The sequence below is a fragment of the Pleurodeles waltl genome, chromosome 6 (assembly GCF_031143425.1).
Source record: "Pleurodeles waltl isolate 20211129_DDA chromosome 6, aPleWal1.hap1.20221129, whole genome shotgun sequence".
Lineage (NCBI taxonomy): Eukaryota > Metazoa > Chordata > Amphibia > Caudata > Salamandridae > Pleurodeles > Pleurodeles waltl.
The window spans coordinates 1,498,694,237-1,498,766,325 of record NC_090445.1 but is presented as its reverse complement, the minus strand read 5'-3'; positions in this window follow the sequence as shown (position 1 = coordinate 1,498,766,325).

Sequence of the window (72,089 nt, the reverse complement as noted above, 5' to 3'; positions counted from 1 at the left end):
AAGAGTTTCCGGCTAGGTCGGTGGGTGGAACCCTCTGTTTCTGCCCACTGCCTAGCAGGAAACAGGCTACAGCATTGCCTCTGGCTCGTAATTGATCCGGCGGCAGTGCTGTAGCCAGCGGGGTGCACTAGGACCCTCGCAATATTCACTGTCTGAAAAGCAGACAGTGAACTTTACAATGGTGCTGGGCATGGGGGTCACTGCTCTTTCCATGCCAAGTGCAGGGGCCTCCCTGTAGCCTCCTGCACCTGTTCTCCACCAGGCTTTTCATGGCGTTGAAACCACCATGAAAAATCTGGAGGAGAACAAGGTCGTAATCAGCGCTGCCATGGCGGATTACAATTTCCGCCACCGCCAGGCCAGCAGGATCATGGATCTTGGCAGTGCTGGCAGTTCCCTGGCCGTCTGACCACCAGATTGTAATGTTGTGGTCGGACAGCAGCAACACCTGTGGTCCTGACCGCCACTGTGAGTTTTATGTTCTGCAGACTGCCACACTATCTTAATGAGGCTTATATTCTTTTTGTGCATAATAACACACCATAGGAATGAATAGGAAAAACTGTAAAATGCTTATAAAATCGGGCAATGCTCTCAAATGTGTCACCATCTATTTTTATGTCGAGGTTATTGAGATATCTTCTGTGCCAGCCGGTGACATTCGGGCGGTTCCCTGTTCAAGTGGGAGCTGTGGCTGAAAGTCTTGGAGTTGGTGCACAACTGAGAAAGGGACCGCTTGAAAACACACTGCATAGGAGGACTTAAAGGTAGGTCTGGTGGTTCCCCTTTAAGTGTAGAGGTTGCAAGGGGTTAGGGACCCCAAGAGCACAGGTGGTTTTCCGATGCAGGTGCCAGGAAGGCTGGGTGCAGTGTAGATAGGTCGGCCAAGGGTTGTGCGCCAGGGAGTCCTTGGAGCCAGGTGGAGGGAAATTTGAGGGTAGTCTGCAGGTCATCAGAGGCATGCTGGCGGTGGTTCTGTGTGCCTTAAAGTCCCTCAACTGGTGCTTGCCTCTGGTCCTCAGAGAGTCTTGAGTGGACTTTCCTTCTGGGTGCCCGACATTGGGGGTCCAGTACCACAGGTATTGGGGCATCACAGGTCCTGAAATCTGCAGTGTCACCAAACTTGTCACACTTGTAGGCTTTGTCCATCTGGTCTGTTGGGTGGATTTTGGTCAGGCTGCTATGTCTTGTTCATTGGTCAGTGGCTGGTCAGTGAACTGGACTTCAATGTTTTTTTGCCTGCAGGGTTCAGGGAGTGATGCCTTCACTCAGCGGGAGGTACTTGGAGATTTTAAAAAGGCTGAAGGACATCTGGGGTTTCTTAGAGTCTGTCTGTTGTCCAGTCGACCCCTCATCAGTGATTGTTGAGTCCTGGGTGCAGCAGGCAGGTTTTGCGTCTTTTTCTTCTTGCAGCAGGTCTTCTGTTTTTGTGCCTTGGATCTTCTTTGCTACTGATCTTCTTGTGTCCATCAAATCTGATTTGTAGGTCTAGGGATACTCACTAAATACTGCATTTATTTGGTGTTAGGTGAAGTACCTGGTAGTGGCCACAGGGCCACCTACCTTTGCTTAGTTACACCCACTATGTGACCACTTCCTGTGGGAAGGGAGTCACATTCCTACTTCAATTGGCTAATTTCCTATTGATCTTCCTACCATCCAAGAAGGAGGAAAAAGAAATGGAATGGTCACCTTGCCTGCCAAACCTGAGGGGTACCTCATAGTGGGGGAAAAACCATTGGGGAGCCATCTGCTGCTAGCAGCAGAGTCTGTGGTCAGATTTCAAAGGTGGTAAAGACTTTCAAGGTGACTGCTAGTTCAGGGTGCCTGGCTGGGTGAGGAGGTGTAACACTTCCTCTCAAGAAAGGCTTGGTTTTCTGGCTCCTAAGGAGCAGAGACTCCCAACCCAGGAGTCCAGAATTCTGTATGGTTGTGGTAGGCTGGTAGAAATCAGGTAGCAACCATGCATGGGACATACTTAAAGTGTCCTCTGTGTACATTTTATAATATATTCAACACTGGCATCAGTGAGGGTTTATTATTCTGAATTTTTGATACCATACAACCGAGTAGTCGGAGAGGCCATTATGTAGCTGGGAACTTATCATGTCTTAAGGTTTTGCAAAGCACAGAAGGGGCATATTTCCTCCTGCACACATAGGCCCTCATGGATTATAGTGCACACTACCTTAGGTCTGTATAGCCTTACAGATGGGTGAGTTACCTATAGTGCATGTAGTGTTGGTAGATATGACACTCTCTGTGAGTGCCATGTCAAGTTTACAACTTTCAAACACACCTTGTCATGCACTTGCAATGGAAGTCTACATGAGGCTGACGTGAGGCCTCTCAGAGTGGAACAATTGGTGCTGCAGTTCTGGGGATCTGATAGACCTGACAGCCTTAGGGTGGTCACCCCTAACTTTTTGCCTGCCTGCCTCCACTTTTTGGACACTGTTTTTGCTGGTTTTTAGACCCTGCGCGCTTTACCACTGCTAACCAGTGCTAAAGTGCATATGCTCTCTCCCTTTAAACATGGTTACATTGGATCATACCCAATTGGACTATTTAATTTACATATAAGTCCCTAGTAATGTGCACTGTATGTGCCCAGGGCCTGTAGATTGAATGCTACTAGTGGGCCTGCAGCACTTGTTGTGCCACACACTTAAGTAGCCCCTTAACCTTGTCTCAGGCCTGCCATTGCAAGGCCTGTGTGTACAGTTTCACTGCCATTTCGACTTGGCATTTAAAAGTATTTGCCAAGCCTAAAACTCTCCTTTTCCTACATATAAGTCACCCCTAAGGTGTGCCCTAGGTAATCCCTAGAGCAGGGTGCTGTGTGGGTAAAAGGCAGGACATGTACCTGTGTAGTTTACATGCCCTGGTAGAGTAAAACTCCTAAATTCGTTTTTACACTACTGTGAGGCCTGCTCCCTTCATAGGCTAACATTGGGTCTACCCTCATACATTATTGAAGTGGTAGCTACTGATCTGAAAGGAGTAGGAAGGACATATTTAGTATGGGCAGAATGGTAATACAAAATCCTGCTGACTGGTGAAGTTGGATTTAACATTACTATTGTAGATATGCCACTTTTAGAAAGTGAGCATTTCTCTGCACTTAAATCTTTCTGTGCCTTACAATCCACGTCTCGCTGGGTTTAGTTGACAGCTCCTTGGGCTTTCACTCAGACACACCCCAAACACAGGGTACTCAGCCTCACTTGCATACATCGGCATTTTGAATGGGTGTTCCTGGGCTGGGAGGGTGGAGGGCCTGCTCTCACACAAAGGACTGCCACACACCCTACTGGGACCCTGGCAGACAGGATTGAACTGAAAGGGGACCTGGTGCACTTCTAAGCCACTCTTTGAAGTCTCCTCCACTTCAAAGGCACATTTGGGTATAAAACAGGGCCTCTGCCCTACCACCTCAGACACTTCCTGGAGAAGAAACCGGAACCAGAACCTGCACCCTGCCAAGAAGAACTGCCTGGCTGCCTAAAGGACTCACCTGACTGCTTTCTACAGAGGACTGCTGCCTTGCTGTTGCCCTGCGGTCTTGCTGCTCTCTTGCTTTGCTGCAGGAGTGCTCTCCAAGGGCTTGGATAGAGCTTGCCTCCTGTTCCCTGAAGTCTCAGGACCAAAAAGACTTCTCTCTTGCAACTGGACTCCTTGTGTGGCGAACAATTCGACGCACAGTTTGTTCCGCGGTGAAAAATTGACCGCACGCCGAACCGGGCCGCCACCGTTCGACTTCGCAAGGAAAAGATTGATCGCGGCGCCTGCGGTGCGACTGGAACTTTGACGCACGGCCCTCCGGATCGACGCACAGCCGACCTGGGACGACGACGCCTGACTTCCAGAAGGGAAATCGACGCAGCACCTGCCGTGAGGGAGAAATTTCCCCGCATCGCCACCAGAATGACGTAGAGCTGGTCAACAAGCCCAGGATTCCACGCACAGACCCCGGGGTGTCTGAAAACCCCACAAGCCGAAGAGGACACCCGTCCGCGCGCCAGAAATCGACACGTCTTCCCGCGTGGAAAATAACAAGGCAAGTCCGTGTGTGAAGGGGCGAAACCGGTGCACACACCATTTTTCATGCATCTCCTCCTCTGCGGCCCTTTGCGCAGATTTGTCACTCCAACCTGGTACTTTGTGCTAGAAAGAGACTTTGTTTGCTTTTTAAAAGACTTAAGACACTTTATATCACTTTTCAGTGATATCTTTACATTTTCTTATTGCATATTTGATCGTTTTTGACCTGCAAATATCCAGATAAATATTATATATTTTTCTAAACACTTTGTGGTGTATGTTTGTGGTGCTATATGGTGTTATTGTATGATTTATTGCACAAATACTTTACACATTGCCTTCTAAGTTAAGCCTGACTGCTCAGTGCCAAGCTACCAGAGGGTGGGCACAAGATCATTTGGATTGTGTATGACTTACCCTGACTAGAATTAGGGTCCTTGCTTGGACAGGGAGTAACCTGACTGCCAACCAAAGACCCCATTTCTAACATTGGTGATCAGCGGTGAGGATAGGACTTGTATTTGTGCAGTGACATACAGTAGCTAAGTTTTCCACTACCTACCCACAGTTGAAGGTCAACTTGATTTTTTATCTCTTTTTGCAACTCTGATTTTCCTGTCAATTTTTGACTGAAATCCTCACTCATCATGTCTCAGGCTGGGTCTCAAGCAGGAGATTTTGACCTAACCCTGTTGGAGACATATAGGGGGTCATTATAACATTGGCGGTAAAAGCCGCTTACCGCCGTGCAGAAGACCGCCAATGCACCGCCGCGGCCGCGGAAGTCCGCCACGGCTATTATGCCCCACATCTCGGAATCCGCCGAAATTTAGACACCCACACAAGTCCGCCACACCAAAGGTCAGTGTTAAACTGGCGAAAACAAAACCTCCACCGTCATGCCAACAGAAACACGCCCATGCTATTACGACCCACGATTCACGCGGCGGTCTTTCAACCGCGGTATTCCATTGGCGGTACACACCGCCGCGCTGAAAATACACACACATCTCCAAAACACCGCCGCATTGGACAATTCCAAATACACACACCTGAGACACATACAAACACCACTCCCACACACCCAATTCAATATAAAACACATACCCACATCACCCACAAACCCTACGAAATTTTGAGGAAGCCGAGAGACAGAGAGCACAGCAATTGAGAACCCCACCACACAGAGGCATACAACACCATCACCCATACAACATTCCACACACAAAACACCACACACCACTATACATCACCACACACATCAACACTTACACCACCCCACACATCACCCACACCACCCCATGTCACGCCAACAACACCCCAGGTTTTCTGAGGAGGAGCTCAGGATCATGGTGGAGGAAATCCAACGGGTAGAGCCACAGCTATTTAGCTCACAGGTGCAGCACACCTCCATAGCCAGGAAGATGGAGCTGTGGCGCAGAATCGTGGACAGGGTCAACGCTGTGGGACAGCATCCAAGAAATTGGGAGGACATCAGGAAGAGGTGGAACGACCTACGGGGGAAGGTGCGTTCAGTGGTCTCCAGGCACAACATCGCAGTTCAGCGGACTGGCCATCATGCATCCAGAGGGCCTCGGAGGAGTCGGTGGAGGATGGGACACTGGTAAGTCAAATCTTAACTATCATATCCCCCACCATACCTGCATGCTATCACACACCCCCACCCTCACCCTCTCTCCTATCAGTACAACTCCTCACTAATGTACTAATAACACAAACCACCCATCCCAACACCAAGCCCTGCATGACACAACTAAGCATGGACACCCATCACTAAAGCATGCTCACTTCACATACCCATAACAACCCCCTAACCATCATCATACAAACCCTCACACAGGAATGCTTGCACTGGGTACACGCACACCCACCCATTGCACACCATTAAACACACACATGCAATAATCATGCTCTTATACCCCTGCAGGACCACTACGGAACGTCACCACACAGGAGGGTCCAGACATCTCCACCCCACCCACAGAAGAGGCCCACAGTGGCGACAGAAGCTCTGCCCTACTGGATCCTGATGACCAGCCCGGACCATCGTGGGCCTCGGGACAGTCGGTTCCTCTTGCAAAGGCATAGCCCAACACTGACCTTCCACCCTCTGGTAACACCAGCACAGCACCCACCCAGCGGGCCCATACCTGCGTACCCAGGACACGTCAATCAGCGGTGTGTCCATCACTACAGGAAACCCAGGATAACCCACCACCCCAACAGCAACAGGGACCTGGGGGTAGTGGTAGCGGGCACACGGTCCAGGGGATGGAGGCACCTGAACACAGGGGAACTGGGATGGCTGCCGTACGACAGGGGGCAGACAGGCCAGGGGAACCCACTCTCCTTGAGGCCCTCTCATCCATCATGGTAGCATACCACCACTGCCAGGAGACGATGGCTACGGTCCTGGCCAAGTTTCAGGAGACCCAGCGCCTGCAGGAGGACCAGTATTTGGGGTTCAGGGAGGAGCTCAGAACCATCAGCTCCGCCCTGGGCACCATCGTAGGGGTGCTGAAGGACATACAAAAGACCATGAGGGACACCGTGGCACTCCAAGGAGCCCCAGACACTAGCATGGACGATGAAATGCCCCCCACCTCCGCCGGCGCTAGTGGACAGGACGCCCCGCCACAGGACCACCACACCAGCACCCCACCCCCAGCAGATGTAGAACCACCCCGGAAGCGGTCCCTGAGATCCAGGAACAGGACAGAGCACGATGGCAAGACCCCCGCCAAGAAATGAGACCACCCTGATTGTCATCCCACTGTCCCACTTTGTAACCCTGTCCATATTGGAACTGTCCCAGCTCCACTTCCTATGCCCATATGGGCAGTGCACCTGTGAGACTATTAGACTGGACTCTGCCATGGAAATTCCTCCACCATCACCCCTCCAATATTTAGCACTTCAATAAACACCCTTGAACCACAAAACAATCTGGAGTCAGTCTGTGACTGAGAAAATGTGTATTAGCTATGACAGTGACAAAATCCGTTCTCAATAGTAATGTCAACATACCTATGTCACACATCACAAGTCCATGAAGGATGCAAGCAGATGACACACGTTGGTAACCACACCTGTGAAACCGTAATGGTAACGTTTGGAGTTACCAAATACTGGTTGAAATTGACAGACAGGATAGAGGTAGAAGTGTGAAAGTACTTGTAGAAGTCAAGAAAGTGTTCTCACCTGTGTGTCACTGGAAATATTGCTGTATGACTGAGTCCCTGTTGTCAATGTCTTCTTCCTCTGCTTCCTCCTCATCACTGTCCACAGGCTCCTCAGCTGCCACAACACTGTCATCTGGACCATCCTCCTGCAGAAAAGGCACCTGGCGTCGCATAGCAAGATTGTGAAGCATACAGCAGGCGATGATGATCTGGCACACCTTCTTTGGTGAGTAGAATCGGGAACCACCTGTCATATGGAGGCACCTGAACCTGGCCTTCAGGAGGCCGAAGGTGAGTTCGGTCACCCTCCTAGTCCGCCCATGGGCCTCATTGTAGCGTTCCTCTGCCCTGGTCCTGGGATTCCTCACTGGGGTCAATAGCCATGACAGGTTGGGGTAACCAGAGTCCCCTAATAGCCACACCCGGTGCCTCTGGAGTTGACCCATCACATAAGGGATGCTGCTATTCCGCAGGATGTAGGCGTCATGCACAGAGCCAGGGAACATAGCATTTACCTGGGAGATGTATTTGTCTGCCAAACATACCATCTGTACATTCATCGAATAATAACTCTTCTGTTTCCTGTACACCTGTTTACTCCTGTGGGGGGGGGGTGACCAGAGCTACATGGGTCCCATCAATGGCACCTATGATGTTATGGATATGTCCAAGGGCATAGAAGTCACCTTTAACAGTAGCCAAATCCTCCACCTGAGGGAAAACGATGTAGCTCCTCATGTGTTTCAGCAGGGCAGACAACACTCTGGGCAACACGTTGGAAAACATAGGCTGGGACATCCCTGATGCCATGGCCACTGTTGTCTGAAATGACCCACTTGCAACATAATCGAGCACTTATAGCACTTGCACTTGAGGGGGATTCCTGTGGGATGGCGGATTGCTGACCTCAGGTCTGGCTCCAACTGGGTACACAGGTCCTGGATTGTGGCAAACCTGTAGGTGATGATTAAATGTCGCTCCTCCATTGTCAACAGGTCCACCAGTGGTCGGTACACCAGAGGATTCCGCCATCTCCTCACATGTCCCAGCTGACGGTGCCTAGGAAGGACAAAAGCGACCACAGAGTCAAACAACTCAGAGGTATGTACCCACAGTTACACAGAACACAAAACATAATCCAAAAAGTTGTCTGTAAGAGTGTTGAGTCCAGGCCTAGGTATGTGTGACGCAGCTGTAAATGAAGCCATGTGGGCCCCTGAAATGGCGGCTACCTGATCTCTAAACTGGGACAATGGGATGTGAGGTAACTGCGCTGGCGTTGTACACCGTCGCGGTAGGCGGTCGAAGACCGCACGCAATGCTTCATTGGTTAACATTGGACCCTATGGGTCCCAGGAGCCAATGCCGAAGTGCGCCGGCAGTGATGATACGCACCGCCGCGGACGTCACCACCACGGACGTCACCACCACGGACGTCACCACCGCGGATGTGACCGCCATTTTCTATCTGTTGAATCACTCGATACCTGATCTTCAACAGGAGAGGACCTATACTGCAAGTGCTGCTGTGATCTCGGTTTGGAAGAGACAATGGCACGTGCGTCTGGTGAAAGGGCCCCTGCCTTCACTGCACAGGAGTTGGAGAAGCTTGTGGACGGGGTCCTCCCCCAGTACACGCTACTCTACGGACCTCCAGACCAACAGGTGAGTACATAGGGTGCAAGTTGTATGGGCTATGCCTGGGTGGAGAGGGCTGGTCGTAAGAAGGAAGGGGGCAGAGTTCTGTGAGCATGAAGGACTGCAAATGCATGTTTCACATGACAAGGGCAGCGATGTGGGCCACTCATTTCGACGGTGCAGTTGGTAATGACTTCTCTACTTCCCCTGTCCATGTCATGTAGGTCAGCGCCCACCAGAAGAAGGATATTTGGCGTGCCATCGCCAAGGACGTCCGGACCCTGGGGGTCCACCAGAGACAGAGCACCCACTGCTGTAAAAGATGGGAGGACATTCGCTGCCGGAGCAAGAAGACGGCAGAGGCTCAGCTGGGGATGGCCTCCCAACGTGGGAGGGGTGCCCGTCGCACCATCACCCCTCTGATGTTCCTGATCCTGGCGGTGGCCTACCCTGAGTTGGATGGGCGCTTAAGGGCATCACAGCAGACACAAGGGGGTGAGTACACTCTCATTCAGCTGACTTTGCACGCAGTGGAGGGGTTTGGGTGGGGGAGGAGGGCTGTGGGTTTCCCTAGGCCAGGGCGAGTTACGTAGGCTAGGCCCCTCCGTAATGCAGGCCATGTGCCACTCAACCCTACCTCTGTAGAGTGCCAAGTACAGGTATACATGCCCCTGTGTCATCTATGTGTGCAGCTGTCCACCATAGCCATGTAGGCCATATTCCAGTAACTGCATCTGTAGAGCCCAGCAGTGCAGCGTAGTGCAGGGGGCTGCTGTGTCTGTATTGTCCGCCAATGGTAGCAGTAAGCCAAGCACTCAACCTGTCTTTCTTCTGTCGCCCCCCCCCCCCATTTTTGTGCTCTCCCTATTCTTTTGTGCATCAGCATCATCAGACAGAGGTACAGTGGCACTGGAGCACGAGGGGGCTGCATCCAACATGGCCATGGAGGGCCACACCACAGACTCCGAACACACCAGTGGGACGGAGGGCGAGGGGAGCTTCACGGCGGTCACCGGATCAGCAACCAGCGACACGGACTCGTCCTCCGATGGGAGCCACAACCCCCTACCAGCACCGCTCTCCCAGCAGCCTCTCAGCCTTCGCCCCGTGCGCGCTCACCCAGGAGGGTGGGCATCACCTTCGCCCCAGGCACCTCAGCCCTTGCCCCTGTCACCTCTGCTGCCCTCAGTGAGGAGGCCATTGACCTCCTTAGGTCCCTTCTGTTGGGCAGTCTACCATTGTGAATGCCATCCAGGGTGTAGAAAGGGAGTTGCAACACACTAATGCATTCCTGGAGGGCAATCATTCTGGTCAGGCTGCCCATCATCGAACCCTGCAATCTCTGGCCTCAGCACTGATGGCAGCCATTGTCCCTGTGTCTAGCCTCCCCCCTCCAACTTCCTCCACCCAGACCCAATCCCCTGTACCTCTGACTATACCAAGCACACCATCAGACCAGCCTGCACACAAGTCAACACACAAGGGAAGCTTAGGCAAACATATGCACCACACATCCCACAGGCACTCACCCAAGCATCACCCACATACAGACACAGCAACATCCACTGCCTCCACTGTGTCCCCCTCCTCGTCGTCTCCCTCCTCCCTCCCAGTGTCGTCTACACTCTCACCTGCATGCACTACCACTACAGCCACTAGGACTCGCACCAGCACACACACCACCACACCCCGCTCACCTGCACTCACCACCCCACTACCATTTACACTTCCCCTGTGTCCTCTCCCAGTGTGTCTGGGACACCCCCTACCAAAGTACACAAACGCAGGCACACACACACCCAACATCCATCCACCTCACGACAGCCTCCAGAACATGCACCTGCACCCAAATCATCCAAAGTTACACCTCCTACAACCACCTCCTCTTCCTCCACTCCCAGACCTCCTCCAGCTACCCGTCCCAGTGTTCGTCAGAAACTTTTCCTGAGCAACGTTGAACTCTTTCCCACCACCCCCCCTCCAATTCATAGGTCCCGTACTAGCACCTCAGCCAAAAAATCTCCGGTACCAGTAGTGCCTGTTAGAGGTATGTGGAGTGCACCGGGCACCAGGGCAGCCAGTGTGACATGGAGCCAAAGCACAGCCAGTCCCCCCCTGTGAAGCACCAGAAGTTAGACAGTGCCCGACGGGATAGGGGGAAGACTCCAGCCGGCAAAGCCACTCACAAGGGTCCCGGGGAAGTGTCGACTCAGCTGTGACTCCTCCCAAGGTGGGGAAGGGGCAGAAGAAAGCGCCAAAGTCTGGGAAGAGCAGCACGGCGGAGAAGGCCGCCATCATCCCCGCTGCCCAGGAGGCCTCCGCCAGCCAATCGTCACTGGCCAGGACGCCACCGCCAGAGTCAGTGCCCAGGAGGGCAGTCCCATCGTCACTGGTCAGGAGATCACCGCCAGAGTCAGTGCCCAGGAGGGCAGTCCCATCAGTCACTGGTCAGGAGACCACCGCCAGAGTCAGTGCCCAGGAGGGCAGTCCCATCGTCACTGGTCAGGAGACCACCGCCAGAGTCAGCGCCCAGGAGGGCAGTCCCATCGTCAGTGGTCCGGAGACCACCGCCAGAGTCAGTGCCAAGGAGGGCCCCGGCAGCCACAGCCCCGCTGGGCAATGAGGGACCGCCATGGCAAACACCGCTGCACAGGTCAGAGACAGCAAAGTCAAACACCGCTGAACGGGGCAAGCACTGCTGAACCAGGCAAGGACCGCCGTGGCAAGCACCGCTGAACATGGCAAGCACCGCTGAACAGGGCATAGACTGCCATGGCAAGCACCGCTGAACAGGTCAGAAACTGCAAAGTCAAGCACTGCTGAACAGGGCAAGCACCGCTGAACAGGGCAAAGTCCGCCATGGCAAGCACTGCTGAACAGGTCAGAAACTGCAAAGTCAAGCACCGCTGAACAGGGCAAGCACCGCTGAACAGGACATAGACCGCCATGGCAAGCACCGCTGAACAGGTCAGAAACTGCAAAGTCAAGCACTGCTGAACAGGGCATGCACCGCTGAACAGGGCAAAGACCGCCATGGCAAGCAACGCTGAAAAGGGCAAGCACCGCCAACTTTAGCACCGCTAGCCCATGTGCGGCAGGGGCAGTGACGGAACTGGGACCGTCAAGGGGACAGTGATGCACTCTGGGCACCAGTCCCCCTCAAGAACCAGTGGAGACATGCATCCACTCAATCTGTCCTTAACAGGATGAAGCACTCTGGGCACCAGTCCCCCTCCAGAACCAGTGGAGACATGCATCCACTCCGTCTGTCCTTAACAGGATGAAGCACTCTGGGCACCAGTCCCCCTCCAGAACCAGTGGAGACATGCATCCACTCTGTCTGTCTTTAACAGGATGAAGCACTATGGGCACCAGTCCCCCTCCAGAACCAGTGGAGCCTGTTATCGACTTGAGAGACTGTGGCTTTACACTCCCCAGGATAAAGCAGTGGGCAAACCACCTACTGGAGAGACTTGAGAGACTGTGGCTTTGCACTCCCCAGGATGGTACAGTGGGCAAACCACCCACTGGAGAGACTTGTGAGACTGTGGCTTTGCACTCCCCAGGATAAAGCTGTGGGCAAACCACCAACTATAGAGAATTGTGAGACTGTGGCTTTGCACTCCCCAGGATGGTACAGTGGGCAAACCACCCGCTGAAAAGACTTGTGAGACTGTGGCTTTGCACTCCCCAAGATGGTACAGTGGGCAAACCACCCACTGAAAAGACTTGTGAGACTGTGGCTTTGCACTCCCCAGGATAAAGCAGTGGGTAAACCACCCACTGAAAAGACTTGTGAGACTGTGGCTTTGCACTTCCCAGGATAAAGCAGTGGGCAAACCACCCACTATAGAGACTTGTGAGACTGTGGCTTTGCACTCCCCAGGATGGTACAGTGGGAAAACCACCCAATATAGAGACTTTTAAGACTGTGGCTTTGCACTCCCCAGGATACATCAATGGGCATGGAGCCCCCTTGTGGATCTGGTGTGGTGCTGTCATCCGGCTGAGGTGCCCCCCCTTACCCTTCCCCATGAGGTGCCTGTTGTATTTCGATCTGATGCCCCAGCAGTGTTCTCTCCGTTTTGCTCAGGTATCTAGTGTGGGCCTCACCCATGCATTTTGGGGCCAGTGGTCCACGGACATTGAATGGTGCATACCTGCACTACTAATCAAGATGTATATTATGTTGAATGTGTATATATATCTGTATATATTAGCTTACTGTATTTTTATACATTACAAAGGTTGCACTAATTTCCTTTTGTCTTTGCATTATTCCGTGGGGGGGTAGGGGGTTGTTACTATAATGTTTGGATATGCATTGGTGTGTGTGTTGTAGTGGGTGAGGGTCGGGGTGGGGGTGGGGGTGTTGCGTGTGTGTGTCCCTGACTTTTGCCTCCCCCCTCCCCTATGTCATAGGTGCAGTACTCACCGTTGTCTTCGGCGTTGATGGTCATCGTACAGGAGCAGGAAGACTATTGCAGGGAGTATTTGGAGTTCTGGCTCCATGGTGCCCTCCTTCCTCATGGAGTGTTTGAGGTGAGCGTTTTCCCTTTGAAATGGCTGTTTCCGCCGTGTTTTTATCCACAGTGAATCCGCCCCGGAAAAGGTGGCGGATTGGTTGGTTGTGATACTGTAGGCTGTACTTTGTCTCCCGTCTGTCTGTTGGCGGTGACCGCCGCGCTGCTTGTCTGTACCGCCGTGGCGGTCGGAGTGTTAAAGTGGCTGTCTTAGTTGTCGGTTTCCGCCACAGTCATAATTCCCTTTTTTTTTCGCCGGCCTTACCGACACTTTAACACCGTCCACCAGGGTTGTAATGACCCCCTTTATATCACTTTTCAGTGACATCTTTACATTTTCTTATTGTATCTTTGATTGTTTTTGACCTGCAAATATCCAGATAAATATTATATATTTTTCTAAACACTGTGTGGTGTATTTTTGTGGTGCTATATGGTGTTATTGTATGATTTATTGCACAAATACTTTACACATTGCCTTCTAAGTTAAGCCTGACTGCTCAGTGCCAAGCTACCAGAGGGTGGGCACAGGATAATTTGGATTGTGTTTGACTTACCCTGACTAAGTGAGGGTCCTTGCTTGGACAGGGGGTAACCTGACTGCCAACCAAAGACCCCATTTCTAACAGAATCCCTCTTCAGTACCTATGCCTTAGGTACTAGAGGTACCATTTACTAGGAACTTACAAGGGTGGCTGAAGTGCTAGTACATGGTACAGTTTTGGGGAAAGAGATCTGCCCTGGGAACCTGTTTAGCAGGGGCCCAGGGCACTGACAGTTTGAAACCACATCATTTTTCAGGCAAAAGGTGGGGGGCTACCATGTGAAAAGAGGTGGTTTCTCAGATTGTTCACCGCATTTACAGCCAAACTTGTTACATGAATGCAGCCGCGTATGCACAGTCAGGATGTTAGTGTGGATAGCATTTTATTATTGTATACAACAAGGAAATAGATTAACAAGAGTCCGATCCACTTACCGTGCATCATTTAAGCTCAATATAGACTGGTAGACAAGGAGAGATTGTGTTTTTTATTCTGTGCCACAATCTGCCTTAGTTCCGAGAAGCATCTTACACATGAAGGGCATGATGACTGTGCTTTTAACACATGATATACATTATTATTGTATTATAATAGTAACTTTGTGGCATATCTGAACTAGATCATGTTAGACCGCACAGGTATGTGCATTAGACTTCTAAATTTCAATAGTGATATTTGCTGACATTGAGTTTGTTAAAGGTTTACTTGTTTACATTCTTTAGAAGAGCCAGGTAAACATGCTCCTGGCAGGACCAGTGGTTTGTCTGTAAAGTAATGTCTAAAACTTCCTGCTGGCTCCTATTGCCAAACTCAGCAGTGATCCCAGTGGCTAGTTTGTAAAAGTAAAAGAAGTGCCAGGGCCCTTCTCAGGGCGCCACTATAGCTTGCAGCACCCATTGCCCTCACTAGCACTCCCAATGCCAGTACTATTACTTTTAGTCATCACACTCTTAAAAGTGTGAAAATTCAGACTTTAACTATATATCTTAAAATGACTAATACTTGCCTCCTACGCTATTCTTATAGCTTTGAGTGGCAGGTATTTGTGATTCAGCTGTTGTGTGACTCAAAAAATAAGACAAACAATGCTACCATGTGGCAGGCTGTCACAAGAGCTGGGGTTGACAATAAAGTGCTGGCACTGGCTCAAATTAATCACTGAGTGAACCCACCCATCTACTACCGTTTACACAATGATTCATCCTAAATTAATTACAATGGACCATTTCTTTTATCAATTTAAAATGATTGTAAACTTTTTGAAGACTAAGGGGGTTATTCTAACTTTGGAGGAGGTGTTAATCCGTCCCAAAAGTGACGGAAAAGTGACGGATTTACCACCAGCCGTATTACGAGTCCATTATATCCTATGGAACTCGTAATACGGCTGGTGGTATATCCGTCACTTTACCGTCACTTTTGGGACGGATTAACACTCCTCCAAAGTTAGAATAACCCCCTAAATGGCTACAATCTAGCTCAACCTTGTCTATGGGCCTGATTACAACTTTGGAGGAGGTGTTAATCTGTCCCAAATGTAACGGATATACCACCAGCCGTATTACGAGTTCCATTGGATATAATGGATTCGTAATACGGCTGGTGGTATATCCGTCACTTTACCGTCACTTTTGGGACGGATTAACACCTCCTCCAAAGTTGTAATCAGGCCCTATATCCTTGCAGTCCATTCAGCATTTAAAAGCACACAGGCACCTCATTTTACATTGAGGATACATATTTACCTAAAGAGCCTCTCTTGGACTAGTGACAACACTTTTGTCTAAGGGATATCTGCCAGGGTGGTGAGGATCTCTCAAAATAGCAGGTAATCATGTGTCTGGGGGAAGGAGGTGTTGGAGTGCCATCTTTATTAATAAAAATGGTGACATTGAACATAGTGTGAAATAACACATAATAATAATATGTTTGAAATTGTGTATTAATAAATAAAAACGCGTAGCTGACATGGTGGACACCATAAACAATGTGCATTATTATGAAAAATAGCTGTCTAATGAAAATGTTTTTTGATTATTCATAATTAAATAATGTAATAAACAATGAATAATAATATGCACTAAAAGGATTAATAGCCTGAATACTATGAAATGTTTTATTCTTGATGTTTTAGCATTCGTTTTAAAAAGGCCTGACATTTTAGTAATTGTCCAGAGGCAATGTTTTAAAAATGTTAATGCTGCAAATAATGTTTCTCTAAGCATCTTGTGTGACTTGCTCACTGTGGAAAAGTTATGTTCTTATGTTGTACCATTTGTCTGCCTTCCTGGGATGAGATAATGTATACCCAGGAATTATAGTCTTCAGTGTTCTTGTATAACCTGTCACAATTGTATTCTACTGCGGAAACTGGTGACTGCAGTGAGAGAAGATGAGCCAATCGTGAACGCAGAAAATGAAGAAAAAATACTTCTGAAGTGTTGAGAGCTAATCGGCTCTAGCCTCAACCACCCAATAGACTGACCAATAGAAGCTTAGTTAGTTGCTTGCTAGAATTTGAATATAACAAAATTCAGGTTGTGTCAGTTCAGTTATTCTTTTACTCTGCTGGTGTAATGGTTATGTCCTTTGCTTTCTGCCACTGACAGACCAGATGCAATAAGGCCAAACTTCACTGAACTGTTTCATAATATGCCATTGTCCAATGAAGAAGACAAGAAGATGCTTCACTGAATTAGACATCGCTGCTTGCTGATCCATTTTAGAGAGGAAAAACAAATGTGCATTTGTCTTTCTTGTAGATTTTTATATTTTCTCTCTTTAGAAAACCCCACCACCATACTTAGCTAGCGCCATAGTCAGGTGTTTTCCAAATTAATTTTTTGTTTTCTTTTCTTTTTGCATGAAGCCAAAACATTCTAAATTCAACTGTTTCATACAAATTGATTGTAAACAATTCATCTACGATAACTAAGTGTATTCTGTGCCTATTATACACCTGTTATTGTTGTTATTCTGCCTAGTGGTTCTTGGATGCCTAATGATAAGTATTCTGTCTAGATTTAGATTCTTTCGAAGATTTGGTCAGCCTGCATTGTTTCTGTATTTTTATCATTTGGTCTTGTGTTTAATTTACGTGATCTTAGCATTGTTAACCTAAAGGGCAATAAATGTTTGAACTTTATTAAACTGGTGTGGTGATTCATAGCCACATAGGTCATGCTGCAAATAAATTACTGATTCCAATACTAAAAGTGATGTTTTTTTATTTTATATTGTTGATGTTGATTGTTAGGATGGTTTCTCACTCCTACATGAGACCAAAGATTTGTGTCGACCTCTAAGGGTAATTGACAGTTACCCTATATATGTCACCTTATAAATAAATTATCAAAAAAATGTAAGGCTGTACAGACCCACAGAGGCAGAGTCAAAAACAGAGCCAGTTAGCACCTTGTTCTCTCCCCACATTCCCTGTTACCTTCTGCCTTTCACATTTAAATCTGTCTCATCTCTTGTGCTCAAATTGTTAATGGCTAGTCTAGGTGAAGGTATTATTTATCACTTAACTTGTAGTTTTATAAGGTAATGCTTGATGTGAAGATGTATCTTGATCACACAAAGTTGCTTATTAATAGCAAGCTGGAATTCCGAAGATATTTGGTGGCTTTGCTCAAGAGGTTAGAGTAGCTTCATTTCTGCTACATTTCCTCAGCAGGGACAACTAGCTTGGTTTGGTGAAATGTGTCATTTTGTCAGTTCACTCTAGCTCACTCTGAATCACCTTCTGGCTATCATTATTTGTGGCTTACATTGTTGTGCCTCTTTTCTCTTGTTTCTGGTGGCATTTTCTAAGATACCTCTATGTGCAGTGGCACCCCTTTTTAGTTGCAATTTAGACCAGTCATTAATTTATTGTGTGGCATGTGTTATTTTAATGGGATGTGAAACAGGTGAGCTGACTAAGTTAGCTTAGTCTAGAAGATACATATTGCAAAGACATCAGGACAACGGTATATACTGCAATGTTATGAACTGCAGTTGGCTCTAATCCACAGTATTATATTCTAAATGACATTCACATTTTTTCTTGGATTGAAGTTTGAGTGATCCACAGTTTGTATTTACTGGTGGCATTCTCTGTTGGATATCTCATTGTCTGTTTACATCATGTGGAGATGTGTTCTCCATTACTGGGGTGTGTAAGATGCCTTCTGGGTTGTATCAATCTTAATTTTCATGATTGTTTTCAACTTCTATTGACTGATTTTTCCTTTTAACCATGGTGTCTCTGATACTCATGACCCAGGTCAAGAGAGTTTTATGGGACTGGCGATGACGTGTAGTTTTTGATTATGATTCAATTGCCCATGTGGGCAGTGTGCTTGTGTGCACACTGGAACATTCTTTATCTTGCTTTGTAATTAGCTTATTTTAGGGTTGGATCCCTAATATCGATGGCAGACTATCACTGGGAATAAACAGTAGTCATAATGTTGCTGGTACCTGTTAGAAATGGAGTCTGTATTTGGCAGTAATTTCCCCCGTGTCTAAGTAGGGACCCTCCCTCCAGTCAGGATAAGGGAGCCACACAGCTAAGATAACCCCTCTTCACCCCCTTGGAAGCCTCAAATGAGACGTCAGGGACAAGGTGTAAAGTATTTGTACACACACACACACACACATACACACACACTCACACCCCCCCCACACACAGTAACACAGTGAAAAAAACACAAAATTACTCCACACCAGTTTAGAAAAATGACCAGTATTTATCTGAGTGAAACAAGGCCAAAACAACAGAAATCCAACATACACAAGTAAAGCTATGAAGTTTCAAAGATAGAGGGCCTCATTATGACAGTGGCAGTCTCACCACGGGACCACCAATACAGCAGGGAGAATGCCACTGACTTGCCAGAAGCTTCCCCCCAGTCCTATTACTACATTCCTGGCAGGCTGCCCAACAGGAAAAGTGCTATGGTATTGGTCCCTGTTGTGGGTTCCTTGTGAAGAATGGGGTTTCTAATTGAAAAAAATGAGAAGACAAGAACTGTTTCTGTGCTAAATAGTTTTTAATTTTCTTTATTATTCTCTTCTGGGGCTTTTCAGGCGTGAACAAAGTTTCTCTTTTTTTTTCCTTTTGAACTGTTCTTTAGTTTCCTGTCATCACTTTCCTGTTCCTTACTTTTTGATTCTTCTCTATACTTCTTATGTGTTCATATGTCCTGTTTCTGATTCCGTCCTTTATTCACAACCCTTTTCTTGTTTTAGTTCATTTCTTTACTGTTTCATTTTATTCTTAATATCCATGTTCCTTGACTCCTTTTGCTGACTCGCTGTTTTTTTCCTACCTTCTAGGTCACTCGTTCCAGGCGGTATCCCGTGGGAAGAGAAGGATCCGGTAAAATCAGGTAAGTGTTTTGTTTGTTTACCAGAATTATTATCACCAAAAAAAAAACAAAGGGGAAGGGAAAAAAAGGAGAAAGAAGGGCTAGGGTCCAAGGAGCGTGCGGGGAGAGGGAAATGTGAGCAAAACAAATTAAGCACGATCTCCGTGAAATGTGCAGGGATCAGTGTGCAATACTTTGCAGTGCTCCCAAGTGCCCGGTTCTCCTTCTCTCCCTTTCTCCACTCTGTTAGTACACTTCATCCATCCTCCCACCTCCCCATGTCCACCAATAACCCTGTGTGCCCGGATATGGGTATGCACCTGAAGAAGCCACGTCCCTAAGGGGACGTGGCTGGAAGGTTCAGCGTTGTCCGTCAATGGTGCTGGGTCCTCGATTGCCTCCGCGTCTCGGCATGTAGAGCCTGGCATGCTCTCTTTTTCGCTCTTCTCAGCGACTGGTTCCACACATTCGAAAAATGCTCCTCTTGCACTCTTGCCCTTTTCTCCTTCACTTCGTCTCTCTGTTCCAATTCTTTCCGAGCGCGCCAACCTTTCAGTTCTGATTCCCTTTTTGTTTATTCCCAAGCGGATATCCGGATTTACGCTCCAGCCATCGGTCCATTCCAAGGTACCCCTGGGGTATGTACACAAAGGCCCCGTAGGGCCTTCGGAAGTTGTGGATGTTGTTGCCCTGTTACACTCCCACCCTGGGAGAAGGGCTGCTGGAGACCTTCATCCACATGATATAGAAAGGGGAAGTCGGCTGTTGACATCTGGGAACCAGCGAGATGCTGTACCTGGAATACAAATGGTTGAAGCTCTATAAACCACCGCAAAAACCTTGGATTAGTGTCTTTGTGTCTGGCCAGCCAAGAGAGAGGAGCATGATCAGTGTAGAGTGGGAACGGATGTCCTAACAAATAGTACTGGAGGGTTTCAATGGCCCATTTAATTTCCAGACACACTCTTTCTATAATCGGATAGTTCTGTTCTCTGTGTACTAACTTCCTACTAATGTAAACAATAGGGCGAAGACTGTCTCTGTTTCTGAGATAGGACCACCCCAATCGCAACATCTGAGGGATCGGTTTGTAGAAAGAAAGGTTGTGTAAAGTTGGGGCATTGTAGTACAGGTTCTGTGGTTAAACTCTTCTTCAGGGTCTCAAAACTGTGAAACTGGGGGTTGTTAGGGCTGTTATTTTATTTGGCTTACCTTTTTTTAAGAGATCTGTCAGAGGTGCAGCAATGGTAGAATATCTGGGTATCAATCCTCGGTAATAACCCACCATCCCTAGGAAGGAACGTATGTCTCGTTTAGAGATGGGTTGTGGTAAGTCTAGGATTGCTTGTAGTTTGTCAACCTGCAGTCGTATCTGTCTATTTCGTATATTATACCCTAAATAGGCAATGTTATCCCTCGCCAGGTTACATTTCTCAGGGTTCACTGTTAACCCTGCCTTGAGCAATGTTTAAAACATCGCTTTTAGACGTTGTAAATGATCTCTCCAATTCTCACTATAAATAACAATATCATTGAGATAAGCTGTGGCATATCCTTTGTGTCCCCTTAACAGTCTGTCCATTAACCGTTGGAATGTGGTGGGGCCCAATGAAACCCAAAAGGGAGAACAGTAAACTGATATAGTCGCGAAGGGGTAGAGAACGCTGTTTTTTTCCTTATTGGGAGGATGAAGGGGTATTTGCCAATACCCCTTTGTCAGGCCAAGTGTAGACAAATTTGTGTTTTGCCCAACTGTTCCAATAGCTCATCAACTCGGGGTATAGGGTACTTGTCAATTTGTGAGATACATTTAATTTGTCTGAAGTCAATATAGAAGCGTATTGACCCATTGCGTTTTGGAACTAGTTTCACTGGTGAACACCAGGGACTTATAGATGGTTCAATGATGCCGGACTGTAAAATGGTTTTGACTTCTTGTTCTATTATCTCTCTCCGGGCCTCCGGTATACGATATGGTCGGAGTCGAACAGTTTTCCCTGTCTGGGTTTTGATGGAATGATATATGAGAGAGGTTTTCCCGGGGGTTAGGGAAAAAAGGCTAAGGAGAACATTTTCTATTTGGTCCTGTTCTGTTGAGAGGGTTGAGGGGAAGGTAGGAAGCTCCCCCTTTCTTTGTTCAGACTGTGTGGAAAGTGTGATTTTGAGAGGCTTCGCTCTCTTCATCAAGAAAGTTGTTTGTATCGGCTCTGTTAGCTCGTCTGCATCCTCACATTTTTTTAGGAGATTGATGTGGTAGATTTGAGTATGATTGGGTCTATTGGATATTTTTATTTTGTAAGTGGCAGGACTTACTACCTTCCTTACTGTATAAGGACCCTGCCATTTCTCCAGTAATTTATTCTCTGAGCTGCAAAGTAATATAAGCACTCAATCTCCTCATTGTAATGTTCTGAGGGAGGTATTCCTATTGTAATATTTTTTTTGTCTTGTTTGGGCCTCCTCCAGGTGTTTTCTAACATCGCCCCATACACTGTAGATTTGTTCTTTTAGACATTGGGTATAGTCTAAGATGTATTTTTTCTTCTTTCCCAGATTCCTCCCACTTTTTGTCTGCCATGGCCAAAAAGGTTTGAGGTTGTCGCCTGAAAACCAACTCGAAAGGGCTGTGGCCAGTTGATGATTGAACATGCGTTCTTATGGCGTACAGTACCAGAGGTAGTTTCTTATCCTAATCTTTACCCAAATCAGCTACAACCTTTCATAAAAGAGTTTTTAGGGTTTGATTATACCTCTCAACTAGGCAATCCATTTGGGGATGATAGACAGAGGTTCGGATGTGGGTTACTACAAGTATATGACAGATCTCTGACTCTTTAGGAAATCCTACCATTGAAAATATGCCAATCATAGCCTGTGCTATGTTCTTAGTGGTCATGTTCCTCAAAGAAATGGCTTCAGGATATCTGGTAGCATAGTCAACAAGGACCAGAATATGCATGTTACCTTTTGAGGATGGCGTTAGGGGACCTACTAGATCCATTCCTACCGAGAAAAGGGGATGTCAATAATAGCTAGAGGGAATAGAGGCGCTTTCCTATTCATTCCTTGTTAATCAACTGACACTTAGGACATTGTTGACAAAAGCGTTGTATATCAGAAAAGACCCAGGGCCAGTAAAACCGTTGTAACAATTATTTCTCTGTTTTCTCCCAACCGAAATGGCCTCCTCCCACAAGACTATGGGCCAAATGTAGCACCTGAATACGATATGTCTGGGGAACTAATAGTTGTGGTTTCTCCTGTTCTTCCCTCTGTATAACCCTATGTAAGAGCCCATTATGAACCAAAAAGTAGGGACTGCACCTGTCCACTATCATCAGTCATGGCTGCTTCCCATGCATGTTCTAAGGAGGTGTCTTCCCTTTGACTTTGTTTAAACGGTGGTAGGGATGCTAATACTGATTTAGGCTCTGTGAGTTCTTTGTTATGTGAGAGTCCCTTCTGAAAGCTTCTCTTCCCCTCTCTTTTCTGTCTTTTACTCTGTTTGACCCGTTCATTTTCCCAGTGAATGGAAGCCTGGGAAATAGGAGCTTCAGGCCACCATTCCTCTACTCTGTTTTTTTCTTGTATACTATCCAATAGGACGTGAAAAGGGCCATAGTCAGTACCTATAATTGCTTCTTCTACTAGATGAGGAAGAGCTCACATTTTTAACCTTTCTGTTTGTCCTTTCCACTCAATTATTACAGTTATTAACAGATATTGTCTCATTTCCCAGTGAATACAACAAATGGAAACCATCTCCTGACTGGTAGATAAAGCGGTTGATACTAAACTCGCACAAATGACTAACTGACTACACCCAGAGTCAATGAGGGTCCTGGTTGCCCTTCCGTTTATAAGACGTTCTTGGGTGTATTGAGGCACCTTTTTACCCATAAAGAAGACCCTCTTCCTTGTAGCCCCTATTTCCATGGGTTTGGACTTATCCATCTTGTGAGGGCAGTTCCGGGCTATGTGCCCCCATTCTGCACAGGGGTAACACTGGGGTAATTGATTTAAAGGTTTGTCTATAGCTTTCAACAGGGTGGTTTCCTCTGGTCCCTTTTCCTGCTTTTCACGGTGTTTGGTGTTGGGTGGACAACTGTTTATTGCCGATCCTTTTCCTGACCGAAACTCAGGGGCTCTGTGAAATGCGCAAGCCAGTTCTATGGCCATAGTGGTATCAACCGTGGGGTGCTGTTTTATTCAATTTCTGGTTTGTGTGGGTAACGCCTCAAGAAACTGTTCGAATTACATTGTGTCTGTAGGTGCTTATGGGAGCTAGCCATTTAAGACCCAAAACCTGAATTCAATAGTAAAGGGTTCGGGGGTTTTCCATTGGAGTCCACCTTGTTTTCCTAAACTTGATACAATAGAATTCCGTGTCATGTCCCATGTGTTCTAATATACCTTTCTTTTTGTTGGGGTATGGAGTATTGACTCCTGTTTTGATAGCCTGGTACGCAGCTTGAAGTGTTCTCTTTAAAAGTGGGGCAAAATCCTGTCCCCACCTATATTCCAGCCATGTGGCTGAGATGGCAACGTGTTCAAAATTAGTAAAGAACGTGTCTGGATCCTCTCCCTCTTGGAAGTTCTGTAGGACTGTGCTCAGGACATTAGGATGGACTCGACTTGAGGCTATGGTATCGGTTAGCTTGCATAAGGCTGTTTCATGCACCAACGGGTTGTTGGCGATGATGTTGGCTTGGCTTTTCAGCACGTTTTGGAGAGTGTCACGGTCGGTACGTGCTTCTTTCCGCTGTTCCTCCCACACCAGTTACAGATGACGTTGACACTCTGCCAACTGGTGGATCACATCTTCCAATGTAGGTTTGTCTTCCATTTTTTTTTTCTGGTGTTATTATTCCTCCTTTCTTTCCTATAAATGTGGAAATCCCACTTCTGACACCATTGTTGTGGATTCCTTGTGAAGAAAGGGGTTTCTATTTGAAAAAAATGAGGAGACAAGAACTGTTTCTGTGCTAAATAGTTTTTTAGCTTTCTTTATTATTCTCTTCTGGGGCTTTTCAGCCATGAAGAAAAAAAAAGTTTCTCTTCTTTTTTTCTTTTGAACTGTTCTTTTTGTTTCCTGTCATTACTTTTCTTTTGCTTCCTTTTTGATTCCACTCTATACTTCTTATGCTGTTTTTAATTCCGTCCTTTATTCACAACCGCTTCTCTTTTTGGTTCATTTCTTTACTGTTTTGTTTTATTCCTATTATGCATGTTCCTTGACTCCTTTCACTGACCCACTGTTTTTTTCCTTTCTTCTAGGTCACTTGTTCCAGTCGCTGTGTGGCGGCGGCCCGTGGGAAGAGAAGGATCCGTGAAAATCAGGTAAGTGTTTTGTTTGTTTACCACAATTATTATCACCAGCCATCGGTCCATTCCAAGGTACCCCCGGGGTATGTACACAAAGGCCTCGTAGGGCCTTTGGAAGTTGTGGATGTTGTGACCCTGTTACAGTCCCTTTAGTGAGTCAAGACCAAAATAGAAGCACCATGGCACCCTTGGAATGTGCACTCTACAAAACAGGCAGTGCGCATTCTGATGGTGCTGGACAGGGGGCCCTCAGCACTGGCCTACCACCAGCCTTTTCTTGGTGGGGTCCCCGCTATGGAAAGGCTGGCAGTAAATGGGCTGAGCACAGCTCCTACCATTGTCAACCCGTCGCGAACCACGTTCCTGGAAGTAATGGCGGTCCCCTGATGGTGCGACCACCGGGGTCGAAATGTGGCAGTCGGACTGCCCAGAGTGTGGCAGTCTGACCATTACCATGAGTCTGGCAGACCTTGAACCACCAGACTCGTAATGATCCTCGAAGTCTTAGTATAGTGCCTAGAAAAACAATATCTCAACTGGGGCTATCACGGCATCTTGACGGAGATGCTACTAACAGTCTGACACCATTCGCGAGGGACTGCGAGCCAGTCTTGGATGATTTGAATAGATCCTGGGTTCAGTACCTTGGAAAATGATGAGGAAACAAAGATGTGGCACGGGGCTGGGGAGGAGAGGTGTCACTGGAGCTGATGCAGCGGCAGTTCATTACTGCTACCGGGAAGGTGAGGCATTAGTTCGGCGGGGTTGATGATTCCAGAAGATCAAGATGTGAGGCATTGACTTTGTGGTGTTCCAATCACACTATGGGGTAACAGGTTCTGCTGCAGATTTGGGTGTCACAGACGTCGGTGACACGGCACTCGGGACCCATGCTGTGGCGTGACTACAGAGGTGCTGCAGCTGCGTCAGGCCTGTATTGCAGAACGCTGTTGTTGCACTCACTGGGGACCAATGCTCTGATGAAGGCAGTAGCACAGAGTTGGAAAACGGTGTCGGTTCCAAAGTCCCTCTGGAGTCAATGTGCTTGGTTTCCTCTTGGATCCACCATAGCTCACTTCTAAGGGCCCAGGAACTGGATCTGGTACCACTTGGTGAGTCAGGACTCAGCAAGGGAGCCCAGGCACTGGCAGGTGAAGCCTTTGATGGCCCTGAGACTTCTTAAATGGAAGCAAGCTCAATTCAAGCCCTTGGAGAACTTTGGAAAGTAGGGTGTAGATAGCCCAGTCCAGTCCTTTCTCCCCCAGGACAGAAACAGCAATCAGCAGGCCAGCACAGGAAAGCACCAGGCAGAGTAGCAGTTCCTCCTACAGCGTCCAGAATGTCCACAGTCCAGAAATGTTCTAACTCTGTGGTGTCAAAAGTCCAGTACGTACACCCACTTCTGTCTTTGAAGTAGGAAAACCTCAAATAGAAGACCCTGCCTTTCCCCCACCCGGCCCAAGACACAATAAAGTAGGTTGGAGTCTGCCTTGTTTATGGACAGGCACATACCTTTTCAGGTGCAAGTGTCAGCTCCTCCTACCACTTTAGCTCAGGAAGACCCATCAGCCTGGTGATGGGGCATCAGGATATATAAGGCACACCTCAGCTTCTTTTGTGTGACTGTTTAGAGTGAAATTTACAAACAGTCAGCTGTCTTAATGATCCAGATGTGTATTCCACAGACAGGCAGAAGCACTGACTGATTAAGCTAGAAAATGCCAATTTCTAAAAGTGTCATTTTCAAACCTACAATTCAAAAACCAACTTCACCAAAAGATCTATTTTTTAATTGTGAGTTAAGAGTCCCCAAACTCCACTCTTCTATCTGCTCCCAATGGGAAATTATACTTAAAAGATATTCCAAGGCAATCCCCAAGTTTTTCTATGGGAGAGATAGCCCTTACAATAGTGAATAATGAATTTAGCAGTATTTTACTATCAGGAAATGTCAAACACACCAGTGCATATCCTACCTTTTAAATACACTGCACCCTGCCCATGGGGCCTACCTTAGTGGTGATTTACATGTAGTAAAAGGGAAGGTTTGGGCCTGGCAAATACTACCTGCCAGATCGAAATGGAAGTTTAGAACTGCCCACATGGTAATTGCAGTGGCTGGTCTGAAACATGTTTACAGGGCTACTCATGTGGGTGGCACAATCAGTACTGCAGCCCCACTAATAGCATTTGATTTACAGGCCTTGGGCACACATGATGCATGATACTAGCGACTTACTAGTAAATAATATATGCAAATCAGGGATAAACCAACCACCAAAACAATTTAGCCAGGGAGCTCTAGTACTCTAGCACTGGTAAGCAGTAGTGAAGTGCCCACAGTCCTGAAGCCACCAAAAAAAGAAATTCAGCACACAATCAAAAAAAGGAGGTCAGCAGCAGGAGAACCCATGCCAAGAGCTGATAGGTCTAATTAGTCTCTAATGGTATCATAATATCACTTTAAAAAAATGTGATGGTAAGTATATGTTTATTATTTTTTTAACGCAAATATTGAAGTTTTAACTATCTCTCACTTTGATATTGTGGTTTGTAACATTGTTTTTTAGATTTTTATAAAATAGTGTTTAATTTATTGTGTTATTGTCCTTTAAAAAAAAAATATTTAATGTTTTTAATTTTGCCTTTTGGTATAGGGTTTCTTAATATTTTGTAGGATATTTTTTGTTTTTGTATTTTAATTAATTGAGTGATAGTAATATATTTCTGGTTTGGCTTTGCATTCGAATATGTGTCTATATATTTTGTTGGTTAAAGATTTTTGAAATGTGATGCTTTAATACATAAAGCGCCACTTTTCTACGCCGCATTGCCCCCCCTAATGAAACCATGTATGCACCGTATTAATGATATGGCGCACGTTAGGATCAATAGCGTCATACTTTCTGATGCTATTGTGGTACTTTGCAGGATTTGCGCCACAAATGTTGGCGCTAATCCTGCAAAGTACATAGAGGCCCTTTATAAACAATGGTGTGCCTCAATTTAAGGCCTGCACTGAGCAGGCATTAAAAATAACAAGAAAAATGGTACAGGCAGGATGTGGCACAAGGTCTTTTCCAAAGTAGCGCAACACATGCTCTGCACACTTTGTAAAGTTGGTGCAGCATATTTGACAACTTAACACCACATTTGCATAAAAAGCATGATGCTGATGTGGCAATTTGCCTAAATTTAGGTTATTATTTGATGAAAAAATATTTTGGCTATATGCTTTCTAATTTCTTTTTTTTTAAGTAGGTATTTTTTCTTGAAAAATAATGACATCTTATTACATTTATTGCTTTATTTTTATAGTTGTTAAAATAATTTTATTTTGCTATTTTTAATAAATACATTCCTAACTTTTTTTTTTTTTTTATATTTATTTATTGCATTTTTTTTACATTTTTTCATTTTATGTTGATTGGTTGGATAAATAGTAAATCTTTAAATAATAAAGATGATACTTCCTGAGATGAATATTTTCTGCAGTGTTGTTATTTTGGAAAAGGGAGCACTTCACATCCACCGAAATCCAGTACTTTCCTCACTGATTCCTAGTTTGAATGAGTAGGATGAACAGCAAATGTGCACCTCCTCCCTAGTCTAATAAATCTGTCCCCCTCCACTCTCAGTCCAACGCTTCCTCCAGTGTTTTTTAGGCCTGATTATGAGTTTGGCGGTCAGGGAACCGTCATGGCAGTAGGTGCTTGTTGGCAGTTCCACCTCTGTGTCATGATACATGCGGTTACATAGACGAAAGAAAGCCACGGTCCTGCCCACACCGCCATTAAATCTAGATCGCGGTGTTGGTGAGATAGGCCAATGCATCTATTGAACGGCAGACCACCAATGCAACCACCATCTCAATCACAATGTTGCTTCCCTCTGAACTGACCATGGCGGTCCAACCACCACATTTGAGCTGGTGGAAATGGAGGGGTATAGGCCGAAACACATCTGGTGCTACCTTTGAGCTGATCTTACATATCCTGCCGACGCTCGTGCTGCTTGATGGTGCACAAAATCAGCATCATCGTGGATGTAATTGGTGGAAAGTCAAACACCTACCCATTTCTTCCAACTCCACAGTATCTCCATGGGCCGCATGCTATGTGTGTTGTGCTCCATGCCCCAAATAAATTTGTGGGTCCCAGTTCAGAGTTGTACTCAACATATGTCCAACACAGCCCCATTGTCCCCCCTTTGGCCAAGTCACTGACACTGCAATGCCACATTCTGCACATCTCAGTTTCAGAGATAATGATGTGTTTATAACATTGTGTCACACAACAACAAATCCACCTCAATATCACATCTGCAAATTGAAGTGACACTGTTACATTGTACACATGACTTGACCTGTCATGACAGAGCACATACATCTTCAGAATAATTTGTGTGACAAAGATTCTAAGCACAGAATGTAAACAATACCTGACGAATAGGTATGTCAGCATTAGGAAGGCTGCTGCCCTTGGAAACAGTTAATTTTGCACATGCCTCAAAAAACAGTATTTGCACATGAACTGCGGCCTGATGAATATCAGGGACAACCAAAAGCATAACCAAGTGCCTTGCCTCTGTGCAAATGTGCAAGTCTAGAAAGCAAATACAACAGTAACAGCATGGGTAACACATTTAGATAAATTAGGTGTAAGGTGCACACATTAAAATGGACACATTCCCATTCAATTGTATAGGAAGGTGGCATAATTGAACACCCTCCATATGTGGACAAACAAACCTCTAGCTTGCACACATTAAACACATGTCCAATCTATATCAGGGAAGAAATGTAACCCAATAGATGTTTACATTAGCCAAGCCAATAAGAAATACTTATCATATGAAACAACACCTAATGCAATGTCAACCCAGTTGGATCACATCCCAAACATCTATCCATAGAACATTCCCCCTTGTTCTGAATGACACTAGCACTGGTTCCAAAGTCAGATATTACTAACCTCAGCAAATGGATCATCAGTCAGGGTAAAATAAACACAACTGTAGGCATACCTCACATATTAATCATGAACATCTAAATGGTGGAAAAGTAATGACAGGGCAATGTATAACAAAGCAAACAACTGAACTTTATTTACAAGCTTCCACAAATGGAGAAGAGGCCAAGGAGCAGTCCTTAGTGAAAGGTGTGCTGAGCACCACAACTTGCCTCACAGATCACTGCAACAGAAACCTCCACAAGAAGGGACATTTGGTGGGCATTCCATGCACCTCAATGATCACCCCTGGGTTGGGTGGGGTAGGGTTTAGGATGGGTAAGTTTGGTCTTGGGAGGGGTGGGCTTCTTTTTGGGAGGGGTGGGATTCTCTTTGGGAGGGGTTGGTTTTTTCTTGGGTTTTGGTGAGGCATAGCTGGTTCCAGGAATTCAGGTGCCACAGGGGAGGACTTGGACATAGAAGGGATGGATTTGGGTGTGGTCAGGGTCCTTTCTGCTTTTGGAGGGGGTGGGTTTCAAAGGGGTAAGGGAAAACATAAAACTTTCCCTGGGAAATTGGGGAGGGTGTCCAGGAGGGATTAGGGGTTGGAAGGTTGAGGAAAAGCCTATGTCAGGTGTGGCGTTGGGTGTTGGTGCTGGTGTGTGTGTGTGTGTGTGTCTGAAGTATGTTTATGTTCAGTTGTGGGCATTTGCATCTCTTGATGGGCTGTGATGTGGAATTGATGGGAATGGGGAAATGGCAGTTGTGTCCGTGGGTGGGGTGGTGTCAGAGGTATGGTGGATGTGATGGTTGTGTCTGTGCATGTTAGGGTGGTGTTTGGGGTATGGTGTATGTTGTGGCTGTGCTTGTAGGTGTTGGGATGGTGTCTGGGCCATGGTGGATGTGGTGGCTTTGTCTGCGGAGTTTTGTGTGGTGTATGGGGCTATGGTACATGTGGTGGCTGTGGGTGATGGGGTGGTGTTTGGGGATATGATGAATGTGGTGGTTGTATCTGTGGGTGTTGTGGTGATTGTGAGTGGGATGAGTGACTCTAGATCGCTTGTATGTTTGTGTGTCTTATGTTATTTTTGTTTATATGTGTTTCTGGTAGCTGTTGAGGTGTGTGCGTGTATATGTGGGAGAGTACTTTGGACTGGAATGAGAATAGGGAAATTTGATGAGGAAGAGGACGGTGGTGGCGGGACGATTGTGAGGGGTGGAAGCCTGCCATGAGGGAAGAGACTAGAGCCTGAACATATCTCTTTAGGGCTGACATAGCATTGTGAATGCCTTCTAGGTATGCAACTATCTGTTAGAGCTAGGTGCCCTGCACCTGGATGGCATTCAGAATGGCAGTCGGATCCACAGAGATGCTCTTCAGGAGGTCAATAGTTTCCTCATTCAGGGCAGCAGGGTTAACAGGGGCAGGGGTGAAGTGTCTGGCATGAAGGAGACGGCCACCCTCTTGGTGAAGCAAGCCCGGCCAACTGGGTGGAGAGTAGCAGAGAGGGAGGAGATGGGACTGGGGGTGGCAGACAGGTACAGGTCCTCAGTGTTCTACCACATTAGTTAGTATCTACTGGAGTTCGTCTCAAAAGAAGGTGAAGTAGAGTCAGTTTCTTCCATGGCACACCCCTCACCCTCTGGGTCACTGGGCCTCTCCATGTTCGATGTCTCGTGAATAGAGGTATCTTGGCTAGCCGCTTCCTCACTGTTGTTGTCGCTGTCTCTGCTTGCTTGTGATGATGCTGAAATGACAAATAGGGTCAATCATGCCCCAGAACACACTTGAACAATAGCTTTGAGTACAAACCATTACCATAATGTACAGTAGTTTGCAGCTACAAGTTCCTCCATAGTGCCTCCAACATTTCCAATGCCACATGCATGCAAGCTACATGAATTATAAACATTTGCACACAGGAAAATCAGACACACAGACAAATTCAGTTGCATGAGTGAAGTTGGCCCATCACAATCCCCATGGATCAAGTAGGAGACTTTGGCACCTTGAATGGTTTGGCTTTCGTAGCACCCCTCATTAACTTGGTATCAAACATAATGACAATGCCAAGGACATTCTCACAGATTGCACACAAGGTCCTACAATCAGCAAGTGTTCACATACACAATACCACTTCAGAATGAAATTATGTGAAAAGAATCCAGCCATGTTGCACTAAGAAGTACGGTAGCATTAAGAAGGTGACATGGGAACACCCATGTCACACTGTAAAAAGTCACCAATGGTAATTTCACAATATGTACATTGTCAAAATAGTCTGTTGGAAGTTGTACTAATGTTGCTTTGCCAGAGCACACATCCCGCATAGAAAAGTACACCAGAGACAAAATGGTCAAAATGTCTGGGAGATTGGTTGACAAATATCCACAGCACAATGTATCAGGCAGGCCTATGGAAATCACCTGTGCTGATGGTTACTGCTGAGAACATCATTCTAATATTGCATTACTAAAAAGAACTAGTCCATTGAATGCTGTTGTGGCTAAGGAAATCTCAAAAATCTGAAAATGGCCTTTAACATGTTTCTCAATGGGAAGGTACATCTCTGTACTTTTATGTCATGCAAACACATATTTTATTGGATTACTGAGTGTACACACTCACATATGATTCTTAAATTTCTATATGTCATTCCCTGATGCAGGACACAGTCAGGTAAGGAGTCTGCAACAATTGAAATGTGCAATGCACTTAGCCAAATTATTAAACATCAATGGCATGGAAATGTACGTTGTGAGCACTTAAGTACTGGAGGTTTTTCTAGCATGTCCATCATTGCTTCTGTAATTGCTCATAATAAATGACATAGAGTAATGGGTTAGGGTAAGTGTAACCCACAAAACCCTGTTGACTCACTTCTGTATGTGGTAACACATGAACTGTACACCCATCATAGGAAACTATTTAACAAGAGGATGTGGTATGCACACATGTGATGGAGTCAAACATCATCCCACGTAGACAGGTAGATTATATATGAAACAGTAGAGGAAATGTTACTACAAAGGTGTAAAGAACACATGCTAACATGTAGGCACAAATACTGATTCCAACTTTACATTCTCTACCTACCAGGAGAAAGTATTGCTCAGTGACTATGCACAAAGGACAATGGCCCTCATTATGAACTTCACTGACTGCCACCAGCATACCGCTGTGGAGGCGGATATCCGGCCGCCACATAATGACACACACATACAAAACCTACAGAAAGCAGCCACAACAACAAATCCGCCAGACTCACTGTACGTGATGAACTGTTGGTACTATCACCCATACTGTTATGTCACCAACACTACGTCCTCCAAATAATGACCCACAAATCACCACAGCGGACATTCAACAATGGTAAGCCATTGGCTGTGAACACCAAAACAGCGGATAAGGCTACCCAAAGACAAAACAAGACAACATTGGCCAGAACAAAAAACCCACACCTGACACAAATACACACACCTCACACACCCTCCAAAAGCACTATAAAGACACACCCACATCACCCACAATCTTTTGCTAACACGAAAAGACCACAATAGCTAGCCACGCAAATCACAGAGACAACTACATACACACACACCACAACTACCTATTTATCCGTCATACACCACACCCCACCACATCACTCAACACCCTCTGCACAACACACACCATACAACACCCACGTCCCCACAAAGGCACCCCCGTTTCACTGATGAGGAGTTGCGTGTCATGGTTGAGGAAATAGTCAGGGTAGAGCCACAGCCGTTTGGAGCACAGATCCAGCAGATATCCATTGCCAGGAAGATGGAGCAATGGCGGTGGACAAGGTGAACATCATGGGACAGCATCCATGAACAAGGGATGACATCAGAAAGAGGTGGAATGACCTATGGAGGAAGGTATATTCCATAGCAGCAAGGCACTAGCTCGCTATCCAAAGAACTGGGGGTAGACCCCCACCTCCTCCCCCATAGCTGACAGCATGGGAGGAGAAAGTCTGGGTGATCCTGCATCCTGAGGGACTCACTGGAGTTGCCGGAGGACAGGACACTGGTGATTCAACATTTACTACCTATAACCCCTCCCTACCTGCATGCCACCACCGCCCCTCACTCTGAAACCCATTATTCCACTCCATCCCACACAGTGCACCACCACAATTACCAATCCTAAATGCCAAACCCTGCATGCCATACCCACTGCATACATATCCCTTTCAGCCCTACATGTACACCCAATGCATGCACAGCATGGAGAACTAACAATCTCACAATTAATCACCAGACACATACAAAGGTGTCAGGGCAACAGCAACAATATAGGGGAAGCTAGGGATGCAGAATATGTCCCAAACATGTAGCATAACATACCAATTGCATCCCCACAGGTGCCCCAGCCAATTACAGCGACGAGTAGGTGCCACGGCCACCCAGTCCCCCACCAAAAGATGCCCCCAGTGATGACAGCAACTCTGGAGTTTGGGATCTGTATGAACTCCCTGGCCAATCAGGGGCCACTTGTCAGTTGGCTACCCCAGTCCACACCCAGTCCACCACAGAGCCTCCCCGCTCAGTATCCAACACCACATCAGTCACCCAATGTCCCCGGACCTCTGTCCCCAGGACACGTCAATCAGCAGTGTGCCCACCTGTACAGGGACCCCAGTCGACAACTCACAGGCATGACAAGAAGAGTCCTGGGGTCAGTGGCAGAGGGCACACTGTTCAGGCACAGGGGGCCAGGGACACTCTGAGGTCATCTGTGCACCAGCAGGAGGACAGGCCCAGGGAACCGACTGGCAAGGAGGCACTCACTAATGTTGTGGGGTCTTACCAACAATCCCAGGGCAAGATGGGTCAGGTGATAGACATCATGCAGGAGAACCAGTGGCTGCAGGAATAACACCACCAGGAGATCAAGAAAGAATTGCAGGCCAAGAACACCATTATGGTCTTCATTGCAGGGGTGCTGGGTGATATGGCCAACATCATTCATAAGGGAGTACACATCACACCAGGAGGCCCCTTCCACTACCCAGTCAACAGAGCAGCCCTCCAAATCTGCTGCAGGTAATAGACATGAGGCCCTGCCACAGGATCCACAGGTCATCCTCACCCCTCCCACTGGTGCCCAAACAGACACCAGAGACACTTGCAAAAACCAAGACCATCGGCAAGAAATGAGCCCCTCCTAAATGTCCCCCATGTGTTCCATTGTGTCATCTTGTCCACTTTGAACTGCCATTTCTCCCATTTTTATGGCCCCTTGAACACTGGCCCGTGCTACAAACAGGCTGGGCAATTACCCTTGACTATTCCCAACCTTCACCCTACTCTATTGCACTTACCATTGTAGAACAATTTTCAATAAACACCCTTGGACACAACCTACAGGTAATGCACAATGTCATGAACTGTTATGAACTGCACAATCCTGTGGAAATGTCAGTAACATGTTGATCTATCCAACAAATGCGTCTCAGCAGTCTGTACCCATTACAGCAATACACTGTTGTAACAACACCAACATCTGCACTAAGGGAAGGCATAGCTGACAGTCAGGAGGGATGGACAGGGAATGGCTGACATAATGCTGCAGTCACACAGTACAACACTAAAATGTAGAAATGTTTAGGTTAACAGTGTTACCTGAGTGTCATTGGAAGTACTGCTGGATCGTATGTGACTTTTTGTCCATGTCCTCCTCCTCTTCCTCCTCCTCACTGTCCTCAGTGTCCACTGCTGCCACTGCTGCATTGTCACCCCCCTCCTCCTGCAGATACAGTACATGCTGTCTGAGGGCCAAATTGTGCAACATGCAGCACACAACAACGATTCAGCAGACCTTCTCAGGGGAGTAGCATGGGGATCCATCTGTCAGATGTAGGCACCTGAACCTAGCCTTCAGAAGACCGAAGTACCTTTCTACAAATCTCCTAGTACATCCTTGAGAATCATTGTACCTGTTTTCAGCCCCTGTTCTTGGATTCCTAACAGGTGTCATGAGACATGACAGGTTTAGGTAGCCGGAATAACATGCAAGCAGTAAGGGACACACATTAGCCCTGCACAATGGCATGGGCCATGACTCCTCATGGCATACACTCACAAACATTGAGTGGGGCACAGGCACACCTATTAGCCACACTCGGTGTCTCTGTAGTTGTGCATTCAGCTGTGGGACACTGCTATTCCTCAGGACAAAGGCATCATGCACCAACCCTGGATACTTGGCAGTGACATGGGAGATGTACTTGTCAGCCGGCACACCATCTGGATATTGAGTGAGTGGAAACCCTTCCGATTCCTGTACACTTGTTGTTGAGGGGACTAAGGTGATATGGGTTCCAGTCAATGGCCCCAATAACATGAGGTATATGTCACATTGAATATAATCCAGCCTTCACAGTGGGTAAATCATCTACCCGGGGGGATGCAATGTAGCTGCACATGTGTTTGAGAAAGGCAGACAAAGACCCATACAAGCACAATAGAGAACATTGGCTGTGACACCCCTGCAGCCAAGCCCACTGTCACCTGGAAAGAGCCTGTTGCCAGGAAATAGAGCACTGAGAGTACCTGCATAAGAGGCGGGATTGCTGTGGTGCTACGGATAGCAGGTAGCAGGTCAGACTTTTGTTGTTCACACAGCTATGTGATTGTGGACCTGCCTGGACGATAGGTGAGTATGATGTGCCAGTCCTCCAGTGTAGCCAAGTCCACAAGGGGTCTGATCATGGGTGCTTGCCTGCCCCTATTCCTATGTAGTGGTTGGTACCTAAAGGACCCAAATGTAAGTACCATGAACACACTACAGAAGTGTACACAGTGCATGTGTGTATGTTGGACACTGGAACTGTGTAGGTGAGTACATTTGACTACAATGACACCTAATTAATCTGTATATGTGTACCAGCATTAGAAAATGGCACCCGCCTCTCCTGTATTCAGGGACGGGTGGAAGTGACCTCCCAACGCTGGCATTGGCGTCATAGCGGAAGGCAGTCTGCACCACTGTGCAATTCCTCATTGGCTAACATGGCCCTCTATGGATGATGGAGACTAACAATGGTCAACGCCGGCGGTGACAGTGTTCCTCACCGCAGACATGACCACCATTTCCTTTCTACCACTTCACTTGATTACTGACTGTCCACAGAACAACATCTCCACTGCGTGTGCTGTTGTGACCTGTGTCTGGAACCTGCCATGGCTCATTCTACAAGGGACAGGGCCCCAGCCTTCTTGTTGGAGGAGTTGGAGTGCCTCGCGGACATGGTTCTACCCCAGTATGGGCAGTTGTATGGGCCTCCAGACCAACAGGTGAGTACACCATGGGTACGTTGCTTGTGACAGGACTGCATGGAGATGTGTGTGTGCTGGCAGTGTGCCAGGTGGGAGATATGGGTGGTGGCAGCGTCAATGCAGGGGTACAGGTCATTTGTGAGCCTGCTGAGGGGAAATACTTTTTGTGCACCATATGTGAGACAGGCTGGATTGTCAGGTTCATGGTGTACTGCCTTCTGTGTTTCCTCTGCAGGTCAGCGTCCATCAGAAGATGGGATTGTGGCATGCCACCTCCAAGGACCTGTGGACCCTGGGGGTCTATAGCACACAGAGCACCCACTGCAGGACATGGTGGCAGGACCTGAGAAGCTGGGCCCGAAACACCGGAGATGCCCATCTGGGGATGGCATCCCAATGAGGGAGAGGTGCCTGTTGGAACATGACTTCCCTGATGGCCTGCATACTGGTGGTGGCCTACCCAGAGCCAGATAGGAGCTTGAGGGCATCACTGCAGCCACAAGGGGGTGAGTGCAGTATGTTTGACAACCATCTCTGTTGCCTGGCATTGGATTTGTTTGCAGGGTACTAGTCCAGCTCAGGTTGATAGGTTGGAAAGCATTTATTAGATAGCTAGGTAGGTGGCTTCCCATGTCAGACAGGGCTTAGCTGGCCCCAGTTGGTGTGTAGCTGGCAGTCTTTGGCTCCTACCTGCTCTGGTACTTAGCCAATGGTATGCCAGTGTGGTCCATACTGCCCATTCTAAGACTCAGTTTGTGACAGTGATATGTCTGCCATCTGTGCTGCTGGTGCTGAGATTGACCCTGCACTCCCATTCTCTCGCCTCCCTCTTCTTTTGTCATCCTGTCCATGTGTGCATTAGCACCTTCTGGAGAAGGAGCAGGGGCACCAGCAAGTGAGGGAGCTGCAGCCCACGAGACCAGTGGGAGGGGTGAGGATGACCTGTGGATCCTGAGGCAGAGGCCACCGACCTGAGAGGGCCAGTGGGACAGAGGGCAAGGGGAGCACCACGGCAGGGACAGGAGGTGACACCACTGACTCTGATTCGTCTCCCAATGGGAGCTCCCTGATGGTGGCGGACCTCTCTGGGACCACCTCAGTTACAGGTTCTGCTGCAACCCCCGTACTAGCACCGCCCTCCCAGTAGCCCCTCACCGAGGTGCCTGTGTTCACTCACCCAGGAGAGTGGGCATCTCCTTTGCCCCTGGCACCGCAGGCCCTGCTGCCCTCGGTGAGGAGGCTATTGACCTCCTGAGATCCATCTCTGTAGGGCAGCCCACCATTGTGAATGCCATCCAGGGCTGACATCCCAGATTCAGCAATGCAGTGCCTTCTTGGAGGGCATCCACAGTGTGTTGGGGGACCTACAGAGATCATTTTAGGCTCTGACCTCTTCACTGATGGCAGCCAGTGTCTCTGTTTCATCTGTCCCTCCTCCAAGTACCACTACCCACTCCAAGTCTCCCCCAACCCATCCCATGAACACATTCTGACAAGCATGCACCCAAAACAACACACATGAATCACACAAACAAACACAAGCAGCACACTTCAGTCCATAAGCACTCACACAGCCAACAGACAGATCCACTCACAACATCATCCACTGCCTCCACTGTCTCCCCCTCCTTCTCCTCCCTCACAGTCATACCCGCACTCACACCTGCATGCACTGCATCATCAGTCCCAGATCCAACCACCTGCACAACCTTGTTCACAGTCACTACAACAGCAGACCCGCAGACATGCACCCCACATAGTACATGCGCAGTCACCACCACCACCACTTCATGCAGCACACCCATCTCACTTGCATATACCACCACAACACCCATGTACATGTCATATTTGTCCTCATCCACCCTGTCTGCCCCCCTCCAGTAACACACACACGCTCGCACTCAGACCCCCAACGGCCATCCACCACACACATGCACAATGTCCATACACCTGCACACAAGTCCAGCATACCTCCTCCTCCTACAACCACTCCCTCTACCTCCACTCTCATCCTTCATCCCATACCATTGTTCCTAAGAAGATTTTCATTGGCCGCCTTGAACAATTCCCTCCCCCTTCCTTCCCTCCTGCCCATAAGAGGATGTTCACACCACCCCAGCCCAGTACCTCAAGCACCCAGTCTGGCACATGAGTGAGAATCCGGTCCATTGCAACAAGAACACTCTTCCCCCCTCAAAACAGAGGGCTAAAGTGCCGCCCCCTCCTAAACAGACAGGCAAGAACATGGGACCACCTCCAAAGTCCAGGGCCAAGGAGGCCCCAATGAAATCCCTGCCCAAGGAGGTCCCACAAAAATCAAAGGCCAAGGAGGCCCCCCAGACATCCAAGGCCAAGGAGGCCCCCAAGAAATCAAAGGCCAAGGAGGCCCCCCAGAAATCAAAGGCCAAGGAGGCCCCCTAGAAATCAAAGACAAAGGATTCCCCCGGAAATCAAAGGAGAAGGAGGCTCCCCAGAAATCAAAGTTCAAGGAGGCCCGTCAGAAATCCCTGGACAAGGAGGCCCTCCAGAAATCCCTGGACAAGGAGGCCCAGCAGAAATCCCTGGAAAAGGAGGACCCACTGGAAAACATGGCCAAGGAGCTCCCACTTAAAATTGTGGCCAAGTAGCAGCACCCAGAACCAGAGGCCAAGGCGCAGCATCCGAAACCAGGGGCCAAGGGGCACCATCAATAACCAGTGGGCAGGAAGCCTCCTCCTCAACCTGTGGGTGGACAGTCCCCTCCAGAACCAGTGAGCAGACAGCCCCCTCCTCAACCTGTGGGCAGAAAGCCCCTTCCTCATCCTGTAGGCAGAGAGCCCCCTCCTCAACCTGTGGGCATTAAGAACCCTCCTCATCCTGTGGGCAGACAGCCCCCTCCAGAATCAGTTGGCAGACAGCCTCTCCTCAACCTGTGGGAAGGAAGCCCCCTCCTCATCCTGTGGGCAGACAGCCCCCTCTAGAACCATAGGGCAGGCAACCCCCTCCTCAACCTGTGGGCAGGCGCCCCCTCCTCATCCTGTGGGTAGACAGTCCCCTCCAGAACCAGTGGGCAGACAGCCCCCTCCTCAACCTGTGGGCAGGAAGCCCCTTCCTCATCCTGTAGGCAGAGAGCCCCCTCCTCAGCCTGTGGGCATTAAGAACCCTTCTCATCCTGTGGGCAGACAGTCCCCTCCAGAATCAGTTGGCAGACAGCCCCTCCTCAACCTGTGGGAAGGAAGCCCCCTCCTCATCCTGTGGACAGACAGCCCCCTCCAGAACCAGTGGGCAGGCAGCCCCTCCTCAAACTGTGGGCAGACAGCTCCCTCCATCCTATGGGCAGACAGCTCCCTCATCCTATGGGCAGACAGCCCCCTCCAGAACCTGTGGGCAGGCAGCCTCCCTCTCAACCAGTGGGCTAGGAGCCCTCTCACAATGAGTTGCAACCCCTACACACCCCATTCCCCCACCTCCTGAGGTGCCTGCCCATTTCCAACATGATGCCCCTGAACAGTGGATTTCCGATGTCAGGAGTCAAGTTGGGGCTTGGACTTTGCTCTGTGGGCTTTAGTGACTTTGGACTGGCCTTTGAGCCTGCATTTATTTATTTCTGCAGTTGTGCATGTTTTTGCATTTTACATATTCATACAAAAGGAATACAGTGGTTGGAACTGTGTATGTGTCCTCGGTTTATTTACTCGAGGGTGTGTTACTGTTATAGTCCTGTTCATGTGTTTCTGAGTTTGTGGTGTGTGAATGGTGTGTGTTGTGCGTGTGTTTGTCACTCTCCCCACTCTCTTCCACCCTTGTGTGCTAGGCAGCTGTACTCACCGTCATCGCCTTTGTTGGTGTTGGTGCTCCGGAATAGACATGGCCTGGTACAGCATCAGGAATACTTGCAGTTCAGGTTCCATGGCAGCAGCGGACTCCTGTGTCCCTGGAAGCGAGTGTCTCCTTTCAAATGATGTGTTTCCGCCAGACTTTTGCTGTCATTGCTAACACCCTGGTTATCATGGTGGTATGCTATGCCATAATATTGTGGGTTGATCCTTGTCTTCCGCCTGCCTGTAGGTGGCTACTGCTGTGTTCGGTGTTCGTACTGCACTGGCAGTTGGTGTAGTACATTGGCTGTCTATAGGAGGGATCATCACCATGGTCATAATTTGACGGTCATTATCGCAAGCCTGTTGGCGGTGATACCGTCATGTTAACCCTGGTGGTCAGTATACTGCCAGGGTCATAATGACCACCAATGTCTGCCATGTCACATCCATGATGGACACCACCACATGAGAGACAGAAGTGAGACAACAGTACTCGTGACACACTGAAGACCATTGGCCTGTTGGGTATAGATGCCAATACACTCCCTTGGTCAGACACAGGACTGAGTACAGTGATCTCTTACCTCATGTTGTTTGATGTTGTGGCTTGACATACTGAAGACAAGTGTACTGTTGGGTACAAATGACACCCGCAACATGAAACAACATGATGTGTTTGAACACTGCACTCAGCCATGTGTCTGCTCAAGAGAGTATATTGTTAGTGGACTGTACGCTGTTGTTTCCCTAGTCACTAGGACAAGAGTCAAGGCACATCACCATGCACCAACTACCATACCATACCTACACAAACAATAACTCATCTTGTGTATTTCACATTGGCCATCTCCAATATTCACGGGGAGATGGCTGAATCTAACACATCAACCTGGTAATGTAACAGGTATGAAGCTGTCCAGGACTCCCTTGTATCTGCTGTGCTCACCTCAAACGCTGATATACCTCAGGGTAGGCCACCATTAGTATGCTGGCCATCGGGAGGTCATGATCAGGTGTGCCCTTTGCTCACATTTTGATGACAGTCCCAGGTGGACCTCCACAATCTTCTGGGCCCTGCATCTCAGGTCCTCCCACCATTTTCAACAGTGGACGCTCCGACTTCGATAGACTCCAAGGGTCTGCACCATCCGGGCAATGGCTCTCCAAATCCCTTGCTTCTGATGAGCATTGACCTGTATGGGTGCAATAGACAAATGAAGAGGTCACAATTGCACTTTTTAAGGGTAACTGGTTATGTAACACACATTTATTTTTGAAACACCTAGCACAAGCATTTTGTAAATCTCAACACACAAAATGTGTAAAGTTCACATGGTGATAAGTACAGAGATGTAAATGCACAATTTTGAAGTCATTTGCTGACTACCCACAAACCTGGATATGGCCTATTTTGAATAAGCAAACTCACTGATATATTGTGACCCAGGGCCAATAGTATATACTGTGATGTGAGCCACTAGGAAACACAACACATCCTTGTGACCTTTGGAAGGGTAAACCACTTGTGCATGACTGTACAAACACTTTTACAGCCAGGCACTTTGACTCACTGCCTATTGTCCATACAGGCAACTACCATGGTACGACCATGGTACAGACTACACCGTAATACTTAGGTGACAATGAAAGGGCTGGCAATGGTGTCACTGGAAGCTTCTTCTCTGTCGATGTGTGGAAATGCGGTCTACATGTTGGAATTTCATCCCAATTCTGAGTGGGGTTTTGTGGTATGCACTGGTATTAAAGGAAACACCTCTTACCATATATCGCACTCCTCAAGAGATAACATTCAACATGCCAACGTATGTTTGGTCTGATTGGCTGCATGTAACAAAGCTAGTGATTCATATGTAATGATCTCCTCGGCATCAACCAACTAGCTGCACTGTGGGTTTTTCATCTGTGCAACAGGCATGTACTGTACAAACATGATTTCCAGAGAGGTGACAACATATGTGAGGGAGTAAGGGGCCTGCTGTTAGGCAATGACACACATTGATAATGGGGGTCAAAGGAAATAAGTATCAGGTCAGGTGGTTGCCTCAGTCCCCATTCCTAATATAGCCAATGTAAAAGCATGCAGGCCAAATCTTACTTCAGAAGACTCATTTTGTCCATTTACAAGGATTAGAATGTTTACAGGAAGTGGGCCCAGTGCCTCAGTTGCATGGCCACAGTTACTGTGCACCAGCCTGGGCTATGTAAGCTACTGTGAAAAGGCTTTGACCAGCCTTGCTCTCTGCAAGCTGAGCATACATGAAGAGCACATTACCATCACTTCCATGCATGACGGTACATCCTCTGGCCATCCTATATGTGAATTCAGGGTTGTGTGTCACTCTGAAGGGCTCAGTGAGTTTTACATGGGTCTCATACCACAGTTTGCCAAGACCTGATCTGGGCTGAGTTCGTTCGTTACTTTATTTCGGCAAATATTGCCATAAAAGTCAGGACAGGAAATAAATACGACATACATAAATACATTATACAATAAAATATAAGATACAATACATACAGTTGGCAAGAAGTATATGGATGTCCCCATGATTAAGCAGTATCATTAAGTGTATAAAAAAATATATAAATAACAATTTATAAAATAATTAAAAATAATTAAAAACCAGAACTAAGAGAAAAAAAAAAAAAAAAAAAAAAAAAATTCCAACTTGTCGATAAAACAGTGCATCATATACCTTTGCAAGGAGGGGGATGAGCGGGCCACCTGACAAAGCGTTACAATTTGTGACCAAGTCGATTCCTGATAAGGTACACATTATATAGGAATCTGCTTGTGCCAAACACCACTAGTTGTGAAGTATTGGACTGAAATATGCGCACTGCTTCTTTATAGGATCTGACCCCCACATATTTACAAACGGGTTTGATCCACCGATCCCTTGGTTTCTTGTATACTGGGCAAAAGAAGAGTAAATGAACAACGTCTTCTTTAGCCCCTAAGGTACAGAGAGTGCAGAGTTCACATCCTTTTACCCCTCCCCAATTGCATGTGTAAGCATTAATCTGTAAGACCCCGTACCTAAACTGTAAATAAAGTGTTTTTGCCAGAGGAGGGCCGACCTCATCCAAAAATTGTTCGAATTTAGGTGTATCTTTTATGTTTAAAAAATTCAAAGTCAGAGTACCAATCGATGAACTATGCAATAGCTCTCCGTTGACATAAGACCAAAAAGTGTCCTTTACATTTTTCCTGGTACATGTTGTCATGTTCTGTGGAGCTTCCCATAGGTGTGATAAACCTAATCTCTCGTACCACTTAGATACATATTTTAACCAAGGGGTATTCATATGTCCATCTATCTGAGTTAGTTCAGTCAGTCCGTTCTTGTAATCACTCAACTCCGGGGTTACCCATAGCCTGACCCAATACAGCAATGGTCTTAATAATGCTTGATAGTCTGCTCTTTTAAGATTAATATCAAGGAAAACAGGGACTAGGGGGGTTCTTGTCGGTATTTTAAGTAGCCTTCGTACAAAATGGTTTTCCGTTTTTCCAAAGTTGTTATTGCAATGGAATCCCCAGAGTTCAGCGCCATAAAGGGCGGTCGATTGGGCCTTTGCTTTATATACTTCCAGTGCTGGTGAGATTGCTTTAGAGTAACTGGCTCCGTGTATTTTTAAAATAGGCATTGAGTTTTGTTTAAGGGCTAGGATGCTTTTATCCATCTGCCCTTTCCAGGACAGGTTACTATCCAGCATCATCCCCAGATAATTGAAACTCCCTACCTGTTCCAGTTTTTGGTTATCCAAGGACAGATTATTCCTGAGGGATTTCTTGGAGTTTATTGACATATACTTTGTTTTGGTAGGATTTATTTCTAGCCCCTTCCCCACGCAATACTTCTGGAAAGAATCCACCAAATTCTGTAAACCTCTCGGAGTTTGAGAAATGAGGATGGTGTCATCGGCAAATAGTAGTGCCGTAACCGGCTCGCCACCTAGCTTCGGTGAGTCATGTACACAATCCCTTAAATAGATTGGAATATCATTAACATATAGTGAGAAAAGTGTAGGAGCTAACACGCAGCCTTGGCGCACACCACGGTCTACAGGTATGGCCCTTGAGGTCTCACCTTCTTTACCCCACCTAATTTTTGCATAGTTCCCTGTGTGAAGCTTGATAAGTTCTTTAAGTAGTTCCCCAGGGACCGCCATGTTTCTTAATGTAGACCACAACAAATTGCGAGGAACAAGGTCAAAGGCGGCCCTTAGATCCATGAATGCCACATGGAGGCTACCCTTCCTTATGTTTATATACTTCCAACAGATGCACATGAACCTAAACACCTGGTCAACCGTACTTACTTTTATTCTAAAGCCAGCCTGATATTTAGTTAATATTTTAGTCTCTTCAATCCAATCTAAAAGCCTGTTTAAAATATGTCTGGCATATATCTTTTGAAATGAGTCTATCAAACTTATTGGGCGGTAATTACTTGGATCATAGCGATCACCTTTTTTAAAAATTGTCATAATTTCTGCCCCTTTCCAGGAATTGGGGATTGGTGTGCCTGCCACAATGGAATTACTCAAGTAATTTATGTAAGGCCCCCACACATCCACATCATATTTTAGAAGATCTCCGGGGATTTTATCAGGGCCTGGGGCTTTGCCCAATTTCACAGCTAATAAAACCTTATTAGTTTCTTCTAAACTAAAGGTTAATGGAGCAACACTTATCTCTGAATTTGTCTCATGGTACTCAAAGGGCAAATTCTCCTGTTTGTTAGCATAGAGCTTAGTGAAGTGGTCGCACCAAGTATTTTCATCTAGGAAAATATCCTTTGTTGATCTGCCCTGCTTATTTCCATTAGCGATTAAGTTCCAGAACATACTCTGATCCCGTAGCTTAGCTGCATTCAAGAGATCCTCCCAGAAGTTTTCATCCCATGTTTTTTTAGCTTGGGCCAGCATTTTTTTGTGGGCTAGTCTATTGTTTTTTATATCCAAGCTGTTCCCGGATTTTACTGCCTGGATTAGTCTTGATTTTGCTATACGACAGTCTTTATTATACCATGGGTTCGCTGCCTCAAGATCATTCCGTTTCCTATTACCATTTTTTTTATAGATTTTGCTCAATAGTGGGGTTAATGCGTCTACCAGCTTAAGATGTATGTCAAGCACACCTTGTGTTCCCACTAATGCTGTCTGAAGGCCTCCTACCGTGTCAGTAAATACATTGTATATATTTATCAGCGTTATTTCAGTTCCCAAGATATAGGGCCATCTTAGGGCACGCCTGTTATTAGTTACCTCTAGTTCCGCGACCGTGGTATTTAATAGGGTCTCTTCTTTGGATTTAATAATGAATGATTGAGAATCCAGCCATAGTAGGAGGGGAAAATGATCACTCTCCGTCCTAAGGTCTATCTTGAAATCGGTTATTTGGTCCCATATATTCCGGGTAGCCATTACAAAATCTATATGGGATCTGAAATTTCTCTTAAAATAGGTTGGGGCTGCTGGTCTGTCTGAGCGAAATCGACCATTACAGGCCCTTAGGTCATGCGCCACAGTCAACTGTAAAATCTGTAAGGCGGCTTTTGTGCCTTTAGCTGCACTTACGGATTTTAAGGGCAGGATGTCATTAGCAGCATCTTGATCGTCAAATAATTTTTCCAACCCCGGGATAGGCTCATATTTACAGTTAAAATCTCCACCAACTAACACCTTTGCATTATCTCCTAATGAGTCTAGAACGGAGTCCAAGAGTTCTACTACCTCTGATTCCTTGTTAGAAGGGAACGGTCTGTTATATATATTTATTAGATGTGTAGTTTCTTTCCCTCTTGTTTTGATTTTAAGGCCTAGTAGGTCCGGGGAGGGGATGGGTAGCGGGGTGACATCTATTTCTAGGGTCACTTTAACCCAGATGACCAGTCCTCCTGAGGCTCTCCCTCTAGTTGATGGAATGGCATGGGAACAATAGGTTTTATACCCCAGCCTATGGGGGGTTTCTACAATCCAAGTTTCTTGTAGGAGTATGATGTCGTAGTTCTCAATATAGGAGCACCATACCACATCCTCAAGGTTCCTTGCTAAGCCAGCTATGTTCCATGATATCAATCTAATACTTGATTTTCCTTTTACACAGGGAGGATCTAATACTGTAAGTAGGTTGTCTTTTTCTGTAACATCCTCCAGCTCAACTAAGGGGTTTGGTTCTTTATCTTGGTTGTAGTTTTTACTAGTGTCTTTACCCTCCATGGTCACTGAGAGGCACTTATCCGGTACACCCGAACTAGTTGTCTTACTTAAAATAGAATAAGGGGATTTAACGTTGCCTACCAATTTAACTGTCTTTGTATTTCTGGGACTCGAGGGTACTATAAGTTCCGGTTCAAGATCTTCTATACTCTGTTTTTGTTCCCACGTCTGGGTGTATACTAACGTTTCTGTGATGGGATCCCCTGCTCGTGGGAGTCAATCGTTTTCGTCCAAAGTGCTCAGTACCGAAAAGGTATTTCCAGTTGGGGTATAAGAGCTAGTGTTTCTTCTAATAGTCAAGGGTCTGTGTTTTTTAGAAGGTTCTGATGTACTGGCTAAGTGTTGATAAAAATAACCCAGAGGATGCACACCCACGTCAGATTCCTTTATATCCAAGGAGGCTGCTCTAAGAAGGACAGTCGCAACATGTTGAGGGTGCCTAAAATTGACAATTACACAGTCTCCCTTACATTTTTTCCTTGCGTTTCCGATCCATGGTATCCGTCTAGTAGACAGTATTTGATCGGATAGGTGTGGGGGGAAACCACAATTTTTGTTTAACCAGGCAACTGATTTCCGTTTGAGAGAATCATGTGATTCCTCACGGAAGTTCACTGCTGTTGGGTCTAAGGGAGGAATGTTCGTAAGGACTATGACATAGGGTTCACAATCAGGTGGAAGGTTAATAAAATTTGGTCTGTTCACAGGAGTAGTGTTCCTCACAATATTAGATGCAGCTGCTTTCATATGAGGGGTGCTATCCACCATACTTGGTGGCTCCCTATATTCAGGTAAACGTGGCATCTGTGCTTCAACCAATTGTTCAGGGTTGCCGGATTGGACGGATAGCTCAGACTGTTTCATAGTCTGTTCCATATACATTTTGTCTAAAAGTCCACCCAACCTAGATACCTCCGTAGATAGTAATTCAATCTTTTCCATAAGAGGTTTAGTCATATGGACTAGTTTTTCCTCAAATAGCTTAGCGATGTGGCCCAAGAGAACACCATTCACATCGTCCTTGTTAATTGTAATCCCATTTTCAGCTACATTACTTCTATGACCATATTCTATCATTGGTTCTATTGTTGGTTTGAGATGAGTGTTACCCCGCTTGGATAGCATTTTTCTGCATTTTCTAACAGCTCTCTTAGGGGGAGAGTGAGACGATGCAGGCTCACTCGGGGGCTCCAATGGGACTTGATTTGGTGGCTCTAAAACTAAGGGTAAAGCGGCTGAGTTTTCCAAAGGGAAAGGTTCAATATTAAGGGGGTCCATCATAACAGAACCGCTACCATTGTTTACAGGAGAAAACATTTCTGGGGTGGACTCCTTCCCTAAGGACTTCCTTCTATCAGTGTTTATCTTGCTCACCATTTTAACCAGGTAATTATCCAGGGTGGAAATATTCTTAGCCATTCTACACCGCCTTCACGAATATGACGACCACTACTAGTTTTTGATAAATACTAGACTGTCTAGTTTTACGGCCCTGCACTTCACAGAACTTTTATATCGTTTACAAAGTATAGGGCCTCTACATATATCAGCAATAACACAGAACAGCAAGTGTATAACACCCAGAAGACACAATGAATCAATTTAAATGGAGCTCAGGTATACAACTTACTAAAACGTTATCAGATTCAATAAAAACAATTACAATTAATTGCTTAGTGAACTTGCTCAACCCGACCCCTTCTGGCCCCCTAACGGCTCCCTAACGGACTCACAATGGCCTGTCCTTTGCCCGACCCCGCTCATTCAGGGGCAGGATCAGTTTGATATCACCTTCGGGCGTGTGAGATCCGTTTGTTCTGCTTCCGTGGTGCTAGGGGACCTGGCTAAAGTAGTCCCGTCCTGGTCCGTCAACGCTCCTCCCACACAGCGGTCACAACGTCGGGCGACGGCGGGGGGGAGACGTGGAGGTCAGCAGAGGGAACAAAAGGGACAGCACCCCCCGAGGACCACAAGGGCACACAGGTATGCTGCATGTAAATGTACTTGTAGTGGGTTCTTGCTCGGTAAGGGTTTGGGTTTGAAATGACTTCCGGAGACACTTAGTTTGGTTGTACCTTCCCTTGATTTGGGATATGGGTTAAGTGGAATGTTCCCTTTATATACTGTTCCTCCTTAGGAAGTGTCTCTGGTATTCCCGTCTTCTTGTATCGCCAGAAAATATATTTTTATGGTCTTTGTTCTAGGGCGCTCCCTGGGACTAGATTGTCTTCCTCCTCCACTGATTTGGTTCCTCCCCCGGCTCCCGATTCCGTTCTCTGCTCGCTCTCTCTCTCTTTGCTCTCGTCCTCCTCCGTCTCCGCTATTTTATTTGCAAAGTCCAGTACCGTCTTTTTCGAATTTCTAAAGCGAAAACACCTGGTGTCCCAACTTCAGCTGCTCCGCTGCTCCTGCACCGTTCAGGTCGTCGTGAAGGAGTCCAGGCAGACTGCCTCAACCCAGCCTGCTTCGTTCTTAAAAATGCACGGTTTCCAAAACCATTCGACCCTACTCAACAGGAAAAATGCATGTTTTTTTTTTTAAGTGTTCCGCCACATGCGGCCCACGCCTCTTCTGAGTTGATGCCCAGGATATTGCAGGGTGTAAAACGAACCGTCGCTGTGAAATTCTAACTTGGTCTCGGAGGAACAACCAGCCTCTGCTTCCGGGCGCGTCCTCGCCTCTCCTCCCCCGGCGGTGCAAGGACAGGGGACTGAACCGCGACACAGGCTGCCTCGTCTGTAACGTAGCCGAAGGGCGCCTCGACTATCCCCGGGTTGTCACAGATGCATGCTGAAGTTCGCGGATCTCCGACAAGGACACGCGCCTGTGAGGACGGAGTCTCCGTACCCCCCGCTACCACGTCGCTCCGTTGACTGTTTCCAGGTGACCGAGACCTGTAGTGTAGTCACTTCCTGAGTTGCCAGGATCTTCCTGTGTTCCTCTCCAATACAAGCTTCGTCCCTGCAGTCTGGGCTGAGTGATTTGTGGGACTTTACACTTTGCTAATAACATCCTCAACTGACTGAAACAGTATACATTCACAGCTCATGATGTAATGCAAATATATGCACTGCATTGTTTACCATCATCAGCTCATCAGAAAAATCTGTGTTTGACTATAAAGTGTACATCTATATTTGAATGCAACAGAAGGATGATCTAGAGCTTATCACCATCATAAAATACAATGGTAATTTGAAAAATACTCAGAGTACAGAGCTCCACAATGGTCAACCTATACATCCTAGGTTTGGACCACAGATTGTGACAACAAAATGACTCACTAGGACTCAGAGGCACATTTTAGCCTGTGAGGAAGGAAAGGATAGTTTCAAGAACAGACAAATATGTTACCTGTTTGTCTGGTGAGCCATAGAGCTGACCATACTGGGGAAAGACATCCTCACCAAGTTTCTACAGCTCGCTGGAGAGAAGCCAGGTCGTTGCACCTGTTTAGCCTGGTATGATTTCTCCCAGAGGTGGCACAGAGCAGCTGAAGTGGTGTTGATGGCAGCAGTCTAGGGAGCCAAGTGAGTTATTTTCCAAACTGTGGCATACATGTACATGGGCATCACTGTTGATGGGCACAGTCATTATGCCATGACTGTCACAGTGAACAACATTAACCTATTGCTGTGTCTGCCACAGTTGGAACTGCCCACTTCGTGGTCGACTTCCACCGGCGACGTGAGGTTCCTAAATGCCAAAGAACAAGGCAAGGCATCTGCCATTTTGGCAGTTGAAACTACAGTTTTTATTAAAAAATGTAAATGCATCAAAACATCTATTAATGTGTAGCAACATCTCAACAGTGATGTGTTGATTCTCCTGCATCATCATCAGTGTAACGCATTGCTGGTCACAGATGCCAAAGAGCACTGTACCCCGCCGGTGAATGTTTTTTTAGTGGTCGGAACATATTTCACAATTTTAAGGGGCACAATAGGAGCAGATAGGTGTGTTATATGCACATGTATGTAGTAGGCACATGTTTAGAAAACAATGGGTATTATAGCTGGACCTTGAGTAGTAGAGCGTTTTGGTGTGTAATGGGTGTAATGCTTTTCCAGTCAGTAATGTTTTGTCACATGACTTTGATCTTAATCATCCGACATGTTGGTCTGGACTCAGTAACTAATGCTCCAACTCATTTCATTCCACAAATAGGTACCCTGGGAGAGGGAGGATGTGACAACCTCTAGTCTACCGTCAATTTTCAGATCTCCAGACCGTGCAAGAATGTGACATAATAAAGCAGTTCCGTCTGAATAGGCACTCAATCCAAGATCTGTCTAATCAGTTAGAGCCAGATCTTATGGCTCAAAACAGTAATCCAACATGTATACATCTCGTTGTGAGACTGATGGCAGTATTACAGTTCCAGGCACAGGGTCATTTCAATATTATTCAACTTATGTTCACTGGTGTTTTAAGAGACGTGCTGTCAGCAGTGTTGAAAATCTTTGACAGCTATATCATGTTCCCAGAAGTGAGGATTTAGCCTATGTGAAGCTTGACTGGTCGCCTCCCACATGTTGTGGAGGCCATTGATGGCACCCATGTTCATTTGTGCCACGGCATGGCTGTGAACAAGTCTATTGCAACAGAAAGCACTTCCATTCAATCGGAGTGCAAGTTGTCTGCTTGTCAAATCAGTACATATCAAATGCCTTTGCCTGGTTCCCATGTTCACCCCATGATTCCTTTGTAATGTGGAACAGCACCATACCCCACCTGATGTCACAACTGCAACCGGAGAGGGCCTGGCTTGTTGGCAAGTTACATCTGTCCTGATCTTGTGTGTGCAATGTCAAGGTGCTAGAATCAGAAGTGTATGACTCATTGTGGCACTTATGTCTGATTTCAAAACAGAAGCCTCAGTATATCCCAACCGTACTTGGACTACAACTATGCCAGTCGAAGTCCGCTTTAATGAAGCCCATGTAAGAACATAGTGGCCAGTTAAATGGACTTTTGGGCTCCAGAAGGCAAGATTGTGCTCTCTGGTCAAGACTGGGGGAGCCCTCCTCTACTCACCCAGGAAGGTGTGTCAAATCAACATGGCCTGCTGCATGCTCCATAACATCACCCTGCAAAGGAACATCCCTTAAATCCCAGAGGAAAGGGAGCCGGCAGTGCCCCCAGGTGAGACTCAGGAAATGCCAAATGAAGATGATAGTGGTGAAGAGAAAGGGGCTGACTTGCAACAAAATCTCATCAATCGCTTCTTTTCATGAGTGTAGGTATGTCATGAGATGTCATGACTTTGATTGCACAATGAACTCTTGTTGTGATAATGTGAGGGGAGTATAACCTTTTGAACTGTTCTGAAGCTGACGCTTTGGAAACTACTGGCAAAGTATGTCTGATGAGGAAGTTTTTGAACAATAACATTTAGGAGATGTTGCTTTGCTTGTGTAAGATTTATAAAGTGGTCTGCATTCTTCAGACGAATGTAATGTAAAGTGTGTCATATGTATGGCTTCATAACGATACTGCTTGTTTTTGCATTTTTTCAGGTATCTTCACCATGACATCTTCATTGGGATATTTCTGAGTTGCGACATTGGTAGGTATATGATGCTGTTCCGACTTACGAAGTGAAGATGGATTGTTCCTGGGAATGGAGGTCACAGACTATGGGTGTGCAAGACTTGGGCTAAGTGAGTTTACACAATGATGGGATGGAAGTTTGGAAGACTCCATTGCACTTGTTCCCTGTCATGTGGTGGGGGTGATGCATCATGTGTGTCATCATGTGTTCAGAAAATAAGTGGTCATAGGCTGAATTAATGTTAGTTCCTCTTCACATTGGCTAAACACTTTTTTGTATGAACTGTATGTAGCTGTTAATTGTTTCATCGTTGTAGGCCAAAGTGCCTGCAGCACATCACTGACATTTGTTTGTGTCATACCACCAGATACAGAAGCACTGGATTATAATGGTCTGTGACAATAAACTATTGCACTGCCATTTTCTTAGTCTTGCATTATATGATGTTGGATTCCTTTTGTGAGGTAGGTGATGTGGGTCCATCGGATGATATCAACCAATTTAATTCCTATTCTACAGGACAATGTCCGATATATCTCCCCCTCCCATGGTCTGGAGCTCTGTACCTGTACATTTTAACATTTACTCAGTATTATTCAATCATGTGTGATTTAATAGGTTTTAGACAAAACTGACATCCTATGAGCTGAACAATGTAATACATTTTCTTCTTTGACAAGACACTTGAAAATATGTGTTAATGTGGAATGGTTGTAATCCTGAGCTGGACACTGTGTACATCCAACATATCCCTGCTTCCACAAGTAGCCTGTTTTTTCATGGTATGGTTCACATGTTTCTACATATCTACATTGGTAAATGTGAAAATTAAGACAGTAGACAATGAGTTTGTGACATGTAAATGTATTACAGTACTAGGGATGAAAACAAGCTTGTGGCAAAAAATAACATAAATGAAAAGTGAAGTGGCCAGTCATGGGTGAGTGAAATCATAGGAGTAGATGCCACACCATCGGAAGGCCAAAGTCCTTAGTACTCCTCCCACTAGAAATGGAGAGGGATTCAGGATTAGTCCACAGAGTGAATGCATGGCACACAAAGGAGGTCATTAAGGATGAGTTTTCGTGCTCAGTGGTGGATGTCTTGCCATCCACACATCCTGGATTTGTTCATAGACATTCCATTTGCAAAGATGGGGGGGTTCTGCTGCTGCAGAGGCAGGGGTAGCTGAGGGTGGTTGGTCCTCTGTAAGGGCCTTCCTTCCTGTATCTGCCACAAATGTACTTGGGATTGATGTAGTTGGCCCACCAAAAAGGGTAGATGTTGGGGGGAAAGGCCTGCTTAGGGTTGTGTGGATGTCCCTCAGCACCCCTGTTAGGGTGTTCATGTTGGCCTGATGGGCCTCCACATGTTGGTTCATGTCCTTCTGCAGCTGCTTGATTTCCTAGAGTTTGGTTAGCACCTGGCCCACACACCCTGGGACTCATGATAGATCCCCAAGACTTGGCTGATGGTATCCTGTGCCCTTGGCATGGGTGCCCTCTCCAACTGGGTCCTGGACCCTCAGTGTCAGGATTGTTGATTTTCACCTCAGGATCCAGGACTGGGGGGCACACGATGGTAGCAACTGTGCTAGATACACAGGTTGGGGGGAACATTGTTGTCTGTGATATTGAAGCAACTTAGATGGGAGGTGCTGTAGGGGCACAGTAAGACTCACTGTTGCTTTCTGACCAGGATGCCCAGATGCACTAGGACCACCACCCACATCCACGTGTCTAGGAGTGTTATCATCACTGAGGGCTTCATTCAGGGGTAGGTTGGGAGTCTGGTTGATGGACGATGACTTTCCAGGTGCTGTGGCAGTTTGACCTGTTGACAACAATGATATTAGTTGAAGTGTGGAATCTACATTGAATGTTTTTGTGCGGCTGTAAGTAGAGAGCTTGGACACTCTTAAGTGGTAGGTTTGCTGATCGTGCTATGTTAACCATGGTATTGGAGTTATTCACCTGACGTGTGAAGCTTGAAGAAACTATTAGACTCAAAAAGCTCATTAGATGTGGAAATCAGTTGCACTTTAGATGAGTGAATGAATATGACATCTTAAAAACTGTTAAGCCAACAGAGTGGAGAGGGGATATGTGTATTTGACCATTCCAAGGCCCATTCCAAAGCCTATTTGTGTGAGATTCAGGTGAACACACAACTTTGTGGTATATGTAGCTGTAGCCATCATATGAGCAATGCTGAGTCAATGTGTTAACTGCCACTGCCAATCTGTTGAAGCTGCTTAATGCCCTAGGAATACTTGATGTACAGGTGCCATTCCTGTCCTCAATAGTTTCATGGTGGGATACCAGGACAAGAGCAAGCTAGGTAAACAACCACATCTCTGAGTTGAGCATGATATGTAGATTGCTAACTCCCAGAACAGAGTGCATCATTTGTACACAGTTGTATTTGGACAAGTGCAGGAAGGCCTGTTGGTTAAAGGTACAGAAGCAGGGTCTCCTGGTAGTTGTTGTCATTCCACTTGCTACCTCCCCACACTACACAAATGCTAAACTCCCAGGGGAGGGTCCATCATTTGTGAGATGGGACAAGTGGAGGAAGGTATGCTGGTTAGAGGTACAGAAGTAGGGCCTCCTGGTAATTATAGTCATGTTATTATCTGTACTTTTCAACACTTGACAAATGTTTAGTCTTATTTATCTGTTGCCATTCTGCAGTTCAATTTGCCCACATATTTACATGTTGATACATACCATGGGTCCTGGGATGATCTTTTGATGTGAAACACTTACAGACCCCATACCAACATATGGCATGTAATGGTGACTGATATGTCCTGCCCAACAATCCACATTGATAAACTTACATCACTGCAACTCTGGGTATTGCATGTTGGGAAAATAGATGAAGATCACAGTGGCAAAAGGTGAGATGTGAGCATGCAGGACAGTGAAGATTTGTCACAGTTTTTGTGTTGTAACATATCAGGCTCTACTCCCCTAGCTATTCCTGTCAAGCCCACAGAATGTAGGATGGCCAGGACCTTTGCCTCCCAGGGAAAGAGTTGTAAGGGGACACAGAGAGGACCACCACCAGTCTTATTTGCCTCCATGTGTTGCCTGGAGGCCAGGAAACGCACCTTCCCCTTCAGGCCATGACACCTCTTCCTAATGTCTTTTGTGTGTAGGGTGATGTCTACAGCATTCACTCTGTTGACTATCCTTTACCACATTTCCATTTTCCTACTGAGGGGCGTATGCTGGACTTGGGCTCCAAACAACTATGGCTCTACTCTCCTAATTTCTTTACCATGACTCTCAACTCATCTGGGAACAGTAAATCTGCCACACTCCACCTCCCTCCTGCTCTTCTTCCACCCGGCCCAAGATTGTTGTACTGTCAATATACCAATGTGGATATGTGATGTTTTCAGGGCTCCCTGTTGGCGAGTTTGTGTGATGCTATTAATTGTGTTTGACCAATGACCTTGTGTTTCACCACTGCGCATATTAGTTGCTCAATGTTCACCAGTAGCACATTATGGGGGTCATTCCAACCCTGGCGAACGGTGTTAAAGCGGCGGTAAGACCAGCAACAGGCTGGCAGTCTTTTTTTGAGTATTATGACCATGGCGGTTACCGCTGCTTCTCCGTTCCGCCCGCCAGGGAGGAGACGACCGCTGGGCTGGAGACCTGGGTCTCCAGCCCGGTGGCTGTCACAATACCGCCGCCGGTATTTTGACCCGGCTTACCACCGTGGATTTCCAGCGGTAGGAACCGCCATGAAATCCATGGTGGTAAGCACTATCAGTGCCAGGGAATTCCTTCCCTGGAACTGATAGGGGTCTCCCCTGCCCCCCCACCCCCACCCCGACGCCCTCCCCTACACTCCCCACCACCCCTGCCACCCCCAAACGGTGGCAGGACCCCGCCTCCCCACCCTGACCCCCGACATTACCTTACACATGCACACCCGACACGCACGCAGGCACCACCAACACACATACACGCACACACACTGACATACATGCCAACATCCACACACACAGTCAGACACGCATACCCACATTCAAACATACACGCACACATCCATACAGACATACGTACAGACATACACGCACTCATTCCCATACACACAACACCCCTGCAAGCATACACGCACTCACACACCCCCTCTACATACACAGACGCACACTCCCATGCACCCACACAACACCCCCCCACCCCCCTCCCCTAACGGACGATCGACTTACTTGTTCCGTCGATCCTCCGGGAGGGGACGGGAGCCATGGGGGCAGCTCCGCCGACACCACACCGCCAACAGAACACCGCTGCGCCGAATCACAGGACGTGATTCGCTGGACGGTGTTCTGTTGGCGTGGCAGTGATGTGGTGGCGTGGTGGCCTATTGGCTTTGACAAGGCATTAGACATTCAGTTTAGCTGCCTATTGGCTTTGACATGGCATTCGCCATTACATTCTGTATTCAGTTTAGCTGCCTATTGGATTTGACATGACATTAGACATTACATTTGATATTTAGGTTAGCTGCATATTGGCTTTAACGTGGGGTTAGACATTGCAGTTGAGACATTGCAGATGAGCTGTGTTTTTTCCAAGCTGTGTTTTTCCACAAGATGGACCAAGCTGTTTTCTTCACACCAGACCTTAACTGATAAGAGCATGTAGATTTTGTGTTTACCTCGCAAACCAGTCTGAGAGCGAGGGAGCGAGGGAGAATTGGCCACTCTCCAAGTTTCATCGGTTCTCACACTGAGTTTGCTTATAAGGATGACTCTGGGCTACAGCAGGGGTAGATTGAATCTGCTTGACTTGAGACAGGAACTTAGACGTCAGTTGCCTGTCTCCCATTTGGGTAGAAAATCTCTTTCTCGCAGTTGACCGGAGTCATCAACTTGCAGGCCCCAGAAAGATGAAGCTGAGCTATAGGCCCTACGGTGATTAATTTGGACTTTTATGCTTTGTTTTGAAGTCACATATATTTGCTATTTACATTGTAGCAGAGAAGTACTTTGATATATTTTGCTTTCATTGCTGCGAGGTGTGTTTCCAATCTACTAATTTTGTCTCTCAAGAACCTTGCGGTGAAGAAATAATAACAATAAATGTCTTCTTTAAACTCAGAAGTGTATTCAAGAGAGGTTCTGTAAGCTCCGTTATGAGATAAGGGCAGGAAAGCAGAACAGTTTGTGAGTTTGTTCATATTTCATAATCATTATTATTGTAAACGGTGTCTTCATGTCAGCGTTGCCATTTGAAGGGTTTCTAATGTTGGCAGGTACGAAACCTTGGAGCTCAGTAACGAGTACGGTTGCAGCAGCGAAATGTATTTATTTTTTTATCTATACCTCTTTCAACGATCCAGCTCATCAAAACGTTTAATCTGTAGCGAACTATTTTTTTTACATGGAACAGCAGGATGCTGCCCCTACAAGTATATTAAAATGGACCGTATGAATTAAATAAATATTAAGTGATGCAATCCAGTTAAAAAAATTACTTATTACGTTCTGGCATAAATTTAACCAATATCAATTGAACCTTTACTAAAGTAGTGACTACTTATTTATCTGAATAAAAATGTGAAAAAACTGATCATTAGCTGAGTAGTTTGTTCATTATTTGATAATGTATTCATGTGTGCAATTAATGCTTCGAACGTTTAATAATTTAGCATTTGTTTTGAAAAGCTTTCCTTTCGTCCCTCTGTCAATTACATTTAAACTGAATTCAAATAATGTGACTATTTTACCCCTCTAATATATTTGTAATTATTTTATTCACTTGTATTGGATACACAGTCACAACCGCAGGTCATGCAGTCAAACATAATCCACATATCTATCAGATCAACCTAACATAATATATTTCGACCTTCAAAATTGTTGATACATTGAGTTGTATGCACTGTGCTCTTTCTAAGCCGGTGGTGTCTGTGCTCGGCACCAACATCTAATTGTCAACACCTGCGCTAATCAAAGTCTGCCACACGGGGGCGCTGTCTATCTAATTTAGAGATTTAGCACAACACTGGTTATTTATTAGTTCAGTCTACATTCATAATGATGAATACCTCCAACCCAAGCCATTATTAGAGCTTTAGGGCGGTGGAATAGTCTGAATTGTAATACTTGTATGATTGTGTTGGTTAGTAGTTTTAGTTGGCACTGTCATTGGGGTAGAGCAAGCTGCAGTGGCCTACTGTTGAGGGCCCTGGCGCTTATTTTGTTATAAATTAGGCACTCGTGGACAGGATGTCCTGAACAAACCCAAAACATATAAGCAGGGTGAGATGTACAGCAATACCAGCAGAATTGTTCTCTGAGTATATACAGTTGCCTCTGGCAGGTGCAATAATATAATAGTAAAATCTTAGGCCTGTGGGAAATGTTCAATACGCCTGTAATACTGGCAATTTCTCATTACTCTTGTGGCACAAAGTTACTGAAAATAATACAATTACTCTTGTTCAAGTAAGTTCAAGGGCAGGAAGTGGCTGCTGCCTCCTGCAGTTCCTATTCTGTTGCATTTAGCACACATTTCTTAGCTCAAAATGCATCTTCGGGTTAATTTAGTCTATAAGGTGCACTTTGCCCTGACAATAGAGCTGAATGTGGGATGTGTTTCCAATGTAACACTGAATATTCATGCCATTTTGCTTTAATTTCCTGTAAGTACGCTGCAGCAAATTACGCGAGTTACGCAGAGCTCAATACATCATGCCGTGAGATTATGGCACAAACAAGTGGTACATTTACCAGTGTTACTTAGGGATACTTAAAGTACATCAAACTATATGTCAATGTTGATGTATGCACATATTTGAATTCAGGGTCATCCATATGGTGAGAGAACAACACAAAGGCCATATTCAAAAGAAACTGGTACATCACTAGTGAAGCACCACTTTTCGGCGACCTCCTTGCGTCCCCTAACGCCATCATGGTAGCGCCGTATTTACAATACGGTGCACCGTGGTGCATGTTAGGGGCAATAGTGTCATTTTTTTAATGTTATTTTAAAACTATACTGGATTAGCGTAAAAAAATGACTCTAATCCAGTACAGTGTTAAAAGGCCCGTTGAAATCATTGGGAGTCTCATTTTAATGCCCGCTTTAAGCAGGCATTAAAAATGACGCTAAACATGGCGCAATGCGATCTTGTACATTTTATTGCACTATTTTTAGCGACCTTCTAAAAAGGGAATACCCCCTTTGCATACAGCATGCATATATTATGTATGATGTGGCGCAAAGGGTTTACAAGGTGGTGCAAATCTAGTTTGCACCACCCTTTAAAAATGGCGCTATGGCAGTGGCCCGTAAGCATCACATTTGTGGCAAAAATGTTGCTGCAAATGTTGCGATAAGGGGCACAAGGTTCTTTTAAATCTGGCCCTTAATGTGCCCACAGTTTGGATGCGAAAACATTGACCTAGCACATTGTGGTGCTCATTACAACTTCGATGATCTTTTCGAAAGACCGCAGAAGCCGTGGGTGCCAAAAGACTGCCAGTGCTAGTAGACCGAAGACCACCATATTACGACGTTGTGCCGATTCCCGCCCGATTTCTGGTGGAAATTCGACACTGTTGGCCTGGCCGACATCGTAACAGAGGCGGTTTCTACTGCTGGCACCACCATGCCAACAAGATGCCCCCGCTGTATTATGAATCGTGACACTGCACAGCGGTTTCCTGCATGGAGGTACGGTGCTGGCGGTGGAAAGCGCTGGGTCCCATCCCCTCCTGGACAGCCACCTTGCCGAAGCAGGTAAGCTGATCATCCGAAAGGGGGGGTGTTGTGTGAATATGGGTGGTGTCTGCATGTGTGCATGAATGCCGAGGGAAGGGGGTGTCTGTGTGTGCGTTTGTGAGTGTGTATATGACGGGGGATGAGGGTGTTTTGTGTGAGTGGGTGCATGTTTCTGTGAATGCGGATAGGGTAAGGGGGTATCAGTTTGAGTGCGTGCATTCACGTGTATGTGTCTGAGTGTGTGCATGTGTATGTATCTGTTTTAGTGTGTGCATGCATGTGTGTCTGAGTGCATGTGTGCACATGAATGGGTGTGTTTGTGTATGTGTGTGCGAGTTAATGGTTGTATCTGACTGCATGTTTGGGTGAGAGTGTGTGGGGGTGTATGTAAGCAAATGAGTCGGTGAGTGGGGATGCGTGAATGTAGATGTGTGTTCATGTGGGGGGGTGTCTGCTGGCAACAGGAATGGAGATTCCTGTCACCAGGTGCATAGCCACCAGAATTTTTGTGGCAGCGCGACCTCCACAAAAATGTGGGCTGGGTGACGAGTTGTAATACCGATGGCGGTATTACGGCTACCAGGGGGCCGGAGGTGCTCACCTCTGGCCCAGTGGTCCGACCGCCTTGGCGGTACAGGCAGCTTTTCGGCAGTTTGGCCTTGGCCAAACTACCAATGTTATAATATGGCATGCTTTACCGCCGGCTCAGCGGCAGTAGGCCTACCACCACGAGTCTGGCAGTCCAAGGACCGCCAGACTTGTAACAAAGGCCTGTGTCTGTTCTCCATGCTGTTTTGTGTTGAACATTATGGTAATTCACTTTAAATGGAAATAATTCAATATCGCTGTGACTGACACTTGTGACAAAGGCATTTACCAAAACACGTTGAGTGTATCGCTTTCTTGCTACCCAGTGAACCTTTTGCACCATAACACTGTCACTTTATCTTAGCTGTTGTGGAGTACATATATATATATATATATATATATATATATATATATATATATATATATATATATATGTACACATGCATATGGCTAGTTTCCAACTTTTCGGTTGAGAGCACTTCCCTTTGAGTTTTTTGTTATCAGATATTGCTATGGTGATATATTTGATTGCATAATAACAGTAGATTTAAACAGGATAAATTGTTGATTTGAAACAGTTTTGGTTGATTTGGGGTAAGAATATCTTATTATTTTTATTATTTTGTTATTTCCATATATTTGAATTAGTATAACTAATTAGATTAAGATGGCATTTATAAGAATCCGGTATAGTAGAATGTTTTTTAGAAAGAAACAATAGTTTTGTAATATTTTAAGATGGCCGAAAGTTTCTTACTTACTTTTAGGGGGTTTGAAAGTCCTTTGTTTGTGTTTACCATGTGAAAAGAAAAACCGAGCTGCTATTTAACAGAGTTGTAAAACGTGACTGTGGTAACCTGTGAGCAAGGAGCTTTTTGCTCTGAAAAACGCATTAGGTTTTTTCTATGCTCTTGTTGCCGGATAAGCAATAAATGCGCTTGCACATATAGACTTACAGCTCGTTGGTTTTGTTATTCTGAGATTTCTCGGATTTCTGGAACGACATTACTGTTGGTATTTTTCAATGGGTCGCTCCCTTGCCGTAAACTCGCTGCAACAAAGCGGCCGGAATGCAGCGTTTGGTTTCTGTGGATGTATATATATATATATATATATATATATATATATATATAGAGAGATATAGATATAAATATATAGATATAGATATATATTACCTCATGGCGGTCGCCACTAGGTAGTTATAGTTAGGACCTGGATTATATATAAATACGTTTTTTGTTTTGTTAATAGCTTAGAGGAATCTTCACAACATTTTCCAAAAACACAATGGTGGTCACTTCAGCTGCTTTCTGTAAAGTTTCGGGGTGGTCCATCAAGCGGGACTGAGAAAAACAGAGGTCCCAAAATGCGTATTCCCCATTCACTTTTCCATAGGGATTTTGAACAGTGATAGCACTGAAACTACTGGAAAGAATTGCACCACATTTGGCAGAAAAGTAGCTCTTTGTCCAGAAGAGGCATTTTTTTTAATTTGGTATAAATCCGTTTAGTAGTTTTCTAGTTATCAAATGAAAAACATATTTTTACAGATAGGGAGGTGTATCCTCCTTGGATCCTCTGTGGATTTCGAGGAAAAGCAAGGCCCTGATTTGCTGGCCGCAACCCTGCCATTTTGTTTCTCTCATTGCCCCGGGGGTGTAGGAAAGTACCATCTTCCTTGGCATGTTATCCCCAATTTTACCTGTATGTCAGTATGTTTTTGCCTGTTGCCTGCTGGTCAGAACCCCAGTGCTCATAGTTTATGGCCTAATGTGTGTGTCTGTGTAGTGCTTAACAGTGCCACTTAGGTTCTGCTAAGCAGAACCTCAGTGCTTATGCTCTCTCTGCTTTTAAATGTATCACTGTAGGATAGTGACTTCATTTACCAATGTCAATTGGAACACTGGACCCCCCCATATAAGTCCCTAGTATATGGTACCTAAATACACAGGGCATTGGGGTTCCAGGAGATCCATATGGGCTGCAGCATTTTTTTGCCACCCATAGGGAACTCAGACAAACCCTTGCACAGGTCTGCCATTGCAGCCTTCGTGAAATAACGCAAACATTATTTCACAGCCATTTTCACTGCACTTCAGTAACTTATAAGTCACATACATGTCTAACCTTCACTTGCTGAAGGCTAGACGCAAAGGAGCCCCCACATAGTTCAGGGCCATTTACCCGGACATTGTGAGTGCTGGGACACCATTACACGCATGCACTACGTATAGGTCAATACCTATATGTAGCTTCACAATGGTAACCCCGGATATGGCCATGTAACATGTCTAAGATCATGGAATTGTCTCCCCATTCCAAATCTGGTATTGGGGAGCCAATTCCAAGCATCCAGGGGGCTCCACTATGGACCCCCACTACTGCCAAACCAGCTCTCTGAGGCTTGCACTGCAGCTACAGCTGCTGCCACCTCACAGGCAGGGTTCTGCCCTCCTGGGATCTGGTCAGCCCAGTACCAGGAAGGCAGAACAAAGCATTTCTTTTGAGAGCAGGGTGTTACACCCTCTCCCTTTGGAAATAGGTGTTACAAGCTGGGAGGGGTAGCCTCCCCCAGCCTCTGGAAATGCTTTGAAGGGCACAGATGATGCCCTCCTTGCATAAGCCAGTCTACACCGGTTCAGGGACCGCTTGTCCCCTGCTCTGGCATGAAACTGGACAAAGGAAAGGGGAGTGACCACTCCCCTGTCCATCACCACCCCAGGGTGGGGCCGGAGCTCCTCCAGTGTGTCCCAGACTTCAGCCATTTTGCTTTGCAAGGTGTGGGGGCATCTGGAGGCCTCTGAGTGGCCAGTGCCAGCAAGTGACGTCAGAGACCCCTCCTGATAGGTCCATACCTGATAAGGTAGCCAATCCCCCTCTCAGGGCTATTTAGGGTCTCTCCTGTGGGTTCTCTTCAGATTCTACTTGCAAGTTTCCTTCAGGAATCCTCTGCAACTACTTCATCATTCTCTGACCTCAGATCAACCACAGCCTGCTCCAGGAACCGCTGTAACTGCAACAAAGTATCCACAAGGGATACTTTTCTTCAGCATCCTCAGCTGCAATTCATCAACTGCAACAGTTTACATGGTGTGCACGCACTGGGGACTCCCTGTCTTCACCCTGCACCAGAAGGACCAAAGAAATCACCTGTGGGGTGACAGAGTCACTTTCCTGCTCCAGCATGCACCTTCCAAGACGACGACCGGTACCTTTGGACTCCTCTCACTGCAATGAGCCTGCTCCTAGGGACACAGAGGTTGGAACATATCACCATAGACTACCCTGAGGTCCTGCTGATGCAATTTAGAGGAGGTAAGACCTTGCCTTCCCAGAGAGCAACTGTACCCCTGTGTACTGCGTCTTCTTCACCTCCTGAGCCCTCTGTGCACTATTTGCTAAATACCTTAATGCAAGGCCTGGCCCAGGTCCCCAGCACTCCATCATGTGACGATCAACTCGATGAATTGCTCTTCGGTGGCGTGGGACCTTCCTTTGTTGTGCTGCATCAACTGCGTTATGCACCTCTTTGTCCTCATGTCCGGGGACTCCCGGGGGTGCTGGCTGGCATCCAGAGGGCTCTCTAAAGTGCTGAGAGTCCCCTCTTCCTCCCCATACAGAGTTGAGGCCCCCAGGTCCCTCCTGGGTCCATTCAGCACCATTTTGATGCAAAATGCACTTTTGACGTAGCTAAGGCTTGTTGGTGACTTCCAACACAAAATCACATCTGCAACAATCTTCACATCGTGGGACATCCTTTGCATTATGCAGGAACCCACTGGCATCTTCCTAGGGTGCATTTCTGCAGGCTTCAACTAACCATGGACTCTTCTTTCGTGCCCTCTTCTGGGTTGGCAGGGGCTCCTGTCCTTCCTTGAACTTCTTTTGACTTCTGGACTTGGTCCAGGAATTCAGAAGTTGTTGTTTGCAGGCTTAGTTGGTTACTGCATAATCCTAATCACGTGGTGTAGTGTGTCCTAAGGAAACTTGCAGTACTTTACTTCTGCTTTTCTGGGCTCTGAGGTGGGGTAATTTACTTACCTTTACTGTCTTCTTACTCTCCCAGCGATTCTGCACTCACTACACTTATCTAGGGGGGATTTGAAGTACTGGGTTTTTCAGAACCCAGTGGTGCCTGGGAACACACCCTAAGACTTCGAGTCCTTCCTGTTTCAGACTACAGAAACACAGAATCTTCTTGGTGAAGTCAAAGATCTTGTTTATTGGCTGCAGCCAGTAACAGGTATCCTAGAAGTACAACACAGTGTATATTCTCAGGAGACTGCTTCCCTTGCAAAGCTAACCTTCTCTTTTATACAAAATATTATGCTTTAGGCAAACATTCCTTATTTTACAGTTGACCATTCACATAATTTCACTACAAAGAAATAGCAGGGTTATGATGACAAGCCATATTTCAGTTTGTCCAGCCCTCAATCAATTACCCGGCAAGGCTCAGTACTTTCATCAGATATCGACGGACCCCAATATAAACAGGCACCTCCTCCTTCTCGTAAAGCAAGTCATAAAGAAAGAAACAGGGACAGGTGTGTGTAAGATTAGGCATGGTTTGTGTGTGATGAAAAGGTTTTATTATGTGTTGTGATTTGATACTAATCTCATTCGGCCACTGGGAAAGAAACTGACCGAACAGGTTTGGCTTCAGGCAGTGGAGTCAGCTTGCTCAGGTCACAGAGGAGTCAGCAAAGATGTACGTGTCCTTCAGACTCGTTTTCAGCATTAGTCATTGGCCTATGTGAGGGCAATCACAAAATGGCTGTCGTTTAAATGGAACCTCAGAGTTTCAGGACGGAAACTCTGATATTCGGGTGATTTCGTCACCTGAATATGAATACAATGCTTGTGCATACTATTCTAACTATTCTCGGTCTGCTGATACCAAAATCATTGTGATACGACGATGTTTATAACACGGGTCCAGAATTTTCAGTACCACAGACCCTCCTTTTGCCCTTACATAGGCAATAACCCATACTCACGCTAATCTGAGTCCAGGTCTATATTCATAAAGTCGTTGAGATGTTGCTGTAGCATCATCCTATTACTTAGCTCATCTTTTGATACAGGTTTCCTTACACACGATGTAGCACAGAGGCCACATATTGCAGGAGCACACTGTACACACAAACAGGACAGGAAAAGAATGGCTAAGATCATCCCAATGACTATTAGAGTCTTCCATCCCCAGGCGGATATCAGCTCCCAGAACCACCCCATCAATGACCAATCTCCTTTATCCACGTGAATGGATTCGGAGATCTTATGCAGTTTGGAAATGGCCTGGTAGACTGTCGGAGCATACTTGATTGGATCACTTTACATACCCCACCTCGGTCTGCAAGTATGACGTCTAATGCGACCCTGTTCTGAAGAGTCATAAGGCGATCCGACTGGAGCTCAGCAGTCAAATTACTAAGGGCACCGGCGGTTTCAACTACCGTGGATTCAACCACCCTTGTCAATTGCCTTATGTTCCTGCTGTTAACCATAGGACCCCAAAACGGCAGAAAACCCTTTACGAAATCTCCAAATTCTTGTCCTGTAGTGTCTTCTTTACTTATGACACCTCTAACTATCCTTGTCTTATGGTAATCTGCCGCGGCCGTGTAGGTGGGAGGTAACAGGAACGAAACAAAACATGTGCCTGAGAAGTCAGGGGGACACCATGTATAGGCTCTATTATGGCAGATGAAATAGGTACCCTCAGCTGCTAAGAACAAAGGAGAAGTCTGAGACGCAAAAACATATGTTTCAGTGCAGATACTTTTCCCTAACTGAGCTCTGGGATTCTTGCCATTACCTTGCAGACATAGGTGACCCTGATGGGGTACAATCCAAATCGGGGAGGATCTCTTTGCTCGCTGGTTCCAACTCAGAGTAACTCCATATCCTGTTATGTTCCATCCAATATATGCTAGTGTCTCATCTCTCGGGATAGACTCATAGGAAATATCTTCCCTAATCATATCTACTATACCCTTAGCTAGAGCACTATTCTTAGGGTTATCTTTCACAGAACGTAGGGGGTTGGCTTCATACGCGTATATGAACACCGTTCTATATGCCCACACAGAACCATTATGGCTGAAAGGCAGGACCAGATAAGGGATACCTTTATCAGTAGTATGAGGCATAAGACCACACACCCAACAGTTAGTTGTGTTCACTACTAATTGGTGTTGGTGTAGAAGCTGAATGAATGAATTGTTGACAAATTCTAATCTTCTGGCAGACTCGTGTTCAGGCAGGGGGTGAAAAGAATGCGAGGAAACAGTAGAAGGAGGTATGGGCTGTGTAATGGGTGCAAATGTCACTTGAAAAGAGAATAAAACATTTCCTATTAAAAACGTCATTACACTGAGCAACATGAAAATACATAATATCAAAAATCGTTTCTTTGTCATTATTATAGACATTCTGGCTTTAAAATCCATCTGTTTGGCAGGTCTCTCATTCTTGAAAAACTCCATCCTCTCTAATTGCTGCTCGCGGTGGTATGGTGTTCTATGCTAGGGAATGCTTCTGTCAGTCCAGGGCAACTCCCTTAGACCGACCAGAACTGTCGACCTAACGTCTTCAGCTGCACTCCAAAGACTTGGGCAACCAGGACCCTACAGCTGAACCCGGATGGCGGTTCGAAAAGAAAAAAAACAAAAATAAGAAAGTTTCTCAGATGAGAGAGCCGCACTTTAAAAAAAAAAATAGCAAAGGAACGGGAAAAAATTATTTGTCCTTAGTTCTTGGTCTCAAATTATAACGGCTTTTTCCAGGTACTGTCTGGTTCTGGAACAAGAGTTCAGGCTCTGTAGTGTTCAATCGAATTGACGGTGGCACAGCTTCTTGCAAATTATTGTCACTTTCTCGTTCAGAAATTGTTCCTTTTACACGTGCATCGCTAAATGGCAAAAAAACGAGGCACAGTCTCAGTCTCAGAGTCAGCGATCCCCTCCTGGACCCACCGGTCGTACGGTAGAGGAAAAGGGACCCTCTTGCAGTGTACGCCGTGGATCCAGTTCTTTTTCCCTTCCACTCGAACAGCTGATCTTGTTGAGAGAAGGACGAGGTAGGGGCCGGTCCAACGGGGCTTGTCATTCTTTGTCCGCTGGAAGTTCTTGACCAGCACCCATGATCCAGGATCGATAAGATGTCCTGGAGCTTCAGAGACCTGAGGCAGAGTATCGTGAACCTGTTGGTGTAGAACATGCAATTTAGCTGTCAATTCATACAAATAATCAAGCAGTACAGGGTGTTCGATCTCACTGAATTTTGTTGGTCTTGGCACTCCCCATATGTTGGCCGGGCGGCCGAACACAATTTCATAGGGACTAAGTCCCACTCGCGAATGCACAGTCATTCTTGTTGATAGGAGTGCTAAAGGCAGAGCGTCAGGCCATTTAAGACCAGCGTTCGCTTGTATCTTTGCCAACTTCAGTTTTAGCGTGCCATTATAGCACTCTACTAGTCCAGCTGATTCGGGGTGATTTGCAGCGTGGAATTTTTGCTGGATACCTAGCCCCTCACATACTTTTTTCATCACTCGACCCACAAATTCACTCCCATTATCACTCCAGACCATTCTCGGCATTCCAAACCTAGGGAATAATTATTTGGCAAGGGCTTTAGCTGTGGATAAGGCAGTGTTGTCTTTTAAGGGATATGCTTCTACCCATCTTGAAAAGGCACAAACAACAACGAGTACGTATTTCAGATTGTTGCACCTTTCCATGTGGATGAAATCTAGCTGCAATACCTCGAACGGATACGTTGGAGGTGCAAAATGACCAGCTGGAGTTGGGGTTCCCCTACCAGGATTGTATTTCAGACACACCATGCAATTCTTGACCACATTCTCTGCACATTTAGGAATTCCAGCATTTTGCCATACTGGAGCCAACAACTTACAAATCCCTTTCACACTGATATGGGCCATTCCATGAGCCATTGTCACCACTGCAAGCACATACGCATCGGGTAACAACCATCGCTGATGTTCTGACAAGTCAACCCAACAACCATTTTCATCCAATTTACCCGTACTTTCTTTCCACACATTCAACTCTTTCTCTGAAGCTTCAGCTTGAAGAGACTTCACACCCTCTATCGTATCTCCACACATTCCAACGTCACCAACCCATCTTGCGGGGCCTGCAACATACATTCGATTCATCACATCTTTTGCTGTTTCTTTTGCGATTTCGTCATTCAAATGCATTGCCACGACCGACATCATCAGTAACCTTCTTGTGTGCACTGCATTTCACAATCGCAATTTGTAATGGCAAGGTCAGCGACTCAAGAAGCTCATTCACCAACTGACCATGCTGAATTTTAGTTCCATGCAAAGTCAGGAACCCACGTTCTTTCCACAATCGTCCAAAACTATGGGCCACACCAAACGCATACTGGCTGTCGGTATATATGGTCACTTTCATTCCTTTCGATAACACACACGCTCTCGTAAGTGCAATCAGCTCTGCTGCTTGAGCTGAATTATGTGGTATACGTGCAGCTTCAACAATCGTATGCAAAGTTGTGACAGCATATGCTGCAGTCGTATCACCATTCGGAAGCTTGAAGCATGAACCATCCACCCATAAGGTACCATCACACTTTACAAGAGGAGTGTCTTTAAGATCTACTCTCCCTTTCGTTTCTTCTTCTGTCCTAAGAAAATAATCATGTTGTTCAACATCATCTGTTTCTACTGAAATCGGCAATAACGTGGCTGGATTCAACATATTGCACCTCTTTATGTGCACATGACTCGCTAACAGTGTCAACTTGTAACCTGACAATCAAGCACTAGTTAAATGCTGTGTCTTGGTCCTGTTTAACAACGTGTCCACTGCATGTGGAACCATCACAATCAACATATTATTCATCACTAACCCAGCAGACTGTCGAATAGAAACAGCTGCTGACGCTGTGGCTCTCAAGCAACTCGACAATGCTTTAGCTACCGGATCCAAAGTTGATGAAAAATATGCACATGGGCGCTGCTTGTCTCCAAAAGACTGTGTCAGCACTGACAATGCACAACCCTCTCTCTCATGGACATACAGTGTAAAAGGCTTACTGTAGTCGGGGGTACCCAACACAGGAGCTGAACACAATGCATTACGCAATTCGGAAAAACTTTTCTGACAATCTTCAGACCACGGAACGGGATTCGGTGTATCTTTATAGGTCAATGCTACCAAAGGTTTGGCCAGCAAAGAAAAATTCGGTATCCATTGTCTGCAGTATGATGTAATGCCCAAGAAAGCACGTACATCTCTCTGTGTCCTTGGCACACTCAATTTTGCAATTGCCTGAATTCTTTCTGAGGTCAGTTTCCTTCCCTCCTTATGTAAGAGATGACCTAAGTAGGTCACTTCTTGTCGACAATATTGCAGTTTTGAAAGGGACACTTTGTGATGTAAATCAGACAAATGACGCAACAACAACAAGGTGGCTTCTTTACAAATCTCTTCAGTATCTGTAGCGACTAGCAAATCATCAATGTACTGAATAAGGGTAGCGCCGTCAGGTAAAACAATTGCATCAAGCTGTGTTTTTAAAGCCTGACTATATATTGATGGACTTTCACAGTAGCCTTGAGGAGCGCGTTTGAAGCGGAAACTTCGGCCTCCTAAACTGAAGCCAAAAATATCCCTGCTCTCCTCTGCAATCGGGATGCTGAAGAAAGCATTCTTTAAGTCAATCACCGAGAACCAGATGGCGGAAGCTGGAATCATAGTTAATATGGCAGTGATATCAGGAACAACTGGAAACTGTGGCACAACTATTTTATTTACCTCTCTAAGATCAATCACGAACCTGTAAACAGGTGGCTTAGAGGGGTCAGTACGTTTCAAAACAGGCAGAACAGGACTATTACAAACATTGCCTCTTGTCTCTTCAATTACATCTTTTTCAATTAAATCATAAATGATCGCTAGCAACGCCTTTTCACCTTCACTAGAGATCTTGTATTGTTGAATGTGTGGTAATTTAACATTGGCTTTCAATGTCACAACATAAGGCGGTATTTCCAAAAGACCCACATCATTAGGACCAGTAGCCCAAATGATATCAGGAAGAAACAACAATTCGGTCGGAAGTTTATCCTTCGACAAATACATTGGAGAGACCGTTTTCCTACCCAGTGTAAGTTGTACTCCCGAAGGAGAACAATATAATGTTGCATACAATCTTTTCAACAAATCCAATCCTAACAAGTTTTCACCACAACCTGTCGTCAGAATAAGGGGTGCTTCCAATTCACAAGGTCCAACAGAAAGGGACATAGGACTAGAAATCAGGTTCCTAACCGGGGCGCCAGAAAAACCTACTGAAACATTCATCTCGCCAGACAAAGGTGCGCCAGGGAGTTTTGAGTGCATAATAGAACTCTTTGTAGCACCAGTATCCAACAGAAAAGGCTCCGACACACCTGATGTAATCACCTTAAGATAAGGTCCATTCTGATCTACTGGAACAAAAAAAACTCCCTCTCTTCGTCTATGGCTGTCCTAGTAATTATTACCTTCCAGATTCTCATCTTCTGCATAGTACTGAGCCGTCCTACCAGACGCGTTATGTTACTGGTCAAAGCTATTCATTGAGTTTTGAGACGGAAAGGAACGCGTGTTCTTGGGGAAACTTCCACGTCCTCTACCTGTAGGAGCTTGTTGAACACCTCGACCTCTTGCGCCAGAAGCATCATTCGTACGCTGTAACAAAATAGGACAACTATACTTGAAATGACCCTCTTCTTTACAATATGAACACTGATTGGGACCTACAGGAACATGTGGTTGAGAAAACTCGAACCTTTGCGAGTTTCTCTGGAACTGTTGAGGTTGCTGATAGTTACTCTGACCACCACGTGGCGGATACGCCTGTTGTAAAAGAACCTTCGTCTTTAATTCTTTAGTTTTCTTGTCTGCTCTATCCTTCTCATCTTTATCCCTATTTTCGTAGTACTGTGCAGTAGCCAATATTTGTGCTGAAGAGGAAACGGCCCAAGAACTCTCTGAATCCTTCAATTTCTTACACAGCTCGGCAAGCAAATTGTGCACAAACTTGTCGACGAACAACCGTTGACCACCTTCTGTACTCATATCTTGACCACTGTGGTCGATAAACGTTTCCTCAAACCTGGTGAAGAAATCAGACACTGTTTCATCTTTCTTCTGCTTACACGCAGATAGTTTATCCCAATTCACACGCATCGCAGGCATTAAAGTCTTCAT